A 71,157-nucleotide genomic window follows, 5' to 3' on the forward strand; every position below is an offset into this window, starting at 1 on the left:
TGTGGGCTGGATCAGAACCTCTGACCCGTTGTGACTCGTTGCTGTTGTGCCGTCAGTCCTCTGCCCCAGACGGCGGGTGAGTGGGCCCAGGTTCTGCACCTCCAGCGGCAGTCCACCAGGCGCAGCTCAGTAAGTGGCAGGAGATCCTGCAGTCCTCCGTCGCCTTGCTGGACCAGGTCAGAACCCGTCGGCTCCACACAGAACCAGAACCGCCCGCTTTCAGCCGCAGCAGCTGACCGGTTCTGTTTGCTCCCCAGATGAAGCATTCCCTGGAGAAACTCCACAGGAACATCGTGGTTCCGGACGGGGAGCCGGATCCGCCCGCTGACACAGAGTCCCTGTCTGAGACCTGACCTCTGACCTCTGACCTCCGACCCGCATCCCCCGCTCCGGTCTCAGGACTCCGACACTTCCAATCAGAACCCGGTCCTGGGTGGGACAGACAGATGAACTACACTACCCACAATACCCTTTCCTGCCTGACTTGAAGTCGCCTTTAGCTTCGACCAATGAGAAGCTTCCAGAACCACAGCAATAAGCCCCTCCCCCGCCGCTCCACACATGAGCAGAACCGGGCCGCAGGCGGGCGCCGGGTCCAGACTGGCTCCTGACCTGCTGCGTGGCGCCGGACCGGACCGGTTCCGGCCAGAAACGGACCTCCTCAGTATTATTGTTACCTCCCAAGTCTCGTCCTGCTTGAACAAGTCATGTGATGGCTGTTCTGCGCTCTGATTTGCTGATGTTTGGACCAATAGGAGAAGGAGGTTCAGCAATAATGAAAACCTTTGCTCCAAGAATGTGTCTCTGAAAACTAGTTTATAATTAAAATGATAATAATAGTGATGATGATGATGATGATGAAGAGCGAGGAGAGGGCGTCGTCATGGTTACGTTATCACATGCTACTTTTTCTCCATTGTTTCTTTGTTTTTCTTTGTTTTTGTTTGTTTTTCTTTGTGTCCAAATCTTCAGCGAGTCGGAATGAACCGGACCAAGCAGAACTTTTCAGGCCCGGAAGAACAAAAAGGGAAACAGTGTTTCGTTTTTGTTTTTTTTTTGTGAAATGAATCTGAATTATTTTTTACTTTTTCACTTCCTGTTCTGAGGTTCGGTTTTCATCTCTGCTTTTTGTCCGACTGCAGCGGCTGTGAAGCCGCTTGGCCCTGCTGTGCACGGTCGTCATGGAAACGAGAGGCTGGTGTATTTATTATGGGATGGTGAGGAGAGAATGTACTGTAAAATTGTGATTGTTCAAAACAAGATGGAGAAAAATGAAAATCCTAAAACATGCAACATTTCGCGCCTGCCTGAGTCTGACGTTTTTCTGTTTTCTTGAAAAATATCAATAAAATGTTTAGAAATTATACATTTTCTTAATAATAAATGTTGATTTTTATTTGGCTGTGCAATACTAAAAAAGCTAATTTAATTTTCCAGTGAGATATTTTAAGATTGTTTCCTTCATGAATATGAAGCTGAGAAAATTAATCCCTTAATACATTTATATCCTTAAAGTATTTAAGAATGTTTGTCAATTAAATATGAAACGCGTTAAAAACAGATTTAGTTTAGATATTTTTCTGAATTTGCACAAATTGAATGTTTAAATAGTCAAATTAATTCTCTCATTCTTAAATATTTCACATTAGTTTAAAACATTTGAATTTGTCGTTTATAAAAAATACATTGTTTTATTTTGTATCCTAAAAATTAACCAAACTTTTCATGACGTCACTAAAACCTTTAATTTTCTCTCCGTTGAAATATAAACGTCTCCAAAGTAAAAATTTATTTTTTTAGATTTTCTGTCTAATTTTCAGCAGATCCATCAATATTTTCCATTTCTGCTGGTCCTGTTCGGTTCCCGGATGCTTTCAGAACCGAACCGGCAGATGGTTCGGTTCTGACCCAAAGAACGACTCGGAACCAATGAGAAACTTTTATTTACGTTTTTATTGTTGGGACTGACGTTTCCAGGGCAACACATGCAGCCAGTCTGCGGTTTTCTTGTTTCCAGAACCGGAAGCGGAACCGGTTCTGTCCAGCCCGGTTCTGTTCACTGGAGCTCAGAGAGCCTGCAGGTTCTGTCGCTTTGAGCTGCAGCTTCCTTCTCGGCTCAGCGCCGAAACTTCCTGCTTTCTGCGTTTCTGGGTCCGATTGTCGCTCTGCAAAAGATCTGCAGGGTTTTGGTTCTTTCAGACAGTGCGAGGCTTCAGCTGGAGCTTTGAGTTATTTTACTGGAACGGATTATAATCGCTGGAAGGCAGAAATCGGTTCACTTCTTAAAGCACTTCTGGAGTCATGCAACCGAAAAAGGACTAAAAACTGTCCAAATATGTCGACTTTTTACTGGGCAAAGCACCTTTTAAAGAGACCATTTTAAGCCTAATTTGAAGGAAGACCTGATTCTGCTGGCCGTTAAACTCTTCCTGGCTTCTTCTCCTCGGTGCCGGAGCAGCAGATCCCACATCGGCCCGTTTTCCTCCAGGTTAGGAAACATGCATAGTTAAAATGTTTCAGCTGTAATGATGCAGGTCACTGGCAGACTGTCCAGAGTTTGGTACTCCAGAATATTCAGACCAGGATGTCAAACTCCAGTCCTCCAGCTGTCCTGCAGCTTTTAGATGAGCCACAGATCCAAACAGGAATGAAACGGCTTCATTCCCTCCTCCTGGTTCTCCAGAGCCTTAATGACCTCATTATTCTATTCAGGTGCAGCAGAGACTCATCTAAAGGTTGCAGGACTGGATGTTGTCTCCCTGCTCTAGATCTTCATTCATTGATTTATGTGATAAATAAACCATCTGAACGCGTCGTTTCTCTTTGGGTCCACTGGGTGGCGCTGCAGTCCGATTAAACAACATGCAGAGGGTGAAACACGACTCCAGTTTTGTTTTGATAACTGATGAAATTTTGTTTTGTTTCTCTGCAGGTTTTGGAAGAAAAAATCCAAACGGGGAAAAACTTCAGCTGCTTTAACAGTTGGCAGTGAGCAGCTGCGGTTCGTAAAGGACTTTTAAAAAAAACTAATTTGATTCCGTTTTTAAAATGTCACCTTTAAAAGCAAACAGTGAGACCTGAGGAGGGACTGGCTGTCGGTCTGCATGCAGAGGGAGGCGGTCTGGAGGTGAAGCGTATTTACAGACGCCGCTTCCATCATCCCATCACCAGAGAGACGAGAGGGAGGCGGAGTTCCTCAGGGACGTCGCCTTGTTCTCTCCATCAACCTGGAGAAGAGTTGCAGCTCAGAGATGTTTCACTGCATTTGTTTTGGCTGCAGAAAAGTTCAGTAAAACTTTAACTTTGAAGCTCATTTTTGGTCCCTCAAACTGGAAAATAAGCCCTTCTTTATATAAAAAAAAATAAGTTAAACACAATTTAAAACTTCTAAATCCATGGCCGTAGAAACCAGTATGGAACTACATTGGTGGAAAAACCTGGAAGAAACGCTGGACCTGCAGCCTGTTGGACGTACCGCGTCACCTGCCTCCTGGACGGCGCCGCAGTTTTCTTTACTCTCTGAAGCCACGGCTAAATACTCGGCCCTGCAGGACAAAGACGCACTGAAACACATCTGGATCTGGATCTGGATCCTGGATCTGGATCTGGATCTTGGATCTGGATCTGGATCCTGGATCTGGATCTGGATCCTGGTTCTGGTTCTGGTCCGGGTCACTCACTCGGTCTCCCTCAGCGCCTCCTCTCCAGCCGCTGAGATCTTCCTGTAGCAGTAGATCATCTCCACCAGCAGCCACAGCTGCAGCCCGACGATGGAGACGTACATCATGACCTCGGACAAGATGGACGCCAGGCCTCTGGTCACTGTGGCGACACACAGCCAGAGGGTGCTATGGAAACCCACTGACACTTCTCCCGTTTGTGACCAAAATTCTCAATAAATTCGACTAAAAGCTTCTTTTCATGAACGGCTGCAGCTTCATGACGCATGAATGGATGTTTTTAGGCTCATTAGTCACAAATATTTAATAACAGCAGAAATACAGACGAGACTGAAAGCAAACAGGAGAAACAGCTGCAGCAGGTGCTGCAGCTGAACTGCTGCTGCTGCTGCAGCAGCTGAAGAACTGCTGCTACAGCTGAAGAAACTGCTGCTGCAGCTGAAGAACTGCTGCTGCAGCTGGAGAACTGCTGCTGCAGCTGGAGAAACTGCTGCTGCAGCTTTCAGCTGGATCAGATTACAGCAACCATCAGACATGAAACCCGAGAGGCAGGTTTCATGTTTCCATCTCTGCTGATGAAATAGAAAAACTTTCAAAAAGAAAATAATCTTGAGTCAGTTTTTCTTTTATTTTTTCTTGAATGTCGTCAGGAAGTGAGAAAATGATCAGGCTGCAGTTTTTCTGTGATGTTTGTGAAGCAACAGTCAAAACTAACATAAAAACCCGAGTTGCTCCTCCAGTCACAGGAGAGAAAACTGGAATACATTCATTATTTATTCATTTTCATAAATATTAAGTTTTCAGTTCAAATATGTAGCTCCAAACTATCATCTTTAATATTTGCCTAACAAACTTAATATTTATCTCAAAACTAAAATATTGAGCTAAATATTTACATAATATTCAAATTTGTTTGTTGATAAGCAGAAGTAGACTTTCAAAATAAAAGCTGGGTGTCACAAACATTGATATAAATATAAAAACATATTGATCTGTAAACTGAACTGAAGTTTACAGATCTGAAGCTGAATAATTAGCTTCAGACTAAATATTTAGTTTGCTAACTAACCTGTGATATGAATGAATGAATGAATGAATGAATGAATGAATGAATGGATGAATGAATGAATGAATGAACAGATGTTTGTCCCGGTTCTTACGGTTTGGAACCACGTGCAGGTGGATCATCTTGGTGGTGCTGTTCTCGTGCTGATAGTTGGTGTACATCAGGGTTCTCCTGAAGGTGCAGTTGTAGGTTCCCGTGTCGTTGAAAGTCACGTTCAGGATGTAGATGGAGCCGTCCTGCAGGTCTCTGTGCTTTTGCTGCCGTTCCAGTCCAGACGCTCCTCGAAACGCGGGTCCAAAATCTCCCCTCTTGTCTTCATACTCATACAGCTGAAACAGGAAGCAGAGGAGAGACAGCAGGCTGAGGGGAGCCGGACCCGACCCTGAGGAACACTGAGCCGCTGCAGGACCTCAGGCTTCCAGTCTGGACGGCCGGGAGGAGAAGCCGTCAACTCAGCTCTCTGCTGATGCAGGCGTCTGTCTCCCACCTGCAGACCTTGTTGTCCTGGACCCGAGGGAACCAGTGATGCTGCTTCCAGCTTTAGCTGAAACCCAGCTGCAGGATTTCAGCTGCAGGATTTCAGCCTGACTGACTGCAGCAGCAGTTGGGATTCGTTCCCCTGAACAAACGTCATTTCTGACTGACATGACAACAACGCCGACCCGCCGGCGAGCGCCGCGCTGATCGACGTTCGGCCCTTACCAGAGAGAAGCTGTCGTCGTCGGAGCCCTTGAAGTACCAGGTGACGACGGCTTTGGCCCGAACCTCGGCTCTCATCTTGCAGGAGATGCAGCCCAGTTTGAAGCCATTGTTGGCCACGGCCTCCGTGTCCGAGTCCACCTCCACGCAGGCGCCGCGGCTCAGGCCGGCTGCAGAGGGAGGAGGAGTTCCTGTCAGTTCCTGCTGGGTCGCAGGTCAGAGGTCAGAGCCGTGGGCGGCCATGTTTTCTCTCAGTACTCGCAGGCAAACTCTCAGTACTTCAGAAAACAGCAGGAGCTTCTGCAGCTTCAGTTTTACATGCTGCTGAATGCTCAACACATGCGTGACTTTTGACCTTTTAGGTTCTTTTTTCTTGCATTGTTTTTATTTCCGCTCATCGCTTCACTTTGGTATTCCAGAAATTTGGATTTCAGTTTTGCTGAAATTTTGTCTTCAAGATGTGAAAGTGAGAGGAAATAAAGAGGCAACAGTGAGTCGGTGGTTCTGCTTCCTGTCAGCTCCAACCGGATCTCACGTCAGATATAGACGCCAGAGTCTATATATGACCGACATCATCACCATCATCATGACACAAACTCGTCATCGGCCAAAGCAACACACCTGGAGCTCCAAACGTTTCAAACTGCATCAGTTTCCACTGAGGCCTCAAAGAGGTGCTGCCCTGAACTTTCACCTCAGGGGCGGGTCACGGGGGCGCGGGGGGGTCCATGTTAAATAATGAGATGGAGGGGGGGAGGATGTGAGGGAGACTCTGGAGACCCAGGTAGAAACAATAATGAGGCATTTAATGATGATAAAGTCCAATATTCCAAAAACACAGGCAGCGACTGGTCAGACCAGGGAACAGACGACAAGGACCTGACAGGGAACAAAGGAGACAGGAGGGAACGAGACACACATGGAGAAATCAGGACAACATGAAGACTCAGAGGACAGAAACTCAAATAAACACAGAGAAAAACACAGAAAATGACGACATCAGATCAGCGCTGAGGAAACCTTTAAATTTGGTTTAAACTGAAGAGCACAGGAGCATGAAGGTGAGGAACGATGGAGGACAGAGAGGAAAACGTTCCCAAGATGGAAATGAGGGGAGAGAGTGAGAAGAGGTCAAAGGTTAGCTGCAGAGGAAAAGGAGGAAAAGAGAATATTAGGAGCAAAATTATATAGAAAACTGTTTATTCATCATGGCTTCATATCGACCATCATTTCACTCATTGACTGACGTCACACGTCCAATGTGACCTTTATTGACCTGTGAGGAGAGGAAACAAGGATCCATTTAGCTGAAACTCAGCAGAGAAGCTTCTGACTCTGAGGGATTTCTGTTTGGTGGTCATCAGCCTGAGGACTGAGAAACGCCTCAGTCCTCTGGAAAACACAAGACTTAAAAATCACAAGACCTGAAATCACAAAACCCGAAATCACCAAAACCTTAAATCACAAGACTTAAATCACAAGACCCGAAATCACAAGACTTAAATCACAAGACTTAAATCACAAGACCCGAAATCACAAGACTTAAATCACAAGACCCGAAATCACAAGACTTAAATCACAAGACTTAAATCACAAGACTTAAATCACAAGACCCGAAATCACAAGACTTAAATCACAAGACCCGAAATCACAGCACCCGAAATCACAAGACTTAAAAATCACAAGACTTAAATCACAAGACCCGAAATCACAAGACTTAAAAATCACAAGACCCGAAATCACAAGACCCGAAATCACAGAACCCAAATCACAAAACCTGAAATCACAAGACCCGAAATCACAAGACTTAAATCACAAGACCCGAAATCACAAGACTTAAAAATCACAAGACCTGAAATCACAAGACCCGAAATCACAGAACCCGAAATCACAAGACTTAAATCACAAGACCCGAAATCACAAGACCTGAAATCACAAGACCTGAAATTACAAGACCTGAAATCACAAGACTTAAAATCACAAGACCTGAAATCACAAGACCCGAAATCACAAGACCCGAAATCACAAGACTTAAATCACAAGACCCGAAATCACCAACCTGAAATCACAAGACTTAAATCACAAGACCGAAATCACAGAACCCGAAATCACAAGACTTAAATCACAAGACCCGAAATCACAAGACCCAAATCACAAGACTTAAATCACAAGACCTGAAATCACAAGACCTGAAATCACAAGACCTGAAATTACCAAGACCTGAAATCACAAGACTTAAAATCACAAGACTTAAATCACAAGACCCGAAATCACAAGACCCGAAATCACAAGACTTAAATCACAAGACCCGAAATCACCAAAACCTGAAATCACAAGACTTAAATCACAAGACCCGAAATCACAGAACCCGAAATCACAAGACTTAAATCACAAGACCCGAAATCACAAGACTTAAATCACAAGACCCGAAATCACAAGACCCGAAATCACAAGACTTAAATCACAAGACCTGAAATCACAAGACTTAAATCACAAGACCCGAAATCACAGACCCGAAATCACAAGACTTAAAAATCACAAGACCTGAAATCACAAGACCCGAAATCACAGAACCCGAAATCACAAGACTTAAATCACAAGACCCGAAATCACAAGACCCAAAATCACAAGACTTAAATCACAAGACCTGAAATCACAAGACCTGAAATCACAAGACCTGAAATTACCAAACCTGAAATCACAAGACTTAAAAATCACAAGACCTGAAATCACAAGACCCGAAATCACCAAACCTGAAATCACAAGACTTAAATCACAAGACCCGAAATCACAAGACTTAAATCACAAGACCCGAAATCACCAAAACCTGAAATCACAAGACTTAAATCACAAGACCCGAAATCACAGAACCCGAAATCACAAGACTTAAATCACAAGACCCGAAATCACCAAAACCTGAAATCACAACACTTAAATCACAAGACCCGAAATCACAGAACCCGAAATCACAACACTTAAATCACAAGACCCGAAATCACAAGACTTAAATCACAAGACCCGAAATCACAGAACCCGAAATCACAAGACTTAAATCACAAGACCCGAAATCACAAGACCCAAATCACAAGACTTAAATCACAAGACCTGAAATCACAAGACCCGAAATCACCAAGACCTGAAATCACAAGACTTAAATCACAAGACCTGAAATCACAAGACCCGAAATCACAAGACTTAAAAATCACAAGACCTGAAATCACAAGACTTAAAAATCACAAGACCCGAAATCACAAGACTTAAATCACAAGACCTGAAATCACAAGACCCGAAATCACAAGACTTAAATCACAAGACTTAAATCACAAGACCCGAAATCACAAGACTTAAAATCACAAGACCTGAAATCACAAACCCGAAATCACAGAACCCGAAATCACAAGACTTAAATCACAAGACTTAAATCACAAGACCCGAAATCACAAGACCCGAAATCACAAGACTTAAAAATCACAAGACCCGAAAACAAACCTGAAATCACAAGACCTGAAATCACAAGACCCAAATCACAAGACTTAAATCACAAGACCCGAAATCACAAGACTGAAATCACAAGACCGAAATCACCAAGACCTGAAAATCACAAGACTTAAAAATCACAAGACCTGAAATCACAAGACCAAATCACAGAACCCGAAATCACAAGACTTAAATCACAAGACCCGAAATCACCAAACCTGAAATCACAAGACTTAAATCACAAGACCCGAAATCACAGAACCCGAAATCACAAGACTTAAATCACAAGACCCGAAATCACAAGACTTAAAAATCACAAGACCCGAAATCACCAAAACCCGAAATCACAAGACTTAAATCACAAGACCCGAAATCACAAGACCCGAAATCACAAGACTTAAATCACAAGACTTAAATCACAAGACTTAAATCACAAGACTTAAAAATCACAAGACCTGAATCACAAGACCCGAAATCACAGAACCCGAAATCACAAGACTTAAATCACAAGACCCGAAATCACAAGACCCGAAATCACAAGACTTAAAAATCACAAGACCCGAAATCACAAGACCCGAAATCACAGAACCCGAAATCACCAAAACCTGAAATCACAAGACTTAAATCACAAGACCCGAAATCACAAGACCCAAAATCACAAGACTTAAATCACAAGACTTAAATCACAAGACCCGAAATCACAAGACCCGAAATCACAGAACCCGAAATCACAAAACCTGAAATCACAAGACTTAAATCACAAGACCCGAAATCACAAGACTTAAAATCACAAGACCTGAAATCACAAGACTTAAATCACAAGACTTAAAAATCACAAGACCCGAAATCACAAGACTTAAATCACAAGACCCGAAATCACAAGACTTAAAAATCACAAGATCCGAAATCACCAAACCCGAAATCACAAGACTTAAATCACAAGACTTAAATCACAAGACCCGAAATCACAAGACAAATCACAAGACTTAAATCACAAGACTTAAATCACAAGACTTAAATCACAAGACTTAAAAATCACAAGACCTGAAATCACAAGACCCGAAATCACAGAACCCGAAATCACAAGACTTAATCACAAGACCCGAAATCACAAGACCCGAAATCACAAGACTTAAAAATCACAAGACCCGAAATCACAAGACCCGAAATCACAGAACCCGAAATCACCAAAACCTGAAATCACAAGACTTAAATCACAAGACCCGAAATCACAAGACCCAAAATCACAAGACTTAAATCACAAGACTTAAATCACAAGACCCGAAATCACAAGACCCGAAATCACAGAACCCGAAATCACCAAACCTGAAATCACAAGACTTAAATCACAAGACCCGAAATCACAAGACTTATAAATCACAAGACCTGAAATTACCAAGACCTGAAATCACAAGACCCAAAATCACAGAACCCGAAATCACCAAACCTGAAATCACAAGACTTAAATCACAAGACTTAAAAATCACAAGACCCGAAATCACAAGACTTAAAAATCACAAGACCCGAAATCACAAGACTTAAAAATCACAAGACCCGAAATCACAAGACTTAAAATCACAAGATCCGAAATCACCAAAACCCGAAATCACAAGACTTAAATCACAAGACTTAAAAATCACAAGACCCGAAATCACAAGACTTAAATCACAAGACCTGAAATCACCAAAACCTGAAATCACGCCGCAGCATGATTTCATGATCATCGACCCTTTGGCTCTTGTTCTGGAGTTGTTCCGTTCGGACCAGAACCCTTCTCCTTCCTCAACAACTGGACTTTCCCATCCTGAAGTTGTTTGACCAGATGGACGCGGCGCCATCCGGCTCATCGTCTCAGGATGAGATGCTTTGCTGCAGGAGGAACTTCGTAGCATCTACAGCCAGAAGGTTAAAGCTCCAGATGAACGACGTCGTCACAAAGTTTTAAAGACAGTTGTGTTGATCCTGAGGAAACGTATGAAAACTTTTGACCTTAAACACTTTAATCAGTCAATAACAGATTATTTCTATCTGTTTTTCTAGAAATAACCCTGCTGATTCCTGCTGGCCTGGAACAAGACAAGTTTGCTCTGATTTAACGTCAGACGGCGACTCAACAAGCGGGTGTATGTAAACTTTTGGTCTCCACTGCAGTAAAATACGTTCAAACACATTTTTAAATGGGAGTTCAGAGATGCTTCTAGTCGCTGCGTTGGGAGTTCGCTTCGGATTCTGCGACTCAATCCAAGATGGCCGCCGCTGTGGCCGAAGAACTTGAACTGGTTCTGTTGTTTTTTGTTCTGTTGGTTCCGTCCGTAACGCTGAGTGAGTCAAACCGACCAGAGCAGCAGGAGGCGCAGAAAAGACGGAGCGGAGAGAACGAAGATGCAGAGCGACAGCAAGGAGAGCGGAGTCATCACATGCAGGAAGGACGATGATCCGACGCAGCAGCAGCAAATCCAGCCTGCAAGCTGAACACTGAGGTCTGGGATTACGCTGCAGCAGATTAGGATTTTGTTGCTGCTTTTTAATCCATCATCAGCAGCTGTTTGTCTCTGAGGACTGAATCGTCCTCCAGCTGCAGAAAAGGAAAAGTTCTGCAGCTGCAGGGGACACAGAAGACCCGGTTCTGGTTCTGGTTCAGTGTGTGTGTCCACACTGGACCCAAAAGAGCAAAAGCAGTTTGTCCTCTGTCCTCCCATGTCCCATTCCTCAGATGGAGACAGTCCATCCATCATTTCTCACGAATGAGGACACACACACACACACACACACACACACACACACACACACACACACACACACACACACACACACACACACACACACACACACACCAACTGTTCGCTGCAGGAATTTTTATTTCCATTTTTCTTCATTTCATTGAAAACAAAAATTTGCCACAAATCTCAATTTTCTCACCAAAACAAAAATAATTGTTGGAACAAAAACAAAGTCAACATATTTATATTTATAAAATTAAATCCAGTTTTAGAGGAAGCAGCAAAGGAAGATGACGTCCTGCAGACAGATGGACTGAGGACATGAAGAGCTGCAGCTGCGTCAGCGATGGTGATGCATGGCTGCACAGTGTGTGTGTGTGTGTGTGTGTGTGTGTGTGTGTGTGTGTGTGTGTGTGTGTGTGTGTGTGTGTGTGTGTGTGTGTAATCAGATCAGAGACAATTATCTCGCTCTGTCTGGGTCAGAGCCGTGGAGGAAACCCGGAGCTGCAAACAGAATCAGGACTGAACTCCATCCTGTCTCCATCCGTTCGGCTGAGCGATGAAGATCGTCAGTCAGCAGCTTCCTGTTTGAGATGAACCGTAACCAAGACCAAATGCAGACCTGCAGCGATTCATTCTGAGGGAGGAACCGGTTCATTGTGAGGGAGGAACCGGTTCATTCTGAGGGAGAAACCGGTTCATTCTGAGGGAGAAACCGGTTCATTCTGAGAGGGGAACCGGTTCATTGCGAGGGACGAACCGGTTCATTGCGAGGGAGGAACCGGTTCATTCTGAGGGAGGAACCGGTTCATTCTGATAGAGGAACCGGTTCATTGTGAGAGGGAACCGGTTCATTCTGAGAGAGGAACCGGTTCATTCTGATGGAGGAACCGGTTCATTCTGAGAGAGGAACCGGTTCATTCTGATGGAGGAACCGGTTCATTCTGAGGGAGGAACCGGTTCATTCTGATAGAGGAACCGGTTCATTCTGAGAGAGGAACCGGTTCATTCTGAGGGAGGAACCGGTTCATTCTGATAGAGGAACCGGTTCATTGTGAGGGAGGAACCGGTTCATTCTGAGAGAGGAACCGGTTCATTGTGAGGGAGGAACCGGTTCATTCTGAGGGAGGAACCGGTTCATTCTGAGAGAGGAACCGGTTCATTCTGAGGGAGGAACCGGTTCCGACCAGCTTTTGGGTCTGTTTGTGCGGGTCAGAACAGGAGGTGGTATCATGGTTTGGATCCTCTTCTGGGACGGATTGATGCTCGAGCCTTAAAGACATCCTGGAAGAGTTAGCTGTGCTAACCCAAGAGCGCTAACCACACCGCTAATGCTAACATGCTAACCAAGCTAGGGCTAAAATGCTACATCACCACAGTAAACAGTGGAAGGTAATCTGAGAATTAGCTGAGCTTCCCGCCCTGACAGGAAATGGACCAAAGGCCCGATGAGCAAAAGGAGCAAACAGCTGCTGGACTGAGCAGAACTTCGGGTCGTTCAGAACCCTGGAGACCCAGAACCGGTTCTGTTGGAGAACAGAAGCTCTTCAAAGCAGCTGGATCTGCTGTGAGCCTGATTTCTGTTCCTGGTTTTGTTCTTTTCGTTGCATCCAGTCTCAGGTTGTTGGGCTCTTTGATCTGCTCTGACCAGAACTTTCCTCCAGATCCATTTGCAGACTAATGGTTCTGTAATGCGGCGGGCGCCTGCATTAGCCTCTGCAGCTGCCAGCTGGATTCTGCCTCTATCTAAATTAATCACAACATTAAAGCCGGTGGATAATTCATGAATCTGGTCATAAATCTGCAGCATTTCCTGCTTTGCGTCCAGCTGAACTTTATTTACTGCAGGTTTCATGAAGTCTGAGTTGCCAACACCGTTGAAGACGCATTTTAACGCTTTAGGAGATGAATGAACTGCAAGTGAACGTCTGGCGGAGAACGTTCTGCGTTTTCAGAGGATTTATCAGCTTCAGACCAGCACATGTAAAAAACACATAAAAAAACCCATCTCACACTAAATCACTAAATATTAAAGAAATATTTTGGTTGTTGGTTGAATTTCACAAAAAACAAAACAAGTCCTCAATATAAACTGTTTGATTTATTTAAGCCAAACTATCATATGGAATCTTTTTCATCCTGTTTCTGCTTCACTGCATGTTTTTCTCAGCTGTCCCTCTTCATGCTTTTCATCCCTCATTATTTTAATGAACCTTCACATTCATCCTTCCAGCTAGTCAATAAAAATAAACATATTATGATGTTTCACGGCATTTTAATGGAAATAATGCTTTTAGAGGAGGAAGTTTTAACTCCTCGTTAAGCAGCATCACTTAACCAGTTGCAACTTTTTGCATCTTTTCTGCATTTTCAGCCTTTTGCTCAAATTTTCAGGAATAAAAACGGCTGTAAATAAAGGAAAAGTTCAGGAAAATAAGTAAAATAATAATATTTTACAGCGGTTTGTTGTAGACTCCCAAACTGTTCACTGTTTAATAAAAGAAGAATTGTTCCCTCTTTGGCGACATGTTCAGCCTCGTTTGGTTCTTGTCTGGTTCTCAACCTTTAATCGCTGCTCATCGTTTCCTTCCTGTCCAGCTTCTATCTGCTGCCTGATCTGAATATTTTATGACTGATGGAGGCGTCCAGAAGTTCACAGCTCGTCTTTAAGCTTCTTTTCTGGCTCTTATTTGTTTGGCGTTTTCATACTTTGGTTTCCAAGCTGGGAGTTTTTAGAATCCGTGACGGTGATATTTCTGCAGCATGAAGGTCGAGTGTGAGGAAAAGTCCCAGAACGCCTGAGGAAGTGTTGGTTAAAAGATGAAAGTTCATGCTGACCTTGTTCCTGCGGCTCAGTCCAGTAAAACAAACAGGAATCCTGGTGAAGCCAGAGATCAGCAGACAGCCACTCACCTTGAAGAGCCAGCAGGGTCAGAGGCAGCAGCAGCAGCATCCCGGATCCGTTCAGGCACCAAACACACGCAGCCGCCAGCGCCGACACGTCCGGACCTTCTGCAGCCAGAAAGAGCAGGACGGAGCTGCTGGGACTCTGGGTGTGGTCTGCCCTCCTCTTCCTCTCCTCCTGATGAAGAGGGGAGTGTCCACTGCCACCGAGGGGGAGGGGCCGAGGACCTGATGGAGGACGGCCGGTCCAAATGAATAAATGGAAGCAGAGTCGGTTTCTGGTTTCACCTGCTTTCACTTTCACATTTCTCTGCTTCCTCCACAGAAAAATCTGATATTCTCTCCAAAACCCCTGATGGGTCAAAGGTGAGCGGCTTGCATCCCACCATCCAGCAGGCGGATGTGCTGCAGACGGGCTGCAGTGGTGCTGCAGTTGTGCTGCAGTCGTGCTGCAGACGGAGCGTTTATTCCCTCACAGCGACGCGCGGAGACTGACGGACTGATGCTGCGTCCGGGACGGGGGAGGGAGCCGTAGAGGTGTTGCTATGATATCAGATTTTCCTATGTGACGTGTCCATGTCCTCTGAAAGTCCCACATGATGCAGAGATGCAAAAACACAAACAGGACGAAAAGGCAAAGCGTCACAATAAACGGCTCCATGTTCAACAGTTATGACACGATTTTAAGAAACAAACATAAAAGCAGCAGATTCATTTCTGCAGGCAAGTTTTAAATCCTCCTGACTGGGCAGAGAGTCAGCAGCACAAACCCCTCACCATCAAATGACAACACCACAGCTAAAAGGCTAACCCTACATTAGCAGGAGCTAATGCTAACGTGAAATAACATGGTGATGAAAGCTAATGCTAAACTGCTATACCAACATGGTATTTAGCAGAAAGAATAAACGCTATAAAAACACGACATTTAGCCAGCGCTAACGCTGCAGAGCTACAGTAACACGTTATTCACTACTGATACGCTCCACTCAGGCTAAAGCTAAAATACTTTGTCAGCGCAACATTTAGCTTTAGCAACTGCTAAAATGCTAACTGATATGGAATCTAGCTGAAGCTAATGGTGAGTTTCACCAGCACTCTGATAATCCTTCTGGACTGAACTGTTTTATAAAACAATAAATGAAACACAAAGTGAGCAAAAATAAAACAATAAGCAGAAATAATAGGAACAGAGTTTCAACTGGACCAATCAGAACCAACTGGATGAAAACCAGGCTGATCATCAGGAGATCAACTCATCAAACAGAGACAGAAAATCAACCTACAGGATGCATCTTCATGTTTCCGTTTCAGCCCATCGAGCTGCAGGACGGTGCTGCCACCTACAGGCCAAAAGGCAGGACAGCAGCTGCTTTTGGTCATTCTGCTTCATTGGTTCATCAGAGAACAAACAGCATCACGGAGGACACAGCAGAGAAATCTCAGATTTGAACTTGTGAGAGAATAAAGTTCATGTTTTCTCAGTTTTTAGATTTTAAAACATCTAAAAAAGTGAGAAACTATTGGCTTTCAGAGGAACAGCAACATCCTGTCTGCTGGTGCTGATCGATTCTCAGGACATTAAAAAGTAAGACACCAACATGCATGACACCAACGTTATGTTGAGCTACGGAAACAGCAGCGTTTCCCCCAGTGAAGAGTCATTTTGCTGGCGGGGATGAATTATTCCAGGAAAACGATGGGTTTTTGATTTTTATGGTTTTGACAGTTGATGCATTGAACAGGAAGCACCAATCACACCACTGAAGTTCCCCTGACCCACATGGACCCCGGTGGGTGAGGATCCATGCAGGAGTCAAGTTTACATTTGCTCTGCTTGTGCAGCTCAATGAAGCACAGAGGTTCAGACTGAGCTGCTCTCAGAGTTCACAGCTTTTCACAAGTGCATTTACGTCTCAACATGCTGACTGTCTGCTTCCAGTTCCTGCTGGTTTGTTTTATTTTATTTACATACGGCCACACAGTGCAGGTCAAAGGCTTTGTCTTCTTCAAGTCAGATCAGAACAACTCAATCAACCAAAACAGTTCCTGTGGCGCTAAAAAACTCAATAGACACGAAACGAAACGGCTACTAAAGCTCCAAAAATGAAATGTCCCGTTTGTTTTCTGCACCAAGAACCACTGAAGGAAACGACACAGAAACCTCTGCAGACACTGAGAGACACTGATTCATTTTAAAATCCCCGAGAACAAAATGTGTTTGTCTCGTTGTTTCACATTTCATCTGCAGAAGCTGCAAACATTTATGGTAAAAAACATGCAGATGGTATTTAAGATGAACTATGACATTTCTGCAGCCTGGAGCCAGTTTAAACAATCCTGTATTCATTTTTGACTAAATAATAGTTTTATGTCTATTATCATTTTATAATGGTTTTATTATAAAATGATAATAAAACCGTTTTATTATCATTTATAATAAGAAAATGATAAATAATAATAATAATAGGCTATAAGACTATTGTTTAAATAATACATTTCCCTCCAAGAAGCCAGATTTTCATCATCCAGACTCTTTTTGGACGTTGATCTCAGTTTTGGTTCCATCCTTGACTAATTTAAATCCTCCAAACTCCAGGAAGATCCGGCGTTTCGGAGCGCAGCAGGAACGGAGCAACGCGCAGCAGCTGCAAGACGCCACTGGAAACCCAGCAGGAGACCCAGACCAGCTGCTTCATGAAAACCATCTAAACTCATAAAGTTACACATTTCACCTTCATTTATCATCAAAACCAGACATTTATAAAAAACACTGCCCGGTTTTCTCGCCATCTGACATCAAATCAGGTTTTTCTGTTTCTGTCAGGATTGTAAAAAGATTTTTATTTCTGTCAAAACCAAGAATCACCTCTAAACCGGAGCTTCAGCGTTCAGTTGCTTCCAAACCCTTTCAATCAAAATCTGCCTGTTTGCAGCCACTGATGGTTCATTTTGCCTCCTGTTTGCACACAGGTCACATGACAGGTGTGAGCGCGTGCGAGAGGGGTCAGGGGTCAGGCAGTTCGGAGAGCGTCTGGCCGCCATGAACCGCAGCAGAGTCTCAGGTTTACTAATCTGTTGTTTCATTTCCAGGAAAGCAGGAAGTTTCCGAGTTTCTGCAGAATTTTAGCAGCAGAAAAAAAAACATGAAATGTTTTGACAGGAAAGAGATTGGGATCAAAGGTCAAACTCAGCTTAAAACATTAACAGCAGTCATTTGGTTATTGAAGAAAATAATGTGTTCATTTGTCAAAGTCATATTTATAGCTGTCTACATTTTGAAGAAAATGTTTAATTCACAAACTAAAAAGTTAGTTTGAAAACTAAATTTTGTCTTTATGACATAAACCAAAACTATCGCAGTTCATATTTTACAGTGTAACTTCACAAACAATTTCAGGGAACATTTCTCCAGATGAAATGAAAATGGCCAGATTTCTAGATGCTTCAATCAAACAGGAAGTTTTATTCTATTAGGGAAAAAAAAACAGGCATCTCTTCACCAATAACAACAAGGAAAAAACAGTCAAAATAAAATCTATTGGTTTTTTTATGGCCTTTTCTGGAGTTCAAAGGTCAGACGAGACAGAAATGGAGCCGTTTCACCACAATAACACAATAAAGTTCATGCAATGCAACAGGCAGACACCGACTGGAGCTCCAGTATCTAAAACTTTGACTGTGCTGCACATTTCAAGAAAAAAATAACAAAAATAACAAATACACAAAAATACAAATTTAGCCATGTTTTTGGTCAAAACAAATGAATTCAATAAAAAAATGATCAAAAACCATAAAACCAACCAGAATGTTTGAAATGAAGCCAGAAAAGTTTCAATTTTTAAAGTTTTTAATGACAAATTTAATCTAATAGTTTCATAGAAACTAGAACTGGAGTTCAGAGGAAGAGGAACCGAGACGAGTGGGCCGGGATTCAAACCGGTTCTGGTCCTCTGGTTGTCATGGACACGAGGGGGGCGAATCCCAGCTGAAGAGCTGCGTGTGGCCCAGTAGAACCGGGCCACCTGGAGGACCGGAGAGCTCATCTGCACATCAGCACGGCCGCCGCCAAGACCAGCAGGACCAGGGCCGGAACCAGCAGGAGGCCCGCGTAGAGGAGCCACGGCTCCGGGTACCGGCGCCGCTCACCTGCCCACAGAAACTCACAGCTGGAACTGCAGCATCCTGGGAATTTAACTACAGAAACTCACAGCTGGAACTGAAGCATCCTGGGAATTTAACTACAGAAACTCACAGCTGGAACTGAAGCATCCTGGGAATTTAACTACAGAAACTCACAGCTGGAACTGCAGCATCCTGGGAATTAACTACAGAAACTCACAGCTGGAACTGAAGCATCCTGGGAATTTAACTACAGAAACTCACAGCTGGAACTGCAGCATCCTGGGAATTTAACTACAGCTCCCAGAAATTCTAAAAACAACGGTTTCATCAGGAAGAAAAGTGAAAGTTGCTAAGAATTCCATGTTGTTGTTGCATCTTTTCCAGCTTCTCCTGCTGCTGAAATGAAAATAATAATGATCCTAATTCCTGTGGTGGGATTGTTTTTATTTCAAACCGTTTTTGCATTAGACAGAAAAATCTGACAGTAAATTTATTCTTCGTCATCTTGAAGCTGATATCTACCCGCCTGCTGGCTGTGGAAGTTGCTGCTGGTTATCAGGACGTCGTGCAGCTTCAGTTGACAGACGTACTGCCCGCTGCCCGTCACAGGGACGGCGGCCGCCAGAGTGGCGGGGTTCTTGGCGGGGTTCTTGGCGGGGTCGTTGGCGGGGTCATTGGCGGGGTCATTGGCGGGGTCGTTGGCGGGGTCGTTGGCGGGGTCGTTGGCGGGGTCGTTGGTGGCGCTGTGCTCTGAGGGGGCGGAGCTCTGCACCACGCAGCCGTTTCTGGTCAGAGTCAGAGTCAAACCCGGATCCTGCGACACGTTGACCTCGCAGCGCAGCAGGGAATCATTATGGCTGCAGAGGTCAAAGGTCATGGTATCTGAAATGAAACACAGTTGCTTTTAAGATGAACTTTAGTTGATTTCCTCTGTTTTCTCTGTGATTAGGTAAAAATAGAAAACAGTTTTCTTCATTCTCATATTTCTGTCTGTAATTCGTCCAGCTGCTCAGTCAGCTTCGTTAAAACTCATCATTTCTATGAAATCCTGCTGAAAACGAACAAACTTCCTTCTCAGGCAGCAGAGGTTTGGACTCTACCGTGGACGATGAGCCTGGTTCTGTTTCCCTTCAGTCTGAAGCTTCCCCTCTTGTCGGTTCTCATGGACAGTTTGCACTCGTACGTCCCGCCGTCGGACCATCGCACCTCCTTCAGCTCAATAGATTTGTTGGAACTGGAGGAGGTTTTGTTCTCGTTAAACTGGAGCTGTTTCCCATCGACCTCCCAGTACAGGACGGGCCGGTTGAGGAGCTTCTCCTGCTGGGAGTCCTGCAGCTGGCAGGGCAGCAGGACGCTGTGGCCCAGCGGGCCGGCGACCACCGCAGGCTGCAGCAGGGAGAACTCGGCCTCGGCGGCTGGAAAACCACCGCAGCAAACTGAGAAACAAGGACGCAAACAGAAAACCTTTAGAAGCAGCAACTTTACTCAACTCAAGTCATCAAATCAGCCAGGAGGGTTAGAGCTCTGGAAATTGTCTGAAAAAATTAATTTAGGGAAAGATAGGACTGCTATTGCAAAGTTAGCTAAAATGGTGAGCTAAATATCAGCTGTGTTATTAGCACTGACCACAGCTGAAGCTGAAGAGCTTCTGACATGGTGAGAAATAAACCAGCAGTGGAAACAGACAGGTTCCATCTATTTCTGGGTCGGTTTGGTTTAACTGATGTGGAACCAGCATCCTGTGGTGAGCAACACTCATTCTGGGAGCCAGTTTCTAAAGGTCAGAGTTCAGCAGAATCTGACTTTCCCCCAGCTGCTGGAGAAAACAGAAAACCAAGAAATGGAATAAATCCCTAAATTCAGCCAGTTAAATGTTTAAATGTGCAGATTTTACATGTTTAGTTTTGAAATGTTTGGGAATGAAACATTTTTTCAAAGAAAATCAGGAGTGAAAAAGTCTAGAGATTAAATCTTCAGCACGATTTCTGATATTAATGCAGATTACAGTGAATAATCCGAAAGGCAAGAGAAATAAAACATTTTCTACTTCTGACCTGTTATTTATAAGTGATACTGTTGGGGTTCTCTATATGCCTAAATCCTAATTTTCATCTTTTAGGACCTGCATTGATAAAATGATTCATCATATCCATCAGATCTGACTCCTGGTGTCCCTCAGGGATCTGTCCCGCGCCCACTTCTTTACTCCTTTATGCTGTTTCAGTCGTGTTTCTTATCAATTCTGTGTTGATGACTTACAGTTATCCTGTTCTTTAAATCCTCTGAGGTTTTTTCAAATGGTCAGGATTAAGATTATGGCTCATTTTAATCTGTTTACAGGTGAAAATATTCCTGAAATCAGACAGATTTCAGTTATATGATCTTAGTTTCATTCTAATCTCAGGAAGTTTCATGTCTCTTGATCTTTATTCCAGGTAATTCACTCAAAACTGTTTAATCTCTACAAAGCTGAAGCTGAACTGTGGTATCTGTGTGAACTGGAAACCATTTTGCATGTTTTCCTCTTAAGTGGATTATTTTAATGATCTTTTTCACTGTTTTTTTGATAAATCTGCAATGCATCGCATTCAAACTGCGGAAAGCTGCAGCTCCACTCTTACCAAGCTGCAGAGTTCGCATTAAAGAGTTGCAATAAATTTTGACCAATTGGAGGGAACATATGAAGAAACGACGTCTGCATCAAACTATTATAGAGTCAAAAATGAATCCAGGAACAAAAACTGAAAAACAGGAAAGGAAACATGAAGTGGGACAGAGATTGTTCTGTGGCATTTTAAATGAATCTCAGCTGCGATGTTGTTGTTGTTTCATCTTCTCTCTGTAAAAGCTTAATAATCTCCGGCCTCAACTGAAACCCTGAATCTGTCGGATTAAAAGATTTAAAAAGCAGCAATTATATGTTTTATCTGCTATATTTATGGCATACTTAGGCAAAAAATCTACAGAGAGGCATTTTTATTATTATTTTCATAGTTTTTTTAAATTCAAACCGTTAAAGGTACAATTATTTTCTATGGGAAGACATAACAGTCATAAATAGCTGAAGATGAGCAGAGAATCCCACTGCATCATGATCCATACATTATAACTTTAATAAGTTTGCTGCTGATGGAGTTGAGCTGCAGACAGAGCGGCTGGCGGTCGGGGTACCGGGGACTTCCTGGCGGGCCGGTGCGTTCGGGGCCCGGTGGTTAACGAGCTTTCGCGTTCATGCAGCACCTTCTTCATTTTGTGGTGCCACTAAAGCCTCAAAATATTCAAAACGTTTTCTCTCCCATAAAACCTTTAAACACATAAACGAGCGCTACAACAGCCAGAGCAGAAATGAGAGAAAACCGTCTCATAAAGCCTGTGATCAATTATGCTGTCGTTGTTTTGAGGCCATTTTCAGTGATATGGTATTCTCAAGGATCTAAAACCTTTACATGATGAAGAAGACTTTTTAAATGTTCAAAATAAAAAAACAAAACAACAGAAACTACAAATAAAATGAATTATAACGTATCTGAATGAAACTCCTGCTTCGTTTTCCTTCTGAAACTCGACAGCTAAAAAAGAAACAACCTATTTTTGGCTGACAAATATTTTAAGTTGCAAAAACTTAATGAATCCAGAAAACTGAGGTAGTTTTTAACATTATTTATTGAGTTCTCAGTACTTCAATATCTAAGGGTTTTTTCTTTATTTGTTGAGAAAAATAGGAAAACTAAATTTTGGAGTTGGTTTCTGATTTTGTTTGTAAAGTTTTACATTTATTTAATGAGAGTAAAAGGATTTTGGAATCTCTTGTCAGAATAACCTGTTGGTTAAATGAAAACCAAACACTGGAATAATTTCAGGAATTTTTCCTCAAATGGGTTTTACATTATCATCGTCTCCAAAGATGAAATTGTTGAGTTAAAGTCTAAAACTTGAAAATTTCCTTTAGTTTTCTGTTACTTTCTCTTTTTACGGTGCATCAGCCAAACATGACCCAAATGACATTAATCTGCTGGCTGACAAATAAGAATGCTTCTTTATTTAAATTTATTGGAGATAGATTGAAATATCTGAGGAGCGAAACATATTTTCTGATTTCCTTTAATTAACGCTGAGCTGAGGTTTGTTTTTACCTGAAAGCATGAAGCAGCCGTGCAACATCTTCCGACTGCGGCTGAAAGCCTGCATGTTTCCTGCTGCAGAAAGAGGACGCTCCGTGTTCCTGACAGGACTCTCACTCAGCCGGCTTTTACTTCCACACGGATGCAGAGACACGGAGGATTCAGGCAGAGTTCATCACGCAAATGAAACTGAAAATACCAGAAAAACCCTAACAGGATGTGGTAAACTTTGCATTCAGCAAACCCCCTTCCCCTGTCCAAATGAAGCATTGTTGGCTCACAGTGGCTTCTTTTCTCTGATTTGCACCAAAAGTCTTTTGAAGAAGAAAAATAAAGGAAACTTTCTGCTCCCTGTTTTCTAAATGAAATCTGAACTTTTAAAAAACGAGGCTGTGATTCTTCACCTGCTGAGCTCTGATGTCAGCGGCGGTCTGCTGAAGTTCGTTCTGGTGAAACCATTTCGTCACACCTTTACTCTCCCTCCTTTTCTGTCACTCTGCCGAAAGGTGACATGTTTCCATGACAACTGGCTTAATGCTGATATTCTGGATTAGGGGAAACCACCAGCGCAAGTTGCAGAGGTGGAGACCACCGCTCGCTCTTCAACAGGATGTTGTTCAACACGTTACGCCCACCCTTAAAAAATAACATCTAACTGCTAAAAACTGGAAAAATCCACCAGCCTCTCACATCAGCTGTCATTAGTCACACAGAAAACTTGTTCTAACTGAACAGGTTCAGTCATGAAGAGCAACTGTTGTGTTAAATTATGTTTCGTCAAAAATTATTCAAAGTATAATATTCAGGTTTCGTTCTGTGCAATAAAACAACCGCTGCATAACTTATACAACGGTTGTTTTATGTGTTTACATGCAGCTACATGTGCTGCAGCCCACATCATAATACAACCGCCATCATTTTTGGATTTATTAGCTTCATTTTTCTGTGTGATCTCCATCTGTTCCTGCATTTTAGGCAAACTGAAATATTATCAGTGTCTCACTTCGTATTGTGTCGTAGCTTTCATAACACCAACAGTTTCAGTAGTTTTTGGGTTTTTTTGTCCCTTATTTCTCCAATTACATTTTTCCATTAGTGTTGTTTTTATTAATCTAAAATGGCTTCAAAATTTGTAAATGCCTCAAGCAGAATTCCAACCATCTTTAGTTGTTTTGACAGAACAAATCCTTAATATTTAGGGCACCAACTCGCTTTTGCCTTGGAGCGGCTCTTCTTCTGGACATATTTTTTATGTGAAAATAATGATAACAGAAGACAAGTGAATCATATTCAATGTTTATAATAAAATTTTATTGATATTTAATAAATCCAGCCTAGTTTTACATGCTCCTCAAATGTTCAGGTGCTTTCCCACCATTAGTTATGCAAGTTGCCCGGAAACACTAAGAACTGAAGGAAAGAATACATTACCCATAAACCCTGACGCTGACGCATTGCGTCAACACGTCAAGCTAGAGAATTTTAACATGGAGGACTGCGTGTTGTAGAAAAGAGCCGGTAAGATCCGTTTTTAACCGTTGTTATGCTGTTTACTTTAATAAAATACTTTAGTGAAGTAATGTGTTTGGAGTTTCTTCTTCAAACTTAGTTTAAGGTCGATTCTTTTTGTTTTTTTCAGCTGTTTAAAGCAGTTTACTCGGAAAACCTGCCAATTCATTCTCCGCCCGGTGCGGCTGCTGTTAGCGTTAGCATCCCGTCTAGAGAGAGATAAAAATAATTTTTTACGGTTGTGACCAATTTATATCTTAAACTAGATTACGCATTTGTGTTAAAATTTTACGGATGTTGTTGCATTTCTGCTTGACGGCCTGCTGTCTGGGTGCTACGGTTCATCATGTTGCGATGCTAAAGTTAGCTGACTGCTAACCACCTAAATAGGTGTCTCTGTGAAATCCTGATGAAAATCTGTCTGAAAATTAGATGTAAGCTGTAAAAATTGTCTTGGTTATGTGTAATTGTGCAGCCTTTTTGTATTGACTAACTGCAGCATCATAAATAAATTAAAAACAATGTTATTCAGAAGTAAACAAAAATGAAACAGCATTTTGATAATCACTACATCAAGTTAATCTGAAAATGTCCTATTTCTGTCATCCCATCATTTAATAGTTTTACCAAAGGATGGTTACTGCAGTCTCTTCTGTACATAAATTAGATCCTTTTTTACTAACCGTTTTATGATGACTGTTGATCTGTCTTTAGACTAAAGTGAATATTAAAAACGTTTTGCTACTTTTTCTTTAACAAAAAAAATATTTCCATAAAATGCTGACAGGCATCAGCTTTTCATTATGTAACTCTGCATTTCCTGATACTTCTGGGTTCTTATTAAACTACTAAATGTTTTTAGATCAATTCTGGTCCGTTTGTAGAACATGTTCATTATTAAAATACTTTGAGTTAATTATAGATTAACGAAAACTTCAGCCTGACTCATTGTTTTGAGTTTCTTATACACTTGAATAAAGCTGAAGCAACATTGAGGAGCCAGATTAAACTTCCAGATGATGATATGATAAATTTGCAGATTATATAAGTGACGTTTGGTGAGATTCTGACTCTACAGACATATAAAACCCAAACAGGAAGTGTTAGTTGTTTATAATTAATTATACTTTAATCAATTCCTCAGTCTTGAACAAAATGACAGCAATAAAACTAAAAGAATATTTTACATAAGGAAAATTAGACAAATGTATATTTTAAATCATTTAAATTGAACTTTTCCTTATTGGTGTGTGTTGTTGTGACTCTGTGTGTTATGGTGTGTGTTGTTGTGACTCTGGTGTGTGTTGTTGTGACTCTGTGTGTGTGTTGTTGTGACTCTGTGTGTGTGTTGTGACTGTGTGTGTTGTTGTGACTGTGTGTGTTGTGACTCTGTGTGTGTGTGTTGTGACTCTGTGTGTGTTGTTGTGACTCTGTGTGTGTGTTGTGTGACTCTGTGTGTGTTGTTGTGATCTGTGTGTGTGTGTTGTGACTGTGTGTGTTGTGTGACTCTGTGTGTGTGTTGTTGTGACTCTGTGTGTGTTGTTGTGACTCTGTGTGTTGTTGTGACTCTGTGTGTTGTTGTGACTCTGGGTGTGTGTTGTTGTGACTCTGTGTGTGTTGTTGTGACTGTGTGTGTTGTTGTGACTCTGTGTGTGTTGTTGTGACTCTGGCTGTGTGTGTTGTGACTCTGTGTGTGTGTTGTTGTGACTCTGTGTGTTGTTTGACTCTGTGTGTGTTGTTGTGACTGTGTGTGTGTTGTTGTGACTGGGTGTGTTGTTGTGACTGTGTGTGTGTTGTTGTGACTCTGTGTGTGTTGTGACTCTGTGTGTGTGTGTTGTGACTGTGTGTGTGTTGTTGTGACTCTGTGTGTGTGTTGTTGTGACTGTGTGTGTTGTTGTGACTCTGTGTGTGTATTGTTGTGACTCTGGGTGTGTTGTGACTCTGTGTGTGTGTTGTTGTGACTCTGTGTGTGTGTTGTTGTGACTCTGTGTGTGTGTTGTTGTGACTCTGGGTGTGTTGTGACTCTGTGTGTGTGTGTTGTGACTCTGTGTGTGTTGTGACTCTGTGTGTGTTGTGACTCTGTGTGTGTGTTGTTGTGACTCTGTGTGTGTGTGTGTGTTGTTGTGACTCTGTGTGTGTTGTTGTGACTCTGTGTGTGTGTGTGTTGTTGTGACTCTGGGTGTGTTGTTGTGACTCTGTGTGTGTGTGTTGTGACTCTGTGTGTGTGTTGTTGTGACTCTGTGTGTGTTGTTGTGACTCTGTGTGTGTGTGTGTGTGTGTTGTTGTGACTCTGTGTGTGTGTGTGTGTGTTGTTGTGACTCTGTGTGTGTTGTTGTGACTGTGTGTGTTGTTGTGACTCTGTGTGTGTGTTGTTGTCACTCTGTGTGTGTGTTGTTGTTACTCTGTGTGTGTTGTTGTGACTCTGTGTGTGTGTTGTTGTGACTCTGTGTGTGTTGTTGTGACTCTGTGTGTGTGTGTGTGTTTGTGTGTGTGTGTGTTGTTGTGACTCTGTGTGTGTTGTTGTGACTCTGTGTGTGTTGTTGTCACTTTGTGTGTGTGTTGTTGTGACTCTGTGTGTGTTGTTGTGACTCTGTGTGTGTTGTTGTGACTCTGTGTGTGTTGTTGTGACTCTGTGTGTGTGTGTGTGTGTGTGTGTGTGTGTGTTTGTGTGTGTGTGTGTTGTTGTGACTCTGTGTGTGTGTGTGTGTGTGTGTGTGTGTGTGTGTGTTGTGACTCTGTGTGTGTTGTTGTGACTCTGTGTGTGTTGTTGTGACTCTGTGTGTGTTGTTGTGACTCTGTGTGTGTGTGTTTGTGTGTGTGTGTGTTGTTGTGACTCTGTGTGTGTTGTTGTGACTCTGTGTGTGTTGTTGTGACTCTGTGTGTGTGTGTTGTTGTGACTCTGTGTGTGTTGTTGTGACTCTGTGTGTGTGTGTGTGTGTGTGTGTGTGTGTGTGTTGTTGTGACTCTGTGTGTGTTGTTGTGACTCTGTGTGTGTGTGTGTGTGTGTGTGTTGTGACTCTGTGTGTGTGTGTGTGTGTGTGTGTGTGTGTTGTTGTGACTCTGTGTGTGTTGTTGTGACTCTGTGTGTGTGTGTGTGTGTGTGTGTTGTTGTGACTCTGTGTGTGTTGTTGTGACTCTGTGTGTGTGTGTGTGTGTGTGTGTTGTTGTGACTCTGTGTGTGTTGTTGTGACTCTGTGTGTGTTGTTGTGACTCTGTGTGTGTGTTGTTGTGACTCTGTGTGTGTGTGTGTGTGTGTGTGTGTTGTTGTGACTCTGTGTGTGTTGTTGTGACTCTGTGTGTGTTATTGTGACTCTGTGTGTGTTGTTGTGACTCTGGGTGTGTTGTTGTGACTCTGGGTGTGTTGTTGTGACTCTGGGTGTGTTGTTGTGACTCTGGGTGTGTGTTGTTGTGACTCTGGGTGTGTTGTTGTGACTCTGGGTGTGTTGTTGTGACTCTGGGTGTGTTGTTGTGACTCTGGGTGTGTTGTTGTGACTCTGGGTGTGTTGTTGTGACTCTGGGTGTGTTGTTGTGACTCTGGGTGTGTTGTTGTGACTCTGTGTGTGTTGTTGTGACTCTGGGTGTGTTGTTGTGACTCTGGGTGTGTTGTTGTGACTCTGGGTGTGTGTTTGGACCCCTGACAGGAGGAGCTTCCCTCCATCCTGAGCTCCAGGCCCCAGACCGGTCTGTCCTTCCTGGCTCCAGAACCAGAGGACCTGGAGGATCTCTACACCAGATATAAGGTCTCCTGCTTCTGTCTGTCCACTCACATCTGCTGAGCTACAGGAAAGGCGATGATTAAATCATCTCTGAGACAAATATTAGTTTGAAAACGATGTTTACATTTTACCTTACAGTTTGTCCCTTAAATCAGTACCACGTCTGTCTTGTGCCACTTGCAGTGTGGCCTCATGTTGTGGCCCATTGCTACTATTAGTCCAACATGGGGCAACTCATGTTGGACCGACTTGTTCCAAACATACAATTATTTCCAGTTTGCACAAAGCAGTAGTGTGGTAAGAAATGTTGAATCTTTGGTGATCGATGATGAAGCTGATCTGATCTTCCTCATCAAAGCTTTAAAACTCCTCTGCTGTCGTCTTCTGCTCTGCAGGGAGAGATTTGCCAGACAGTTAACAATAGTCACTCCACTGTTGCCAACTCAGCCGCTGTCTTGCTTTATTTGGTGGCAAAACTAGAAAACTCGAAGATCGATGATTAGCGTTTTGTGCGCCGCTCTTTTGACCTGGACCCCAGGAAGAATGGCCAAAGAAACAAATGGTGTGTGTGTGTGTGTGTGTGTGTGTGTGTGTGTGTGTGTGTGTGTGTGTGTGTGTGTGTGTGTGTGTGTGTGTGTGTGTGTGTGTGTGTGTGTGTGTGTGTGTGTGCAGAAGCTGCAGCAGGAGCTGGAGTTCCTGGAGGTGCAGGAGGAGTACATTAAGGACGAGCAGAAGAACCTGAAGAAGGAGTTCCTGCACGCCCAGGAGGAGGTGAAGAGGATCCAGAGCATCCCTCTGGTCATCGGCCAGTTCCTGGAGGCCGTGGACCAGAACACGGCCATCGTTGGCTCCACCACAGGTATCCGGGTCCGGACCACATCGCTGTGATGTTCCTCCAGCCCAGCATGAGATCAGTCAGCTGCAGACGGCGGAGTGACCGCGGCTCTGCGGCTCTTCTTTTAATTCAGTGAAGCGTTTATTAGGGTGTTTAGTGTTTGGCTCCACTTCGCTGTTCAACAGTAACTTTTCTGCTTCTCAGTGATTTATTGCTAAATCTAGCAGTTGTTTTCAAAAACTTAAATCCTGAGAAAAAACAAAATCTATTTTTTTAATCAAACCCAAAAGAATCTGGCTGTGAAAATAGTTCAAAACCCTTGAAAGTTTTCACTATATTGTGACATACATTTCCCTGTTTCTGCAAGAAACATTTTATTAGTGTAACTAAAAATATTTAAGTTTTTAGTTCTGGTTTTAAAATGTATAAACTGCTTTAGGATTTTAGCAAAGAAAAAAAGTTGTTTTCTATGGACCAATGATTTTAAGAGAGTTTGGAAAATTCTGTTTCAAAGTAAACACTGCTTATTTATTTTTATTTACTTTTCTTTAAACTTTTCTGTTTATATTTTAAATTTTTCTTGGAAAATTCTTATTTAAATCAGACATGTTTTTATTATTTTATTTTAATATTTATCAAAATAATTCTTTATTTTTGTATTAGTTTATTGAAAATTTTTCTTTCTTTAAAAAAGTTATTTTTAACTAAAAAAACATTAACAAACAAGAATAGTTTATATATAAAACTCAAACTGCTGTGCAGTTCCGTCGTGGCCTGTGGGGGGCGCCAAAGTCGTCTTGTTTACATAACTGTATTTACATTCAGCCTGAAACCATCAGTCAGAACATTGTTAGTATTCAGTTTATGTTTCTAGACATGTTGAATCTGGTGAAGGAGAAACTTCAAACTCTTTAGGGATTAAATGACTTGATATCAAAACAACATTTTATCTGATCTGGAATCAGCTGCTTTTAATTTTTCTGAAATAAAACTGAGTTGCTGAGTATTTAGTGTAAACTGTGAGTGGTTTTTAAGTGTTGAATTTGTGTTATAAAGGTTTTTTGTAAGTTTATATTTTAATTATTAAGCGTTGGGCTCTGTGCTGCCTTCAGGGTCCAACTATTATGTCCGCATCCTGAGCACCATCGACCGAGAGCTGCTGAAGCCCAACGCCTCAGTGGCTCTGCACAAGCACAGCAATGCGCTGGTGGACGTTCTTCCTCCGGAGGCCGACAGCAGCATCATGATGCTGACCTCAGGTACACTGCAGCCCGGACTGGACCGGATCGGCCCGGACCGGATCGGCCCGGACCGGACCGGACCTCAGACCGTGTGCTTTGCCCCCACAGACCAGAAGCCGGACGTGATGTACGCAGACATCGGGGGCATGGACATCCAGAAGCAGGAGGTCCGGGAGGCCGTGGAGCTGCCGCTGACTCACTTTGAGCTCTACAAGCAGGTCAGCATGCGGGTTCTGCCCACACAAAGCCTTCAAATCAGCTTCACCAACGTCTTTAGAGAGCTGCTGTTTATTTCTACTGGTTGGTCGTGAATCTGTTGTTCTTGTCAGTTCGTTTCTTTATTATTTATTTCTGTTAACTGAACAGATTGAAGACATTTTTCCCTGTTTGACCAGCTTGTGAAGCTGCTGCTGTTTTTAATTGAGCTGAGTTGCTGCAGCACACTTACAGTCATTTATGTCTGTGTTTAAGAAAAGAAATGTTTTGAATCAGTTCAGCTGTTTTTCTGACGGATCGGTCCATTTTACTGGAGGTGAAAACAGTGGATCGGGGCTTTCACAGGGTGATGATTGTCAGTTTTATAGTTCTTCATCTTCTCTCTGATAATCTGTGGAGTGGAAATGCTTCAGATTGTGTGACAGATTCGATGTTCCTGCTGCTGGTCGGCACATTTTGCAACACGCTGAAGTTTATCAGATTTAGATTCTCGAACCACTTCTTTCCTCTCATCAGCGCCTGTTTTCTCTTTGCTTGTGGAAGTTTGTTCAGTAATCATCATGAGCGCTCACTTTGTTGTTCAACCTGACAGTTCTGGCACCTAGCTTAGCTTAGCCTAGCCAGCTTCCAGTGTTAAAATGTTCATTAGAGTTTGAAGTTCATTGATCTTTGAGATCAATAAACTTTTACAGTAAAATTTGTCACAATAACCCATTTTACTGGACTAAATTGTTCCAGAATTAATGCGATAAACAATAATGTTGTTCTGAGAACATTTTCAGCTAATGGTAGAATATAATAATGATGCAAGAACAGTTTTATATTTAAATAAATTGGCCTTATGCTACTGCAATGATGTTCAGATTAATTATCTTCATTTTGGGCTTTTAAATACCAACATTTCCACTTAACTTTTTTTTTTTCATCTGATGATGTAATTTTTAATTATTAATTATTAATCATTTGATTAGTTACTCAGCACTTGAGTCGACTTTTTACCAAATACTTACTTTTCCTTGAGTAAATATAAAATTTTGGATACTCTGCCCAGGACTCCCCCACTCTGCTCCTTCAGACTAGCCAGCAGCAATTAGCCAACATCTACTGAGCTCATTGTAGGAGCTACTTCTCAACGCAGTGCTGGTGAAAATATTAAAGGGCTATTAGAGGAGCCATGTTGGATGACTTTCTGGAGGCGGAGCTTCAGAAAGAGCAGGAGCTTCTTAAAGAGACAGGCCAAATTTCAAGGGGTCAAATAAGGAAGTCATATTTATTTTAAGTCATATTTTTACACCAAATGAAGGCAACATAGTTTAACTTTACTATAAAATGACACTATGTGTCTGAAAAATAAAGTACTGGCCCTTTAAATTCTCATAAACACATAAAGCAGCGGTTTGGATTTTTACTTTATGAGGAACGAAACGACGACGATTCAACAGGAAACTAGAGATCAAAGTTTGTGCGTCCGGGTCTGTCTGCTCAGATCGGCATCGACCCCCCCAGAGGCGTCCTGATGTACGGCCCCCCCGGCTGCGGGAAGACCATGCTGGCCAAGGCCGTGGCCCACCACACCACAGGTCAGGCCGCCGCCGCCGCGCTTCCACCGGAGGCCGGCTGGCTGCATGTCTGACGCCACTTCCTGTTCTCCTGCAGCGGCGTTCATCCGCGTGGTGGGGTCGGAGTTCGTCCAGAAGTACCTGGGTGAGGGGCCGCGGATGGTGCGGGACGTCTTCCGGCTGGCCAAGGAGAACGCTCCGGCCATCATCTTCATCGACGAGATCGACGCCATCGCCACGAAGCGCTTCGACGCTCAGACCGGAGGTGAGGCTGCGTTTGGTCCGGGTGCCCGAAAGCGGCCGGCCGCGGCTGACGCTCTGTCTCCCTGCAGCTGACAGGGAGGTGCAGCGGATCCTGCTGGAGCTGCTCAATCAGATGGACGGCTTCGACCAGAACGTCAACGTCAAGGTGAGTCCGGTCCGGTGAGTCCGGTCCGGTCAGTCCGGTCCGGTCAGTCCGGTCCGGTCAGTCCGGTTCGGTCAGTCCACAGACTTAGATCTCTAAACTAGGACCTAAATCTCAAAATTATCTCTGAAAAATTCAAAATCTGATTTAAAACTCAAAATTGTGACATTTACATGTGAACTTCAAAAGCATAATAATGATCTAAAACTTTCAAACTTGGAGTAGTAATGTAAGATTATAACTTTAAAATGTTAAATTTTGACTAAAATGTGAAATTCACTTTTAAAACTCATGTTTATGACTTACAAATCTAAACTGACTTTAAATTTAAAAATATTATAAAATTTGTTATTGGCTTTACTCAAAATTTTGACCTTTTTAAAATGTGAAATTGTGACTGAAAGTCTTTGAAACGAGGAATTATGACTTCCTGTTGGACCTTGTGGGCTTCCATAGAAACCAGAGAACATGGTGGATCTGGTGAAGCCAGCTGAAGTTCAGTTCCAGCTGCAGCAAAGCGGCAGATCCAGCTGTTAATTTTATAAAGAAAAAAGATTCAAAGCTTCCAAGAACCTGCAAACTCTCAGCATTAAAGCTGGAATCAGAATCAGCCACTAAATTTCCGTCTTCTGATTTAGTTATAAAACATTAAATGCATCGAACAGAAGCTTTCAGAGAGTGAAAGGCTTCATGTTTTATGGCACATTTATCTGTTTGGAGCGCTGCTCGTGTTGCTGCTCCACCTCAACCTTTCATCTTAATGAATGAACTCTGACGTCATCACAGCTTATCTCCTCTGAAAAGACCTGCAGCTTCTTTTTAGGCAGATTCTCTGAGGTTGGAGTGAAAAGATCAGGAAATGATCGTCATTAAGCTGCAGAAACGCCTGAAGTTAAAAACAAGACGCTGCTGGTTGAGTTGAAGCCGATTCTTTAAAGGTGAGGCATTTAAAATCCAGCTGCTGCCTGTTTCTTAAAAGTTCACACGAAATGAGGGAGCTGAGTTCTGAGCAACAGTAGAAGAAGAAAATCCTGCGTTCTTAAAGGGGCAGTGTCACGTAAAATCAACGTTTCTGAGATCCATCATGTTCCATCAGTTCTTAAAGAGACAGAGGCCCAATTTACTCTTACTCATTTACAGTTACTTTATTGTGCTATAAAATCCCCTTTAGAGAGCAACTCACTTCACATTTTAAAATAGAAAATTAGTTTTCTTTCTAACAAAATTTGTTAGAAGCCTTTTCACCGTCGGTGCGTCCGCCCCGCCCTCAGGTCATCATGGCCACCAACAGAGCTGACACCCTGGACCCAGCGCTGCTCCGACCGGGCCGCCTGGACCGGAAGATCGAGTTCCCTCTTCCTGACCGCCGGCAGAAACGCCTCATCTTCTCCACCATCACCAGCAAGATGAACCTGTCAGAGGAGGTCGACCTGGAGGACTGTATCCTTCTGAATCGCCTCGGCTCACATTCCACCCTTTTTAGCACTTGGGCAGGAAAAACTGTGACATAATGGATCAAAAATCTTAATGTGAAAAGAGAAAACTGAACAGATTGAAACTTAAAACCCAAGCAGAATATAAAGAAATACACACTGCAGCAGGAGAGACTCGGTTCACATTTTCTTCTCTCCGAGACTCAAACAATAAAATAATTTTAGGGCTGAAAAAGTGGATTTTGCATCACGTGTTTCTGTTAATGCAGATTTACTGAATAAATCAATTGTCACAGAAACTCGCTGATGTCAGACTTTTAAGCAGAAAAACAGACCTGGGGAAGCTTTGGTTTCCGGCTCCGGAGGGTCAGTGAACGCAGCACCATGTGAAGCAGGTTCAGGTTAGAAAGGAAACAAACGGCTGTGAATGTTTGAAGGTTAAATGAATGAAACGCTCCACGGTTCATTCTGCTTCCTGTGCGGAAAGCCGCGCCTGACGACCCGAGTCTTCCTCAGGTGTGTGGAGGCCAGGTGGTTTGTTTACGTCCTGCAGACGCTCGCATCACTTCCTGCTGCCGGCAGGCTGCGCCGCGTTCCCTCCGTCCGTTTCATCTTTAACTGCTGCTCAGATGTGGCTCGACCCGACAAGATCTCTGGAGCGGACATCAACTCCATCTGCCAAGAGGTGAGCTGACCCTTCACCTTTCCATCTGCAGGTCAAAGGTCGGCCCGTGGCTCATTGTCCTCCTCCTCCTCAGGCCGGCATGCTGGCCGTGCGGGAGAACAGGTACATCGTCCTCGCCAAAGACTTCGAAAAAGCTTACAAGACGGTGATCAAGAAGGACGAGCAGGAGCACGAGTTCTACAAGTAGAGAGGCGGCGGGTCCAGATATCGAGTTCTGTCTGCGTAGATCCATCACTGTTCTGTCTTTCTGGACTTCATTTAGTCGTTGTGGCGGCGGGCCGACCTCGGATCGGTCTGAGCCAACCGTCGGGGAGAAGCGCCTGAGCTTCCTATAAATAGGATGTGCTCCCTCAACACGGTGTTACTTTAAAGAAATACAATAAACACGTTTTCCATGACGGGACAGGATCTGTGTTTTATTCAAAAAATAAAGCTGACACTGATGAAGCGAGTTCAGTTACAGAGGAGATTAACATCAGAGTCTCACAGGATTCACAGACTCAAACCTGCATCTTCAAACCACCGACACTAAAGTGGCAGCGACCCTGATAGACAACAGCAAAGTGGGCGGAGCCAAGAGAAATCAGGCCAACTCAGTGATTTAAAGTGTTTACCAACGTTTTACAATCTTGCTAATTTTTCTTTTTTTTTTCAAAAGGACTACTTGCGACAAATCCAGTGACTTCAAGGTCAGTAGATTTGTCGCATGTTGCAACTTTTTGAAAAAAAAAAAAACGCCTTAGAGATAAATGTGGCAATTAACAATAAATCTTGTTAAAAGTCACACAAATCTGTTCAGCAAAGCAACAGCAACAAATCTAGTGATTTTAAAAAGCTGCTCGTCTGGAGTTCCACCTCCGGACTCGCCACCAGGGGGCGCGTCAGTGAAATGGATTTCTATTGGTGGGCCTGAATGACATCAACCAAGCTGGAACCAATAGAAAATTTCAGCTGCAGTACCACCGTTCAACCCAGAGAGGGCAGCACCGACGCGGTTTTAATCTAAAATGCTGCAGATTTTCACTGAAACATGCAGGTCAAATCCAACATAAGCTATTTGTCCAGTTGATCTGAAAATAAAAGTTAATTTTGGTGTTAGTGTCTTAGTGCATTACGGCATCGTTCAAATGTCTTGTCCTTCAGGAGCCTAAACCCTTCAGCCATCTTGTTTTGAGAAACAAACTTTCTGCTTCAACAAGCCAAACTCCTTTTCAAATTCTCCTTCTATGACCTTTAACCCTGTAAAACCCAGAGTTGTAATATTACAACTTTCCTTCCAACAAAAGAAATGTTTGACTTCTGTGTTTTTTTACTCTGAACCTTGTATGCTACAGGATTCACCAAATTAATTAAAAAGAAATAAATGACATTATTTCCCCTGCCAAAATTGTGTGGAAAAGGTGAAAGAGCTCATCGATGCGCTCATTTGGCCGAACAGCAGGCAGCCGTCAGCATTCCTGAGCTCAACATGCCGACCAGGCAGATGTAACTTCACCCCTAACAATGTCCTCAATTTGTTTTTGCAACCTCAAAGTGTTAACACAGTGTTAGCACAAAGCATTAGCACAAAGCGTTAGCACAAAGCGTTAGCACAAAGTGTTAGCACAAAGCGTTAGCACAAAGCGTTAGCACAAAGCGTTAGCACAAAGTGTTAGCACAAAGTGTTAACACAAAGCATTAGCACAAAGTGTTAATACAAAGCGTTAACACAAAGTGTTAGCACAAAGCGTTAGCACAAAGTGTTAGCACAAAGCGTTAGCACAAAGCTTTACAGTGTGGCTGGGAGCTGGAATATCTTTTTCATGAATGTTATTCATAATTTATGAGTAAATTAAATATTAATTGTTTTTACTGAGGTACAAACTTCGTTCCATGTTATTATCAATACTTTATAAGAAATTCTGCCATTTTCATTAAAGCTTAAAAAATAATCAGGACTTTCATTAAAAAAAGAAGTTTTTATAAAAACTGGAGTTTAGTTTTTTATTTCTCTGAGCGTGACGCTTGGAATGGAGTTAAATATTTCGTTAGACTAAATCCTCGTCTTTATCCCAGATGAACATTTAGCCGTGCAGTAAAATATTTATCTTGAAGGATTTTGTCTAAAAAATATTAGTTTTAAATTAAATAAGCAGCTTCAGGCTAAATAGTTAGCATGCTAGCTAAACTAGAATCTCAACAAAAATTAATTATTGAAATCATCAACTCTAGGAATGATGACAGAATATCATTAGGTGGAATTTTATTGACTAATGGGATCATCTTCCCATATTTATCAATTATGAAAATTAATCTATGAAACAAGGTCTGATAAATAGATCAATAATGAATAGATCAGCTGACATCAGCAAGCAGATGGGATGAAGTTCATAAAGATTACATGGAAACATGATAAAACAGATTTACTGACGTTTCATAAGAACTGAAATCTGACCAAACCTGAAGGTAAAAAAATATTAAACTCTGGATGACAAACAGGATAAAGAAATTTCTGTTCAGAATGTTTTTAAAACATTTTGCAATAATTTGACTGGATAATAAGAAGACCAAAAAAATATTATAGCAAATTGTTGGGCAAAATAAAGCAAGTACAAAAAATATATATAATTAACCAAATTGTAAAAAAGGTCAAAGCATTTAATTCAGTTGTTACATAAACAATTTATATTTATTAATGAGTTAAATAATATGAAAATAAATATTTAGCCTATTACCTACTTTGAAGCTAAATATGGAGTTTAAGTAAATATCTAGTTAGCAACCTTAGCATTAGCTTGCTAACTAAAAATTCAGTTTGAATTTAGATGCTTAGCTTTTAAATTCAAACTCTGTTTGGTTTGGAGTGAAATATTTAAAGTTTGCTAACTAAAATTTAGTTTGCAGCTAAATATTCAGTTTGAAGTTAAATATTTAGCTTTTTAACTCAATATTTAGTTTTGCTCACTCATTAGTTTGAAGTTAAATGTTTCATTTGTTAATTAAAGTTTGGAGTGAAATATTTTTGCTTTAAGTTAGATTTCTAGCTTGCTCGCTAAACAATTAGCTTGTTAACTAAATATTTATTTTGGTAAAATATGTCAGGCTGAGTAACTCAAATTATTGCTGTTCATTTTTGACAGTTCTCCATATTTCTGCTGTGACCTTGTGCTGACCCTGAAGGTCATCCTCTGCAGCTCTTCTCCTCCTGGCTGCGTAAACTTAATCATGTTTTCACACCTCCAACGTTCACGTTTTTAAAAATAAGGCGTGTTTTAATGAGGCGTCAGTCGCTGTAGTCGTACATCAGGTGGATGAACATCTGCGTGGTCATGCTGCCTCCGGTCTGCAGGTCCTGCAGCTGGCAGAGCCGGCTCAGGTAGACCCCGGCGTCGGGCCGGCTCCCCGGCTGGCTGCCTCCGCCCTGCTGCTGCTCCGCGCTCCGCTGCTTCTCCTTCTGCACGTCGCCCCAGGAGTCGAAGCAGTGCAGCTCCAGGTTGTTCTGCCTTAAAGCCAGGAGGGAAGTTTGATCACACAGAGACAAACCGGCGGCAGACGTGACGTCGGTGTGAGCGGACCACCAACCAGGGAGACGCGGCTGGGAGCCTCCAGGTCACCTGGTCGAAATAGTAGGGGCAGATCTGCATGGCGGAGCGCTCCGGGTGGTGCAGCATGCCACCAAAGATTCGCTCCAACTTGTGGTTGGGCCCAAAAAGCAGCCTGGGGAACATCCGGTCCCACAGAACCGGCACCAGGCTGTCCATCCTGGTCTGGGCGGCCGAGACCCGGCGAGGAAGCAACCGGTACAAACGAGTTTGGGCCATTTCTCCAACAACCCTAAAAGCAAAACGATCACTGCACCAAAACCTCTGATTCAGGAGTCCAAGGTTCTCCTGGGTTCTGAGGCCTTTTTCACATCTGATGACCCGGTAGGCCCGGTTCAATTGGGACCAAAGTTTCAACTCTTGTGTGAAATGATCCTAGTTAATTGGAAAAACTGTTCTCTTTCACATTTAATAAATTAAACCGTTTGAAAAACTTGTTCCCTGCCTCACCTCTGGGGGCGCTGCACAAAACCAGAGGAAATGACACAAAATCCTCTGAGGAAGACACTGAATGCAACTTCCCTCTTCACCAAAGGGAAACAAAAATGGAGCAGCATCAGATTTTAGCGGATTTCTCTTTTGTCTCTGGATCCGTTTCCCGCTAGCACTAGCCTAGCGTGTTTTTTTGGTTGTATTTACCCAGAATGCTCTGTGCTATAGTTCGCTTCCTGCTTTGGAGCGGTCTCCAGTCCGCTTGGCGTTCACATCGAACCACCAGAGGCGACTCCAGAACCCAGACCCGAGGTTTGGAGTTGGACTAAAGCGGGTTAAACAGCGCTGGGGTGAATCCAACCTGAAGTCTCAGTTTGGGCCTGTTGCTGCTTTTTTTCTCATTTCCAATCTGGTACCAGAACATTTCCAGGTGACTTGCTATTTAAGACTTTGACCTTTGACCCGAGACTCATTCAGGAGCTAAAAGTCTCCCCCCGGGCCGTGCCTGGTATCGGATGAAGAAATGAGGTTTGTTCAAGGCTTTCATAAAGGTAAAGGTCACTTACAGGTAGTTGTGGTTTTCAAAGCTGATCTTCTGGGTGAAATGTTGACTTTTAACTGGGATTTTGTTCTAGAACTGATCAGTTTTTAAATCATAACTCCATGTAAGCAACAATGACCTCATTCTTCCTCATTTCTGACCTCTGACATCATGACCTCTGAGGAGCCTCACCTGTTACTCAGGTTCTGGTTCACAGCTGGTTTCCACAGTGACTCACTGACTGGTTTTACATTTTTACATACTTGCTTGTTTCTTTAAAGGTTGGAGTGAAGAAACGTCTCAGTCAGATTTATTGAAGTTGTCTCATTATTTTTATTGCTGTACAGTGGATGTCGGCCTTTTGGCACCTCAGCAGTTCCTCAAAGGAACTCTTTCCTCGTTGGTCTGGTTGTGAAGCTCATGTGGCAAAGCATCAGGACCGTCACAGGCTCCTCTGTCCTGCGACGACGCCACACATTTCTGGACGCACTGAGCTTCTGCTTCAGCCGTTTTAAAGCCCTGTGAGAAAATCCTCTCTTCCTCTGGAGGAACAGATAATCTGACAGCTGATGTTCAGAGGACCGTGAGGAGACTCAACATGCATAGAGCAGCAGGACCTGATACCGGGTCAGGTTCTGAAGCCGGCTCTCATCCTCAGCGATTTATTTAACTCCTCACTGAGCTGAGCTGCCGTCCATCCTGCTTTGAGACGGCCATCATTATTCCAGGCCCAAAAAACACTGTTTCATCACTGAGCGACGTCGCCCTGCAGCCATGTCGCCCTCACTGCCACCATGTCGCCCTCACTGCCACCGCCCTCACCCGCCCCTGCCACCATGTCGCCCTCACTGCCGCCCTCACTGCCACCATGTCGCCCTCACTGCCGCCCTCACTGCCGCCCTCACTGCCACCCTCACTGCCACCCTCACTGCCACCATGTCGCCCTCACTGCCACCATGTCGCCCTCACTGCCGCCCTCACTGCCACCATGTCGCCCTCACTGCCACCCTCACTGCCACCATGTCGCCCTCACTGCCGCCCTCACTGCCACCATGTCGCCCTCACTGCCACCATGTCGCCCTCACTGCCGCCCTCACTGCCACCCTCACTGCCACCATGTCGCCCTCACTGCCACCATGTCGCCCTCACTGCCGCCCTCACTGCCACCATGTCGCCCTCACTGCCGCCCTCACTGCCACCATGTCGCCCTCACTGCCACCATGTCGCCCTCACTGCCACCCTCACTGCCGCCATGTCGCCCTCACTGCCACCCTCACTGCCACCCTCACTGCCACCCTCACTGCCACCCTCACTGCCACCATGTCGCCCTCACTGCCACCATGTCGCCCTCACTGCCACCCTCACTGCCACCCTCACTGCCACCCTCACTGCCACCCTCACTGCCACCATGTCGCCCTCACTGCCACCATGTCGCCCTCACTGCCACCCTCACTGCCACCCTCACTGCCACCCTCACTGCCACCCTCACTGCCACCCTCACTGCCACCATGTCGCCCTCACTGTCGCCCTCACTGCCGCCATGTCGCCCTCACTGTCGCCCTCACTGCCGCCATGTCGCCCTCACTGCCACCCTCACTGCCACCCTCACTGCCACCATGTCGCCCTCACTGTCGCCCTCACTGCCGCCATGTCGCCCTCACTGTCGCCCTCACTGCCACCCACTGCCACCATGTCGCCCTCACTGTCGCCTCACTGCCACCATGTCGCCCTCACTGCCGCCCTCACTGCCACCATGTCGCCCTCACTGCCACCATGTCGCCCTCACTGCCGCCCTCACTGCCACCATGTCGCCCTCACTGCCACCATGTCGCCCTCACTGCCACCCTCACTGCCACCATGTCGCCCTCACTGCCACCATGTCGCCCTCACTGTCGCCCTCACTGCCACCATGTCGCCCTCACTGCCACCATGTCGCCCTCACTGCCGCCATGTCGCCCTCACTGCCACCATGTCGCCCTCACTGCCGCCCTCACTGCCGCCATGTCGCCCTCACTGCCACCCTCACTGCCACCATGTCGCCCTCACTGTCGCCCTCACTGCCACCATGTCGCCCTCACTGCCGAGTTTGGAGAGGCTGGTGAAGCATCACAACATCAAACCTGTTTTGATGCGCTGCAGCTTGCCTGCCGCTCCAAGTCACACGGCTCCTCAGCAGCGGAGGGAATATTTATTCAGCACATTTTCAGCAACAAGCAGTGCAGGAATGAAAAGGAAATACAAACAAAATAAACCAGAGGAAAGAGCAAAAGAAGGAAAATAATCTAATCTAAAGTATGCAAACTAGGAGCTCCTGTTCAGGGTTGCTGCAGTAAATAAGTAAATGTCCTCTGAACTTTATAACTATGCTCTAAATTTGTGTCCACAGTTTTTTATTAATAATAAAACTAAGTGTTTCTGTCCTGGAAGGTTATTTTTCTGGATTCTAAATTCGTTCTAAATTTGGAGGATGTGCAAAGAAAGGCTCCAAAAAAAGCAACACATGAACAGAGCAAGCGGGTCGGGAGCATTAAATCCCTGGGGATCACTGACCCTTTGACCCTCCAGACCTCTGGCCTGGTGAAGAAAAGCTTGTTGGATGAGAAGATCAAACCTCCGATCCTCATCGCTTTCTACAGAGAGACGACAAAGAGCAAAGTGACAGCAACTCCGTCTGTTCAGAGCATCGAACACTCTGACTGGAGAGGATCATCAGGACTGGGCTTCCTTCCATCCATGGCGCCGCTCCAGTAGCTCCACTGGCTCCCAGTAGCTCCAGTAGCTCCCAGTAGCTCCACTGGCTCCCAGTAGCTCCAGTAGCTCCCAGTAGCTCCCAGTTGCTCCCAGTAGCTCCCAGTTGCTCCCAGTAGCTCCCAGTTGCTCCCAGTTGCTCCCAGTAGCTCCCAGTCGCTCCCAGTAGCTCCCAGTAGCTCCACTGGCTCACAGTTGCTCCAGTAGCTCCCAGTAGCTCCCAGTCGCTCCCAGTAGCTCCCAGTAGCTCCACTGGCTCCCAGTTGCTCCAGTAGCTCCCAGTGGCTCCAGTCGCTCCCAGTCGCTCCAGTAGCTCCCAGTAGCTCCCAGTTGCTCCCAGTAGCTCCCAGTAGCTCCCAGTTGCTCCCAGTTGCTCCCAGTAGCTCCCAGTCGCTCCCAGTCGCTCCCAGTAGCTCCCAGTAGCTCCCAGTAGCTCCAGTCGCTCCCAGTAGCTCCCAGTTGCTCCCAGTAGCTCCCAGTTGCTCCCAGTAGCTCCCAGTTGCTCCCAGTAGCTCCCAGTTGCTCCCAGTTGCTCCCAGTTGCTCCCAGTAGCTCCCAGTCGCTCCCAGTAGCTCCCAGTAGCTCCACTGGCTCCCAGTTGCTCCAGTAGCTCCCAGTCGCTCCCAGTAGCTCCCAGTTGCTCCCAGTCGCTCCCAGTAGCTCCCAGTTGCTCCCAGTAGCTCCCAGTTGCTCCCAGTTGCTCCCAGTAGCTCCCAGTCGCTCCCAGTCGCTCCCAGTCGCTCCCAGTCGCTCCCAGTAGCTCCCAGTAGCTCCACTGGCTCCCAGTTGCTCCAGTAGCTCCCAGTAGCTCCCAGTCGCTCCCAGTAGCTCCCAGTAGCTCCACTGGCTCCCAGTTGCTCCAGTAGCTCCCAGTGGCTCCAGTCGCTCCCAGTCGCTCCCAGTCGCTCCCAGTCGCTCCAGTAGCTCCCAGTAGCTCCCAGTTGCTCCCAGTAGCTCCCAGTTGCTCCCAGTAGCTCCCAGTTGCTCCCAGTTGCTCCCAGTTGCTCCCAGTAGCTCCCAGTGGCTCCAGTCGCTCCCAGTAGCTCCCAGTCGCTCCAGTAGCTCCCAGTCGCTCCAGTAGCTCCCAGTCGCTCCAGTAGCTGCCTGGGACTGGGAGCGACTCGGCGATTATGCAAAGACACTTCCACCCTCTGCAGGGTCGTTTCTTCCTGCTGCCCTCTGGAAAAAGATTCATCAGCTTCAAATGCAGAACTTTATCCCTGAGGCCATAAGGATGATAAACTCCCATTAGTTTAATCTTTTATTGTATGTTTTCACATTGACACTTTTATTATTATTTATTTATTATTAGAGCCTTGCAACGAAATTTATTTCAGTTTGTAAATGTTTAAATGTGGAATTAAATAAACTAAGTATATGTATTAAATACTTCTGTATTTTTATTGCAGCAGAGAGAATCTTTACTACTTTTGGCACCTCAGTAATTTTAACTATTTAGACTAAATATTTTCTTTCTTTGACTCTTATAGTGAAAATCTGAGTGTATTTTGTCGCGGTGGAGTGAATCTTCCCCCGCGTGGTTTTGGCACCTCGGTCGTCCCGTACTTTGCGGGGCAGCTGAACCGTCGCCCCTCCGCCGGCTGTTGTGGGCGGTGGACTGTGGTGGAGGGGAGGGAACCTCCTCAGACCGCCTCGGCTCCACAAACACGTCAGAAACGCGGCGGAGCGACTGCGGGACGCGTCGTCCGGTACCCAGGCCTCATCTCGGTGAGTTTCATTGTTATCACAAAGGAAGGAAGTTAAATAATGAAGTTTTTTACTGTTGTTATGGTCGCGCTCGCCAGTGAGCTAGTGAGGAGCTAACGGTTGTTAGCTCGCTTCGTCTCGGTTTCCCCACATCTGGCGACCCGAGCCGGGGCTAAAGAGTTGGTTCCGCTGCCGGAACCGGGCCACGGCTGCCATGGGGTGGACCTGGTTCTGCTAGTGTTTGCTGGGAGATGTTTGGACTTGTTAGCTGCTGTCCGAACCGGGAGCAGAACCGCTGCTGTTGTAACGCGGGTTCTGGAGTTGGGTGATCCGAGGGCACCTGAACGCCTCAGCGGGTTTCAGCTTCACCTTTGAGCCAGCGGACATTTCACCGCGTCAGTTTTGTTCCTCCCATCCACTTAAACTCAAAGAGGAACACAGAAAAGTTTCGCTGCGACTTTAATCATCACCGGAAACTCTTTGTTTCACCAGCAGCTGAGTTGGGTCCACTGAGACGCTTTCAGGGCCCGTTGGTTCCGACTGGAAGAGCCGATTTACGGCTGGAACGGGATTCATCGAATCGGAGGCATTTCACTGTTCTGGTCCAGACAAAGGGCCCCGGGGGCCTCCTGCTGCTGCTGCTCCTTCTGTTCCTCCTCCTGCTGCTCCTATTAACTAAAATTAATATCTTGACTGACAAGTTAGGAAACTGCAACTTTGAGACCCTTTTTCTACCTTTTATTTAGAATAAAAGGTAGTTAAAATGTATTTTTATTTATTTTTTAAATCAAAATACATTTGGATTTTTTTGCTCAGTGAGTTAAAACAAAACAACAAACAATAAAATGATTTAGCATTTTTTGCTGAAAAAAGTCTTCTTTCATCTTGGTGGCTTTTATGCCATGGTGCAAAAACAGAGGAAACTAAAAACGGGTCACAACCACGGATAAGAAGTTCAGAATTTAGAAAAATGTACTTTAGTTGACCTTTTGTCAAAATACAAAAAACATGTAAGATTTAAGAGGTTGCAGCAGTTTACAAAACGATCGTCCCAGTTTCTACATGCAGCTTGTAGAGCAGCAGCTTCACCACAGTTTTAACCCGATGGGATGTTTCACCGTAAACTTTCTGACATCTGGAACAAGATGTCTGTCTCTTCCTGGTCCTTTTTCTGCAGTGGATGCCAGAATCCCACACGCTTTTAGATGTTTTTTATCCCGGAAAAGGCTGATTAAGATGTTTAATAGAGGTAATAGTATTATAATCAATATATATTCACAAATTGAGAACAATTTTAACTTAAAAATTATTGTATAATTTTGCTAAATTGTAGAATAGACATGAGCTGAAGAACAAATATGTATTGTTTTTAATCAGTTATTCAGTCATCAGATTGGAGGAAAGTGCAGCTGTATTTTCCAGTCAGATGCTTTTTGCAGCTCTAGTGGGTCAAGAGGAGTCGCTTTGTTTGTGCAACAGAGAAATGGGTGTACCAGAAACACTCAAATAAAAGGTTCCTCTCAGAATGGTTTTATTTAACAAAGAAAGACAAAAAGATTTACTAAAATTTTAAACTTTGGATGAACTAGTTTATTTTATTAACCTGTCTGATATCAGACAACAAAGATTTATTTTATAATTTCTGCTCCAGGCGTTTAATGTTTGCTTTTGGGACTAAATGTGTTTTATTTTTTAAAAACAACGAGTCGTCGATCTGCTGGGCCCAAATCTGTGTTTGGAGTTTAAAACGATAATGAATCCATATTAATCTGTCGCATCTCCTCGTTTGCATCTCAAACAGAACCGCTGGGTTCTGCCTGTTGCTCTGGTTTTGTTGTGGATCGTTTGCTCCCTTCAGGCTTCCCCGTTGCCGTGGAAGCCTTGGTACCTGGTGGGGGCGGGACCTCACCTGCTGGGTGGAAAAGTCATCAGAGCGACCGGCTGGAGGTGGAGGCAGACCTGGTGTTTCCGTGACGAGGCAGGCGTCGCCATGCCGCCGCGTTGTTCCTGGCTGATTGTTGGACTGAGAACGACGTTCAGCGTCTGTTCAGCTTTCCCAGAAAAAGCTGGTGATGCCTGCTGACCCCACGGCTGGCTCTACGGAGCTACATCAGGGAATTATTTTGATTTAATTTTGATTTTTTAAATATTTGAAACACAACATCTTGAAGAGAAGTCATATGAAATAGAAAAACTGAATTGAAACAATGACCGGAAAAAAATCAAATAAATAATCCTAAAGCAGAAAAAATAGAATCTGAATAATCTTAACAGACAAAAATAACATATTTAGAAACTAAAAAGTTAATTTAAGACATAAAAAAGTATTTAAAACTTAAAAAATAAGTTATGGAAAAAAAATTTGAAAGAAAAATCAAACATTTTAAATTGTAACGATAATTTGCATTTGAATGATTTCAATGCATGAATGAATTTTGAATCAGAAAAACATAACTTTGCTTTCATCCTGGCTCCATCACATCATCTGAAGGACGAGGATGCCTGGATTATTATTTCATGATGAACTGTAGATTAAATCAAAGCAATCAGACAATAACATGGAACACCTGACCTTGGATTTCCCATTTGTTATTGAACGCACCGTCGCGTAGAGCAGCAGATGTCATGTATGGTGGAGCTGCAGCCTAAAATGTGAGTCATAAAGATGCTTGGAAAGGTGGAGGAAATATTCACACCTCCAGCAGGAAGTTGGTTTTGTTTTCAAAAATCTTTCCAGTCCAACTGCATCGTTTAATGACTCTCTGTGCTCGTGCACTAACGCGTTAAAGATTTCACACCCTGCAACCCCCAAACCTCTCCGGGCTCCCTATGGGTCAGAGGTCAGAGATGACTGGAGGGGACCTGATGTATGGAATCACTTTCAACACAAAATTATCAACATGTTGGGATAAGAAATAAAAAGTTAGCTGCGTTGTGTTCATCAGCCCTGATCAGGTTTCATTTTAGAAACTGATTAAAAACACAATCAACTGATGAATCAATATATGGATCAATGTTGTTATCATTAACTAAAAAGAACAAAATAAAAACTGAAACTTAGAAAACATTTTTGTTAATTGAAATACATACAAATTTTAATGGGGAAAAACTAAATAACTGGAACTATAATATAATATGCTGAAATTATAGAAATATCTGTTTATTGGCCTTTTGAATTAATGTGACATTTATTTTTCCCCATACAAACAGTTTACGTCCGCTGTTGGTAAATTTCGGCGGCACTTTCTCCTCCTGGACACAAAATGGTGAAAGTTGGGATAAAACTCCAGTCAGTTTATGTTAAAAATTGAGTCCATCTTCAGAAGACGTTATCTTCTGTTAGTATTCATCATCCAAACGATGTAAACGTAACAACTTTTACCGTTTTTTTAAATTCTGCGCCTAAAACTAAAACTATGACTATGACTAATAAAACTAGTAATTAGTCTATTACTAATTGCTAGTAATTAGAATAAAATAAAACTAAACTTTTGGTCGATGAATGGATGAATATTTCGGCTTTGATGCATTCGAGCAAATGAACCCTTAGTGAAGTCATGAACTAATATTTCAATCCGTCGTGTTTTGATCAGTTTCTTAAACGATTCCAGATATCAAGATTGATCTGGACTTCACAGGATTGATCTGATCCTGAATGCCTCTGTTTCCATGGAAACCACTTCCTGCCATTTAGGAGGCGTTCCCAGCAGCAGACTTCCTGCTGACGGTTTCCCTGAAAACCTGGCCCGGATTCCTGGCTCAGATTCTGGACTGCCTTCAGCAGATCCTCAGGGGTCAGAGGGTGAAGGTCATTGGTGGTTGAAGCTTTTTTCTCCATGTAGACATTTCAGAAATGAGGTTCTTCCAGCTTCTGGTGGGACATTTTGTTTGCTGCCTCACTGGTTCTGATCCGAACCAGCTGTGTGTGGAACATCTGGCTCGGGTCAACCCGCATACAATCAGAACCAGCTTTGTTGACTTGGACTGAGGCTCAACAAGGAATTTCACTGAAGTTTTTAGGAACTTGGGCTTTAAACACAGCCGAAAGCTGAATGTTTGTGCTGTAAATTACAGGAATGTCATAAATTATGAGAAGGCGACAAGTATTAGAAACCAGAGCAGAACTCTGCGTACAAAGCTAAACCATCTGCTGAGGAGCGTAATGAGCAAAACATCAATAAGAACGGTCTGTTTTGATGAGCTAAAATGTTTAGCTACGATGCTAAAGGTTGCTAACGCCCATGTTCATAAGTGTGAAAACAGCACTTATAAGGTAAAATGAGCTGAAAAGTTAAAGCTAGCTAAAATACTTCCTATAGCATGTTGGCTAACATGAGCATGTTTGAGCATGCATTAAATTACTCTAGTCAGGATGTAAGTTTAAGCTTTTAATTTAAAATTGGACAACATGCTAACTGTGTCACATTGACTCATGCTAGCGTGTTGGATAACATTAGCTTAATTCAATTTGTTAATGTTAGAATTAGCTCAAGTGTAGCTGATGAATACAAAGCTAGAATTAGCATGTGGACTATCAGTAGGATAATATCTGATGTTGGAAACAACAGTTTCTTAAGCAAAATGAGCTAAAATGCTAATGTGAGATAATGAGCTAATTGTAGCATGTTGGCTAACAGCTAAAATGCTTTTTTAGATAATATGCTCACTGTAGAATGTAGTATGTTATCTTAAACATTGCTAAAATTAGATTAAATGCTCATGTTAGCTAAAGTGCTAACATGAATGCCATCAGTAGTATGTAGACTGACATTAAGTTACTCCATTCAGTGAGCAAACGTCAGTTTAAGAGCTAAAATTAGCCACAAAGTCAGAAACCTGGTGGAGTTTCTGCTGATCTCTTCGAGTCTGAGGAGTCGGCTTCATGATGCATCAGGAGGAAATGCAGCTCGGCTCATAATGACTCATAATGTTCAATCAGTCATCATTACAGATGCTTCCAGCATGTCATGGGTTAACGCATTCAGACTAATGAGTTTACCTCCTGTTGATGACCGCCAGCTTCCTCTCAACCTCACGCTAACTTCATGGCGGTCTTTCTCTCTTATGTCTGCAGCAGATGCAATATTGATGCCCTGCACACTGAAAGCATTCGCTGCGGCGGCGACAAACAGATTACAGGGACAGAAAAACAATCCACGTCAGTTTATTTCCATCTGGAAAAATCAGTCACTATTTAACATCCGGCCAATTTTAAAATAATTTATACTCATACTGTCTTCTTGTTGTCAATAGTCCATTGATTCTCTGGGATTTGGTGGAAAAACTCCAAAGTGGGCGGAGCCAGGAGGCATTGAGGGGCGTGGCCAGGTGGAGCTCACAGACCTCTTGTACTTTGAAAAGTCACTGAATTTGTTCATAGTCGTTTAAGAATAAAAAGAATAAAAGTTGCTAAATGTGGCAACAGACTATTTTTTCTTTTGATACAGAAAAACGACTATTGACAAATTTTGTTTCTTTTTGTTTTTGTTTTTTTTTTCAGTAAAGTGATTAGCAACAAATGTGGGAACTTGTGTTGTTGGAACAAACTGCCATCTTCTTTTGTCGAATCAAATCGTTTGTCAAAAATCAAATCCGATTGAACTGCTGAACGTTTTCCAACAGTGGGTAGCAATTCTGTCTGAATAAATTTTGTCCTGAATTTAAAGCGGATCATCTGCTGCTGCTGTGCCGTGAACCCGTCCTGATGTTCTGCTTTGCGAAGCATTTCCTCACCGATCTGACAGCCACCGGGGGCGCTGCTGAGCAGGCCCGTGGTTCAGGTTGTCCTGATAAACAGGATAAATATTCGCCGCTGATGCTCTGAGCTTCTGCAGCTCTGCCTGGGTCTCCTGGGCCGACCGCCGGTTCTGATGGATCATCTGCAGCGGGAACTTCCTGTTTGACCCAAACATCTCCTCCTGGGAGAACCGGATGATCTGCAGATCGTCAAGGAGCGCCGATCAGCTGTTTCGTATTCCACTTATTGACATGAAGGGAAGTGATGCAGACGAGCCGCTAATGCAGATTCCCCTGAGACTTCCCTAAGAGCCGATGATGAAGGTTCATTTGAGCCCAAACAAACCGACTCCAGATCCGTTCCCTGGGCTTTATGTTCGTTCCCTCAGAATTTAAAACATACATCTGACTTGGAGCAACAAATCATCTTTGCTCATAAATGACAAAATAATTTTAAAGTCAGAGAAAAATGTGTTTTTTTTCTTTTGAGTGGAAATGATCTGTGATCAACGTTTCCTTCAGTTTTTCCCTCAGATTTTGTTTTGATGTCGTTCCTCCTCTGCCAGATCAGGTGCAGCCTGATCCCACTGCTCGCCTTCAGTGGGATTAGGATTAGGATTACCGCGCCTGGCCGGCTGCTTTAACCGACTAATTAATGGGTTTGTTTCTGACGCTGCAGCAGAGGTCAGAGGTCGTTCTCGCTCGGTCTGTTGACGCCTTTTCTTCCTCTGTTGTTTTCCAGAACCCGGTTGCGACGGGGCAGCATCGCTGTTCCAGAACAGGCCGTAATCCTCGCTCCCTTTGTTCCGGCGGCGGCCCGCGGGGGCCATGACAGGGGGGCGGCAGCAGAATCAGCCGACGGCAGCAGAATGAGCGGGCCGGGCCGCCCGCGGGCCAGGCCTTCACCCCACGGCGAGCCGGACCCCCACAGGTCGCAGAGGTCGGCCCGCTGCTGACCTGCAGCGGCGATGAGCTGAAGGATCGCCAGGCGCTCGTTTCCTGTCCCGCCGATTGATACTTCCTGTTTCCTGTCTGGGGGGGACGCTTCCCCCCCCAAACCCTGCCAGAAGTGCCTTCGGTCCGTGAACCGATCCGTTTCTCCTCACGTCCTCATTTGGACCCTTCAGAACCGCGTCGTTGGTCCAGCTGTCGCCATGGTTACCCTGCAGTCCAAGTGGCGCTTCCTGTTCATGTTCCTGGGCATCCAGCTGGTCGTCATGGCGCTGCTGTCCCGGGAAGGCTACCACAAACGGGTCAGCTACTTCATCCGGATCTTCCGTAAAGGCGAGGCGGCCGGCCCGGTCCGGAACCGCACCGGCGCCGCGCTGGGCGACGTCTACGCCAACCTGTCCAACCTGTCCCGGGGACACGGCCACGCCGACGACATGCCGTACTGCCCCAAGGTGTCCCCGCTCATCGGTGAGTCCAGAACCCAGCAGAACCCAGCAGAACCCAGCAGAACCAGCAGAACCCACCAGAACCCAGCAGAAACCCACCAGAACCCAGCAGAACCCAGCAGAACCTGCCAGAACCCAGCAGAACCCAGCAGAACCTGCCAGAACCCGGCAGAACCCAGCAGAACCCACCAGAACCCAGCAGAACCCGCCAGAACCCAGCAGAACCCAGCAGAACCCACCAGAACCCAGCAGAACCCAGCAGAACCCACCAGAACCCAGCAGAACCCAGCAGAACCCGGCAGAACCCAGCAGAACCCGCCAGAACCCCGCAGAACCCAGCAGAACCCGCCAGAACCCAGCAGAACCCACCAGAACCCACCAGAACCCGCCAGAACCCGCCAGAACCCAGCAGAACCCAGCAGAACCCGGCAGAACCCGCCAGAAACCCAGCAGAACCCACCAGAACCCAACAGAACCCACCAGAACCAGCAGAACCCAGCAGAACCCAGCAGAAACCCGCCAGAACCCGGCAAATCATCGCTGCCGTTCTGGAGAAGAACACAAAGTGATTCGGATCAGAACATTTTCTGCCTTCGTCTCACCAAGTTCCACCTAATATTATTATTATTATTATTATTATTATTATTATTATTGTGATATTTCCCGTCCAGCAGCCATGTTGTAATGTTGATCCTGCAGGCCTGAAGGTTCTGTTGGGTCAGAACCTCTGTGTTCTGGCCCAACAGAACACAGAGGAGCGGCGGCGCCCGCGGGGCTCTTCATCTCTCTCTCTTCATCCCTCTCTCTCTCTCTCTCTCATCTCTCTCTCATCCTCTCTTCATCTCTCTCTCTCATCCCTCTCTCTTCACCCTCTCTCTTCTCTCATCCCCTCTCTCTTCATCCCTCTCTTCATCTCTCTCTCATCCCTCTCTCTCATCCCTCTCTCTTCATCCCCTCTCTCTTCATCTCTCTCTTCATCCCTCTCTTCATCCCTCTCTTCATCTCTCTCTTCATCCCTCTCTCTTCATCCCTCTCTCTTCATCCCTCTCTTCATCTCTCTCTTCATCCCTCTCTTCATCCCTCTCTCTTCATCCCTCTCTCTTCATCCCTCTCTCTTCATCCCCTCTCTCTTCATCCCTCTCTCTTCATCTCTCTCTTCATCCCTCTCTCTTCATCCCTCTCTTCATCTCTCTCATCCCTCTCTTCATCTCTCTCTCTTCATCCCTCTCTCTTCATCCCTCTCTCTTCATCCCTCTCTCTTCATCCCTCTCTCTTCATCTCTCTCTTCATCTCTCTCTTCATCCCTCTCTCTTCATCCCTCTCTCTTCATCCCTCTCTCTTCATCCCTCTCTCTTCATCCCTCTCTTCATCCCTCTCTCTTCATCTCTCTCTTCATCCCTCTCTCTTCATCCCTCTCTCTTCATCCCTCTCTTCATCCCTCTCTCTTCATCCCTCTCTTCATCCCTCTCTCTTCATCCCTCTCTCTTCATCCCTCTCTCTTCATCCCTCTCTCTTCATCCCTCTCTTCATCCCTCTCTCTTCATCCCTCTCTTCATCCCTCTCTCTTCATCCCTCTCTCTTCATCCCTCTCTTCATCCCTCTCTTCATCCCTCTCTCTTCATCCCTCTCTCTTCATCCCTCTCTCTTCATCCCTCTCTCTTCATCCCTCTCTCTTCATCCCTCTCTTCATCCCTCTCTCTTCATCCCTCTCTCTTCATCCCTCTCTCTTCATCCCTCTCTCTTCATCCCTCTCTTCATCCCTCTCTTCATCCCTCTCTCTTCATCCCTCTCTTCATCCCTCTCTCTTCATCCCTCTCTCTTCATCCCTCTCTTCATCCCTCTCTCTTCATCCCTCTCTCTTCATCCCTCTCTTCATCCCTCTCTCTTCATCCCTCTCTTCATCCCTCTCTCTTCATCCCTCTCTCTTCATCCCTCTCTTCATCCCTCTCTTCATCCCTCTCTCTTCATCCCTCTCTCTTCATCTCTCTCTTCATCCCTCTCTCTTCATCCCTCTCTTCATCCCTCTCTCTTCATCCCTCTCTTCATCCCTCTCTTCATCCCTCTCTCTTCATCCCTCTCTCTTCATCCCTCTCTTCATCCCTCTCTCTTCATCCCTCTCTTCATCCCTCTCTCTTCATCCCTCTCTCTTCATCCCTCTCTTCATCCCTCTCTTCATCCCTCTCTCTTCATCCCTCTCTCTTCATCTCTCTCTTCATCCCTCTCTCTTCATCCCTCTCTTCATCCCTCTCTCTTCATCCCTCTCTCTTCATCCCTCTCTCTTCATCTCTCTCTTCATCCCTCTCTCTTCATCCCTCTCTTCATCCCTCTCTCTTCATCCCTCTCTCTTCATCCCTCTCTTCATCCCTCTCTCTTCATCCCTCTCTTCATCCCTCTCTCTTCATCCCTCTCTTCATCCCTCTCTTCATCCCTCTCTCTTCATCCCTCTCTCTTCATCCCTCTCTCTTCATCCCTCTCTCTTCATCCCTCTCTCTTCATCCCTCTCTCTTCATCTCTCTCTTCATCCCTCTCTCTTCATCCCTCTCTTCATCCCTCTCTCTTCATCTCTCTTCATCCCTCTCTCTTCATCCCTCTCTCTTCATCCCTCTCTTCATCCCTCTCTTCATCCCTCTCTCTTCATCCCTCTCTCTTCATCCCTCTCTCTTCATCCCTCTCTCTTCATCCCTCTCTCTTCATCCCTCTCTCTTCATCCCTCTCTCTTCATCCCTCTCTTCATCCCTCTCTCTTCATCCCTCTCTTCATCCCTCTCTCTTCATCCCTCTCTCTTCATCCCTCTCTCTTCATCCCTCTCTTCATCCCTCTCTCTTCATCCCTCTCTCTTCATCCCTCTCTCTTCATCCCTCTCTCTTCATCCCTCTCTCTTCATCCCTCTCTTCATCCCTCTCTTCATCCCTCTCTCTTCATCCCTCTCTTCATCCCTCTCTCTTCATCCCTCTCTCTTCATCCCTCTCTCTTCATCCCTCTCTCTTCATCCCTCTCTCTTCATCCCTCTCTCTTCATCCCTCTCCTTCTCCTGTTTCCTGTTTTGCATCTTCATGCTATCATGAGATCAGGGCTTATGTAAGCCCGTCGCCGTGCCGACGCTTAAAGGCACAGCGCCGCTAATTTAGCGGGTCCAGCTTGATGAGCGCGGCGCTGCCGGGCCGCTTGAGGATTTGGGATTAATTATCTCGGTGAAAGTCGGAGGATGAATCTGTCGCCTGAGTTCACCGCCGCAGCAGCTGCTGGTTCCACCGCAGAGACGGAACCAGAACCAGAAATGATGGTTCTGTTCGGTTCTGGTGTTTAATTGTTGCCTTTTCGACACTAAAACATAAAATATGAAGGTTATGCTGCTGAACCCATCAATCACAGAATTAGACGACTCCAGTTTCATCGTGGTTCAGGTAGAAAACAGTGGCTGTTTCTCCATTCTTTAAGTTATCAAACCTGCGACCGCTGATGCGCCGCCCGCCTCCATGCTGCTCTGTGGTTCTGCCTACGGTCCAGTAAACCAGAACCTGTTTTGTGTCCGCAGGCGGACCGATCCACGTCAGCTTCCCGTCCGGCCTGACCCTGGCCCAGGTCCAGAGGAAGAACCCTTTGGTGGTGAGTGGGGGGCGGTACCGGCCGCCAGACTGCGAGGCCCGCCACCGGACCGCCATCATCATCCCGCACCGCCACCGCGAGCATCACCTCAAGTTCCTGCTCTACTACCTGCACCCGTTCCTGCAGCGGCAGCAGCTCAGCTACGGCATCTACGTCATCCACCAGGTGAGACCCGCAGAACCCGGCAGAACCCGGCAAAACCTGGCAGAACCCGGCAGAACCTGCCAGAACCAGAGCCATCGGCTCTGCTGCTCCCTCTGCTGGCTGCTCTGCATGACTGCCAGATTATTCTCTTTTAATAAGAAAAAATAATAATTTAAATTTTTTTCTGTAATTGGACATGGAAGAGCGGTACTGACTCGGTACCGACCCATACCGAATGTCTCCAGTCTGGTTCTGAAAGCATCAGACTGGAAACCAGTTCAGTCTACTGGTGAAAACAGGATCACAAAATCAACCGTAAACAGGAAAATATGAATTATTATGAAAATCGTTTCTCTTTATTAAATCTAATCGTTTTTAATTCTTTCCTGGATTCATCCTGGAAATAAATAAACATTATACAAATATTACAAATAAACACTTTAAAAATTTATGTATAAATAAATAAATTACCATTAGAGTTTTTTGGATTGATCTTAATTTCGGGTTAAATGCAACTACAAATATTGACCTACTTTTTCTCAAAAGCAAGTTTTACTTCTCTTAAAAAACCCAAAACATGAGAAACTGGTCATTCATTTTCTGTTTAATTAATTTATATGCGTTTTCTACAAAAATGTGTTTTATTTATGTTGGTAGAAGTGGTTTAGTTCATTATTTAGCAGCGCATCTCGTAATGTTTTCTCTTCAAAGTTCTGGGTTTTCTGGGTGTTTTTGCGCCGCAGGCGGAGAATTACACCTTCAACCGGGCCAAGCTGATGAACGTCGGCTTCCGGGAGGCGATGAGGGAGGAAGACTGGGACTGCCTCTTCTTCCACGACGTCGACCTCATCCCCGAGGACGACCGCAACCTCTACGTCTGCGACGCCAACCCCAAGCACGCCGCCGTCGCCATGGACAAGTTCGGCTACAAGTGCGCCGCTGCAGCGTCGGTTAGAGTTCGCGGCGCCCCCTGCTGGTAGACTCACACTGTCTCTGCTGCTTGTCCCCTCCAGGCTTCCGTACAAAATGTACTTTGGAGGCGTGTCGGCGCTGTCACCGCTGCACTACCTGAAGATGAACGGCTTCCCCAACAACTACTGGGGCTGGGGCGGCGAGGACGACGACATCGGCATCAGGTCAGCCCCTTTCCGATGCTTTACGACCGACCTTTGACCTTCTTCCGTTGACTTTCTGCTCTCCCTCCTCAGGGTGTCTCTGGCAGGGATGTTCATCAGCCGTCCGTCTCTGAAAGTCGGCCGCTATAAAATGATCAAACACAAGCTGGACAAGGGCAACGACGTGAACCCCAAGAGGTAGAGACCAACCGCACCACAGCCTGGAGTCCATGGTCTAGTCAAAGCAACCAGCCTTTACATGCACATTAACATAAATCCTGCATTTGGCATATTAGTTAATATTTGGCTTTACTGGTAATTTAACAGAACTAACAGGAGGTAAAGGGGAATTAAATTAGGGTGTAATACTGAGTTACACCAGAGGGTGGCGGTGCATCTTTTTCCCGTCATCACAGACACATGAAGAAGTGGACAAGCAGGAAAGAGTTTTATTTCCAGGTTGATCATTTTCACCAAATTATGATTCTTTTAAGATTTTATATTTTTATGTAGACAATGTTTTAAGATAAAAACAAAAGTTCTGTTAGCATTTAGCATGCCAGTTGCAGAGCTAGCTTAGCTGCTAACTGCTAGTGCAGGGGTGCCCAAAGTGGGTCCTGGAGGACCGGCATCCTGCATGTTTTACTTCTCTCTGGTTTAACGCACCTGATCCAATGAGGCTCATTAGAGGCCTAAGAAGAACATTTACCTGCTGAAAAGGTTATTGGTACCTGAGAGAAAACTAAAACCTGCAGGGTGACGCCGGGCCTGCGGGGTGACGCCGGGCCTACGGGGTGACGCCAGGCCTGCGGGGTGACGCCGGGCCTGCGGGGTGACGCCGGGCCTGCGGGGTGACGCCGGGCCTGCGGGGTGACGTTGGGCCTGCAGGTTGACGTTGGGCCTGCGGGGTGACGTTGGGCCTGCGGGGTGACGTTGGGCCTGCAGGTTGACGTTGGGCCTGCGGGGTGACGTTGGGCCTGCAGGTTGACGTTGGGCCTGCGGGGTGACGTTGGGCCTGCAGGGTGACGTTGGGCCTGCGGGGTGACGTTGGGCCTGCGGGGTGACGTTGGGCCTGCAGGGTGACGTTGGGCCTGCGGGGTGACGTTGGGCCTGCGGGGTGACGTTGGGCCTGCGGGGTGACGTTGGGCCTGCGGGGTGACGTTGGGCCTGCGGGGTGACGTTGGGCCTGCGGGGTGACGCCGGGCCTGCAGGACCCACTTTGGGCTCCCCTCTGCTAGTGTATTTTGGAGTTGGTTCTGTCATATTTTATGTTAATACTTATTATCCACACAAAGTCAAATTAGTCAAACAAAATTTAGTTAGAAATAGACAAAATATATGTTAAAGTTAATTTTGAATAATCAATTACATAGATTTTGGCATATTAAAAAATATATTTTTAGCACACTTGCATTTCTAAGTTTTAATACATGCAAGTGCCAGAACTTTTGTGTTTTGTTTCTGGTACAACCATAAATCTGACGGACAAGCTAACTGAGGACAGAGCTGCTGCTCTCGGCTTCTGGGCTTAATTTCTGCTTCATCAATGACCCGGAAAAAATATTGTTGTTCAAGTTGTGCTAGAAGGAGTTAGCCTATTCAAGCTATGTTAGCTCCAGAAGCTAACATAACATCTCAGTGCTAAACATATTGCTAATGCTAATATTAGCATCCACAATCCATATTTCTAAAGAAGTTCAATGAATGATCACAGATTCTTGAAACGGAAGAAACTGAAGGATATGTTTGTTTATTACATCATTTTAATTGAAAATGTTTTGCATTTTGCGTCTCTAACTTTGCGTCTGTTCAGGTTCAACATGTTGGCGAAGACGCGTCAGACCTGGAAGATGGACGGCATGAACACGGTGGAGTACGAGGTCATCTCCAGGGACTACCTGCCTCTCTACACCAACATCACCGTCAACATCGGGACGGAGTCCGGCCTGCACCCGCCTGCGCCGAAACCCGCTGCAGCACAGAGATCCGCTGCAGCACAGAAAGCTGCTGCAGCACAGAGACCCACTGCAGCACAGAAAGCTGCTGCAGCACAGAATCCTGCAGCAGAAAAAGCTGCAGCACAGATATTTGCAGCTAAACTCCGGGAGAAACTTGCTGTGAAATAATCTTGTTGGTGTGATTTCTAGTAGAATGAAGCGATAGCTCCCCCTTGTGGCTCCTGCGGTCGTCTGGAGCTGCAGAGAGGAGGAACCCGGTTGGACTCTGTGAGTTTGTGTGTCAGGCGCTGTCGCCGCTGTATAAACCGAGAGGCCTTAGAATCACGTCTTTTCTCTTCACGTAGAGCTTAGAGCATAGAGCGTTTAGAGGAGGAAGCTGCTGGAGCGTTTTCTGATCAGCTGATTCACTGACCGGGCCTGTTTCAGATTCACTGCTTCAGTTTCTGTTCTTCCCCGTTTCCTGTGGATGATCAATGAATTCCCGCTTTTTCTTCACTCCGACGGCTGATTGTGTGAAAACATTTCTTATCCTCTGAGTTTGGCAGAAGAAACCAAAGAAGAAGTTTTTATTCTTCATATCATTTGATGTTAGTTTGCTTGAAGCTCCAGGTTGCGTCAGACGCCTGAGTTATCACGTAGATGGGACGTGGCCTTCGACACTCCAGCCTGGTTCTGATCCATAAACGGCAGTTTGGGTCAGAAAGACTGAGACTTTTACTCCTGGAGGAGAGGATCTGAACGGGACGGGTATCACTGGGTTCTGGTGTCGGTTCATTTCTGTTCTCCTTTCCAACTTCTGCACAGTCCACAGTGGCCTTATAATCATAAACAAATTCAAAATAGAAATGTTCTGTTGGGTTTTTATTGCTCATATGAAACAGAAAATCAGTGAATGGATTCATCCAGCCACCGCCGACTAACCCAGAGCCATCACTTTAGTTCCTCTAACGCTAAGACGCTATGCTAACGCAATAGTTAGCAGACGCTAATGCTACAGCACAACACCAACAAGGTACTTAATGCACAGCATCACAGGTGGAGAAGATTTCAGGAACAAAAATGTATTTTGCAAATCAGGCTGTTTGATTTGGACTGGAAAATGTGACCTTAGTGATGCAGAACTAAACATTTTTATTACGGAAAATATTTACAATATCTGTCCTACAACCCTCCAGCTCCAGTTTAATTTTTACATTACATATTCTATCAAGCCCTTTGATACTGTATTTATGTTCATCACTCATTTTGTTCCTGAATGTTTCTCGTTTGAAATGGTTTTTGGGGAATGTGAAAACTTGATGACAGGAAATGGAAATGCTGCGTAAAAATCTTCACTCACTTCAAAATAATCAAAATAAATGTTTGACCAACAGACCTCAAACTTTATTCAACTGAAAGTTTACAAAACAGCCACATCAACTTCAAAATTTATCTGGAAGTATTGTAGGGGAAGCCAAGCGCATCAAAGTTTTAAAGTTAGCAATTAGTGCTAAGCTAAATGGTAGCTGTGCTGTTAGAAGATTAGCAGAAGTGAGCTCACCAAGATGGTTCGTGTAAGGTCATTTTATAGATAAAGCATATTCAGCAACAAGGCAATTCAAAATGCTTTACATGAATTAAAAGGAAATACAATAAAAGAAATGAAAGAGCAAAAGAAGAAACGATAATCCTGTAGTCTGATTTATAAAGTCAGTTTCTCTGGATTCTTGTTCTGACGATGTTAATCTAAACTAATTAGTTTCTCTGGGTTCTAATTAGTGAAATGTTCAGACATTTTATTCTACAATTCTGCAAAATCTAATTCACAACTACAAATTCTGATTTTCAAATACTTGTCTGGATTTAGTGTCCATAGCTGCTGACAGCCCAGAGAACAAGAAACAAGCCAGTGTTTATAATAAACTAAGACAGTTTTTTAAATGGTTCATTTCTTGGTATCAGTGTTGAGTTTGAAAGTTTCGTGACACTTCTCACGCGGTCACCATGGCAACTCCTGGGATGGATTTTTACGTGCTGCGATAACGTGTAGCTGTCTCTGAAAAGTTTTCCACACGTCTCACAGAAATACGGTTTCTCTCCGGTGTGGGTTCTCCTGTGTTTGTCCAATGTTCCCTTCCGTCCGAACCTTTTCCCACATTCTTCACACGCGTGTGTTCTCTCTGCCGTGTGGACGCTGCTGTGACTGCGCAAGGCAGAGTTGCTGCGGAAACTTTTCCCACATGCCTCACAGTCATACGGTTTCTCTCCGCTGTGGGTTCTGGTGTGAACTGATGAGTAGCAGCTCCGACTGAATCTTTTCCCACAGATGTCACAAATCCAAGGTTTCTCACCTGTGTGGATTTGCACGTCTCTTTAAGCAATCGTTGGTTCTGAATCTGTTCCCACACATTTTACAAACAAACGGTTTCTCTCTGGTGTGAACTCGTGTGTGAGCCGTCAGTTTGGCTCGACACACAAATGTTTTCCCACAGTGTGAACACTGCAAAGGTTTCCGATCTGATTCCGTGTCTCTCTGACCCTCCGAGACGAGTGAGGTGTCTGCTTCACTGCTGGTTCTTCTGAGCTGGTTCCGGTTTGGTTTGGACTCACTTTGGTCTTGTTTCTCGTTAGCAGAGGTCAAAATAGCGGCCTTGGTCTCCTGGTTCAGTTCAGTTTGCGGCCTGACTGTGGCGTGGACTCATCTCTTCCTCTTTGATCTGTGGAGGTTCTGGTTCCTCCTGGTCCGGTCTGGAAATATTCTCCTGTTTTATGAGCCGAGGATCCAAGATAACGCCCCGTTGGCCTGGAGACAAACCAAGAAAAGCGAGTTTAGTGAGAAGCTACTTCATTAGTTATTTGAGAAAAGCTGCCACCAACTGGTTCAATCAGGAACTACACATGTTTGACTTTGTTTTTATGGCATGGCATTAGGGCCAAAATTAAGACCAGCGCGCACCAAGCAGTGGCTTCTTTCTTGTAGCAGGAGGCCACACCCAATCTGAAGCTGTCTGAATAATGATAGGCCGACGTTGGCAAATGACAGGAATAGTCATCTATGCTGGCCTTGAGATAGCAAGTAGCATTTTATTTATTTTGAAGATGATAGAAGAATAAAATCATACGAGAAATCCTAAAAACCCATTTTTCTACTACAATAATCTTAACATGCTTGAAACGGAGTAGGAAGAAGTTAGAAACTTATGAACTCTGACCCCATAAACTCATCCTATGTATTTAAATGGACCCACATTATTAAATCAAACAGTTAAGAAAATGACATGTTAATTAATTTTCCATTTTATCTGGGTTTCCATGTCTAAGTATTTACCCACCCATTCATATGCATTAGCCTCAGTTTACAGAGACACATTAGTGCCAACTCTCACCCATATTTCTATAGCTTGTGAAAATGACTTCCTTATATTTCCTCTTAAATTGTATTAAATTTTCATGTTTTAGCTTCTCATTTAACTTGTTCCATAATTTTACCCCATGAATTGTAATTTAAAATCTCTTGTTGATAAACTGTCCTCCTCATCATCCTCCTCGTGATAAAACGTGCTCTCTGTGAGCTCAGCCAGCAGTTTATTAGATTCCTTAAACATTATTTCAGCCATTTTTAATCCCACCAGCTCTTCAAAATAAAGAATTCTAGATGTTCATACTAACAGGTTTGTGTGCTCGTAGTAAACATTATGGATGATTCTTACGGTTCGGTTCTGCAGGATACTGAATGGCTGTAAAGAGTTTTAGTAATGAATTCCTCACATCACTGAACGACATGTTAAATATGTCAAAATCAGAGAGTTATAAAGAATCTGAAGTGATTTGTTATTCAGAATATGTTTGATTTTACCCAGGTGTGAGGGACCAAACTCAAGAGGACAAAAAGGTGTTCAAAATAGAAAAATTAGTCTGTCCAGGGTGACCAGTCTGTCTAGGCTGACCAGTCTGTTCAGGCTGACCTCGCCTCCTGCCTTCTGACGGCTGGAGAGGCATCAGAACCTCCTGATCCCAATGGAATGAGGGTGTGGACGGATGGACCAATGGATGGATGGACGGATGGACCAATGGATGGATGGACGGATGGACCAATGGATGGATGGACGGATGGACCAATGGACGGATGGACCAATGGATGGATGGACGGATGGACCAATGGATGGATGGACGGATGGACCAATGAACGGATGGACGAATGGATGGATGGATGGATGGATGGACGGATGGACAAATGATGGATGGACGGATGGATGGATGGATGGACGGATGGACGAATGGATGGATGGACGAATGGATGGATGGACCAATGGATGGATGGACGGATGGACCAATGGATGGATGGACCAATGGACGGATGGACCAATGGACGGATGGACCAATGGATGGATGGACCATTGGACTGATGGACCAATGGATGGATGGACGGATGGACCAATGGATGGATGGACGGATGGACCAATGGATGGATGGACGGATGGACCAATGGATGGATGGACGGATGGACCAATGGATGGATGGACGGATGGACCAATGAACGGATGGACCAATGGACGGATGGACCATTGGACGGATGGACCAATGGATGGATGGACGGATGGACCAATGAACGGATGGACCAATGGACGGATGGACCATTGGACGGATGGACCAATGGATGGATGGACGGATAGACCATTGGACGGATGGACCAATGGATGGATGGACCAATGGACAGATGGACCAATGGACGGATGGACCAATGGACCATAACGGTGCATTCAAAAAATAAATCAAGCTTTTAGAAATGAGGTTTCAAAGATTCTGTTTGGTGTAAATTTGTTTGGATTTAAAGTTTTAACTTCTGGACCTGAAGTCCTACAGATTTCTGTTTCTGGATTTTCCCACAGAACTCACACTTGTCTGGTTTCCCCTGTCCGGTTCTGCTCGTCCTGCTCCTCTTTAACATCCAGAGGTTCTGGTTCCTCCTGTTTCAGAACCTTCTCCTGTCTGCAGACATGTTGCTGTTGGACGTCTGCAGAGAAAAAAAAATCTGATATTTTTCAGCAGTGGGTCTGAATATCATCTGCAGGTCAGGAATGTTCAGTTTCTGACATTTCTTTTCATTTTGCTTTCAGCAGACACAGTCCCCTGTTATCGATAATTCTCCTCCAGGATTCCTGGAAGTCTTCCAGAGTTTCTCTGGTTCAGTTTCTGTTTCCTCCTCCTTCTTGTCTTCGTCTCTTTTTTCAGTGCAGTTTGATACATTGAAGTGTTTTTGTTTGATGTAATTATACAAAGCATCATTTGAAATTTAAAGTACATTTTAATCCAAACTCCAGCTGAAATACAAGTGACTTTTTCCTTCCACTGAATTTTCTATGAGATCAGTCATTGTAACTAAAGTTGCTACTGTAGCAGCGTATCCTGATCACCCAGACAGATCTATATTCTATAGATATTTCTACAGCAGTCAGAAACATCTGAACCTGAAACCTGAAGGATGAAAACAGAACTCTGTGGTATTCTCGCGAGATCTCGCGAGGTGGTGTTTACATGAGTAAAAACATGGCTGACCTGACCTGGCAGAAAAACTGAGATGTTTCTGCTGGATGGGAGAAAAGCCGCCATGTTGTTTTGCGTGTTGGCGCTTCGTACCTGTTCTGTGGAGCAGAACCCGAACTTCCAGGTTCAGAACCGGATCCATCTCTGCGTCATGAACTGCGTGAACTTGGTGCTCCACAGCAGAGCGTCCTCCTCCCTGCGCGATGTTAGCTCCGCCCACACGCAGCGCCCGCGACTTGCGCCGCCATCTTGTGAGTGGCAAGCTCGCCTTGGCTAGCAAAACCAGTCTGGCTATAAACCGTGAAATTCACATTTCATATGAATTTCGTGTAACTACACATATAAAGAATTTGTTTAAAAATCTGATGACAAAAATGGAATTAGAAAAAATAGCAAACCGCATAACTGCACATTCCACTGCATTCACTTTTTAAATTACAAGAAAACTTTTATTTTTCTTCTCACTTTGACACAAACTGTAGATTTGTGTCTGGATCTAATAAATTTTGGCTGAATCATGTTTGTTCACCATTTACTGAAGTTACTCAAGTGAATATAAAAGTATTGTGCAGTGTAACTCCTCCTCAAGGTACATTTTCTTCTCCAAACTGTTTCTCAAGTAAAAGTAAAAATACTAATACGTTATTTCTAAGATACAGGTGCAATGCAGATGATGTGATGCTTTTCTTTAAAGTCTTAAAATTGAATAAATCAGACTGACTTATCGGGACAGTTCTTGGGTTTTAACATAAAACTTTAGACTTCAATACTCTTAAAACTTTGAATAGAAATAGTAAGTCCAGTTTATTTTTTAAACACCAGAACCTCAGAAGACATAAGAACAAACAAAACCCATTGATAAGAGAAGACAGATAGAATCAGATCAGTCCCACCACACACAAAGATTTCAATTCAAAAACAAACATTTCATTTGGGTCCAAGTTCCGATGATTTCCACTCGTCTTCACTTCATTATTAAAACGTTTCTATCTGCAGGTTTGACCCGTCCTGGTGTCACAATCACCCTGGATTCAAAACGGCTGAACATTGATCCCATATCAATAACCAAAACCATCAGATCCTAACTCTGGATGATCAGCACTGATCAGACTTTAGTTTGGTTTGGTTCCAGCTGTTTCCTGCTGCGTGTGAAAATCATGAATCATGCTGTCAGTGGAGAAGAGCCAGAGACAGCAGCAGGGAGCTGATCAGCAGCGATCGATCGGTTATTGATCTGCAGCTCTGTTGAAACACATGTGATATCATCATCATCATCATCGATGAAACAATGGGATCAGCAGCGCCTGCAATGTTAAACTGCAGCCAGCAGGTGTCGCCGTTGATCTCATTGTTTCACTTTGTGCATTTTTAAATCTAACAAACTTTATAGAAACATTCTGCGTCTAAATCTGAAATGTTTTCTATTTACTGAATCAAAATGAGAAAAAACGGAAGCAGAATAAGAGTCTATTTAACAAATAAATCAATCTTAAATATTTCAGATTCAGACTTTAAGTTTGACTATCAACTGCAGCTGAAACTGGAGGAAGTTACTGGATGATAATAAGTGATATAAAAACAAAAAATGAGAGCAGCAGAGCCGATCCTCACCGGGTTTGGGTCGATGCTGCTGCTGTTCACTGGAAGGACAGAAAACCCAGATTCATTTAAATGAAACGTGAATAAAGCTGAAGCTGCGTGTGGCGCGGCTGCTCTTACCATAGTAATACTCGAAGGTGGCGTTGTAGTCGTAGTCGTACAAAGACGTTGTTGATTCAGTGAGACTGGATTGCATCGTCTCGTTGTCATTGTCACTGCCGACATTTCCTGCCAGGAAACAGAATTCATTAGTTCAAAACGTTTTCTGTTATTGAGGTGCAACATTGTAATAAAACTAAGAGGAATTATTTTGTATTAATAAATGGAGAAACATTTCTTAAATATTTATGCAATTACTTAGCAAATATTTTTCCTAACAACTGAAATGAGAACTTTCATTTTAAAGAGATTTATTCTACCATCCAAGTTAAATAAGAAAATGTATTTGCTCAGTTTATTCCTGTACTTAATATAAAATTAAAATGTAAAGAAGTTATTAGAAGAAAAATAATTTCTATAAAACTTTTTGTTTAAGATTAAAGTTGCAGTTTAATTTTTCTTGCTAAAAACAACAAAATGCCAGCAGCAGGACCGAGTTGGTATGTTGTAGTCAGGGGCCACTAACATTGTCCCAACGGCCACAAATGGCCCCCGAGCCTCACTTTGAACACCCCAACCTGCTTTTTGTCTTTAAGCTCAGGAAAGCTCACGGATGAGCAGCAATAAAAGAAAATGAATGAATAACACGGTGAAAATATTCTGTTACACGAAACCCACAAACATCAGAGACACTGTGGCAGTAAACCCAGAAGGTTCTGCTGGTTCTGTGGGACGGGTTCTCTCTGTTTCATCTTGTTTCTGCTGAGCCAGAGCCAACAGCCATCTAGCAGAGCAGAACCGGGACAGAACCGAGCCACAGAACCGAGCCGCAGAACCGGGACAGAACCGAGCCGCTGACCCAAAGAATCGGGTGCTGAAACCAATAATTATCTTTACTTGTTCATCCAGGCTTGGATATTTTGTGTTAACTCAGGTTTACAGTTAGGGCCAGAAATATTTGGACAGTAACACAATATTTGTGAGTTGGGCTCTGCATGCCACCGCATTGGATTTGAAATGAAACCTCTACAACAGAATTCAAGTGCAGATTGTAACGTTTAATTTAAAGGGTTGAACAAAAATATCTGATAGAAAATGTAGGAATTGTACACATTGGTTTACAAACACTCCACATTTTAGGAGCTCAAAAGTAATTGGACATATAAACATAACCCAAACAAAAAAGTTTTTTCTCAATATTTTGTTGTGAATCCTTTGGAGGCAATCACTGCCTTAAGTCTGGAACCCATGGACATCACCAAACGCTGGGTTTCCTCCTTCTTAATGCTTTGCCAGGCCTTTACAGCCGCAGCCTTCAGGTCTTGCTTGTTAGTGGGTCTTTCCATCTGAAGTCTGGATTTGAGCAAGTGAAATGCATGCTCAATTGGGTTGAGATCTGGTGATTGACTTGGCCATTGCAGAATATTCCACCGTTTTGCTCTCATGAACTCCTGGGTAGCTTTGGCTGTATGCTTGGGGTCATTATCCATCTGTACTGTGAAGCGCCGTCCGATCAACTTTGCAGCATTTGGCTGAATCTGGGCTGACAGTATATCCCGGTACACTTCAGAATTCATCCAGCTACTCTTGTCTGCTGTTATGTCATCAGTAAACACAAGTGACCCAGTGCCATTGAAAGCCATGCATGCCCATGCCATCACGTTGCCTCCACCATGTTTTACAGAGGATGTGGTGTGCCTTGGATCATGTGCCGTTCCCTTTCTTCTCCAAACTTTTTTCTTCCCATCATTCTGGTACAGGTTGATCTTTGTCTCATCTGTCCATAGAATACTTTTCCAGAACTGGGCTGGCTTCTTGAGGTGTTTTTGGGCAAATTTAACTCTGGCCTGTCTATTTTTGGAATTGATGAATGGTTTGCATCTACATGTGAACCCTTTGTATTTGCTTTCATGGAGTCTTCTCTTTACTGTTGACTTAGAGACAGATACACCTACTTCCCTGAGAGTGTTCTGGACCTCAGTTGATGTTGTGAACTGGTTCTTCTTCACCAAAGAAAGTATGCGGCGATCATCCACCACCGTTGTCTTCCGTGGACGCCCAGGCCTTTTTGAGTTCCCAAGCTCACCAGTCAATTCCTTTTTCCTCAGAATGTACCCGACTGTTGATTTTGCTACTCCAAGCATGTCTGCTATCTCTCTGATGGATTTTTTCCTTTTTTCAGTCTCAGGATGTTCTTCACCTCAATTGAGAGCTCCTTTGACCGCATGTTGTCTGGTCACAGCAACAGCTTCCAAATGCAAAACCACACACCTGGAAACAACCCCAGACCTTTTAACTACTTACTTGATTACAGGTTAACGAGGGAAAGGCCTTTTGAGTTACTTGCAGCCTTTGGAGTCCATTGTCCAATTACTTTTGGTCCCTTGAAAAAGAGGAAGCTCTGCATTACAGAGCTATGATTCCTAAACCCTTTCTCCTATTTGGATGTGGAAACTCTCATATTGCAGCAGGGAGTGTGCACTTTCAGCCCATATTATATATAAATTGTATTTCTGAACATATTTTTGTCAACAGCTAAAATAACAAAACCTGTGTCACTGTCCAAATATTTCTGGCCCTAACTGTATATGAAATAAAATCATTACAGTGTGACAAAAAGTAAAATTCTCCTGTATTCATTAAATAAAGATTAATTTTATTTCTGTTTTGTAATTCAAGTCCAGGCGTTTTAAGCCCTGCAGTTGTTATCAGGTAGCCTGACCTCAGCAGAGCAGTCGGATCTGCAGCAACAGTTTATGAGCCGATTCAGCCGTTCAGACCCGGCGGGTCTGGTCCGGACCCGCCGGCCCGGGTCCGGACCCGGCGGGTCCGGTCCGGGGCCGGCCGCTACGCTAACAAAACAAGCTTTCCTTTAATATGCCACTGATTCAAACTCCTCTCTGGTCTGGACAATAATTTACAGGAAAGGAGAAGAAAAAACCAAAAGATCTGAACAAGTTAAGAGGAAAAACAAATAACTGGAGTCCAACGATCCAAACTGCAAATACCTGACGACAGACAAACAGTAACTGAAGCAAAACCAACAGGAGGGCGATCCTACTGGAAACCAGTTTAACCAGCAGATCATGCTGCAGCTGATGAGAAACAAATGATGAACAGACGTTATGATGGAGACATAAAATCTCATTTCAAGAACACACTGCAGGAATCTAAAGACTCAAAGTGAAAGCAACAGATTTTCTTCCTCAACACAAAACAGAAACAAACTGGAAGGGACTGAAATGTTTGTCCCTCTGCAGGTCAGAAAGCAGCTTCATCCAGAACCCGTTTGGGTCGGGTGTCCGGCCGGCGTCTGGACTCAGACCCAAACAGGTTCTGGGAAAAGCTCATTTTCCCAGCAGCTCCGTCTCTGAAGCTGCTTCTGACAGCAGGAACATGTTGGGGCTTGTCGGTCTGAGCCGCAGGCTGACTGATAAACGCCGGGTCAGCAGTTCATCTCCCTCTGGCTTACCGGACCAGACCGCTTCCTGGGCCTGACGTCATAGGAACCGGTCCAGAGCAGCAAAATGAGACATGAAGTCCAGGAAGGTAACCAGGGAAACCTGGATTTAAGGAGAATCCTGCAACGGTTCACACAAAGTCTCTGTCAGGACTCAGATCCAATCAGCAAATAGTTTCAATCGTTTCCGAGAAAAACATGGAAGCTGCACAACATTCTCTTTATTCTGTCTAGAGTTTTTCTATCTGTCCTGTCATGACCTTTGACCTTTAGCCTGCTAACTGTAGAGTCTGAGACGGAGGTTTTGGGTTTCTGGTCGGTTCTGACGCTGCGATCAGTGGGAACGTCAGATGGTTTCTGATGAGCAGAAATGGACACTGATCCGCTAGCGCTCAGGGCGGCGCTAACACGGCGTTCCCACAGAACCGGAAGTGACCCGCGCCATCTTGGTAGGCCAGAGCGGAGCGATGGCTGCCAGGCAAACAATCAAAACATGTATGAACCAATGTGCATTAGAACTGTACATGAGCAGAATGGCTGCGGTCGGGTTCGACCCGTTTGAGACGGAGAAGGAAAATGTGCCAGACAACGAGAACAAACTTCCTCTGACCTGAAGAATGAACGAGTCTTTGGTCGGATGCATTCAGCGTCTCAAAGGACAAACAAACTCTTTGTTGTCATAGCTACGCCATAGCTACTGCCAACCAAGATGGCTGTCAGTCAGTTACAAAGTTCCTGGAAGTGATGTCACATGAGAACTATGTTTGCATTGTTGTTGTTATTTATCGCTTTAGGAAACTTTGAAAACATTTAGAGCACTTTGCTTAAATTCACTTTGCTGTTTATAAAGTTTCAGTTTATATTTATGCTCTTATTTTGAAGTTGTTGATGAGTATCTATGCAGTGGTTTCATTTCCTGTCTGTACACCTGATGCTCATTCTTTACCCAGCATGCATCTCTGCAATCCCACAGTAACTCACCAGGCCAGGCTAAAACTGCAGCAGGTTAACAAAACTCAGCAACTACAAAACTGAAACAGTTTCCTGAAGCGCTGAGGTTCAGGAAGGTCTGCAATGACCAATCTGAGCCTGTAGAGGGCGATGGAGTCCGTAACATGCTGCTTTTCAACATCATTTAATTTGGCACTTTAGCTTCTGCTAATTACTGTTAGCGCAGCTAATGTTTGCTTGTTGTTTTAGGGTTAGCGCAGCTAATGTTTTAGCTAGCAGTCCTCACCACTGATGACCTTATGACCCTTCACTGCTTGAGCAAACTGACTAAACTCTTGTTCCCATACCAACATAGGAAACAGCAGCTGATCGGGTTTTTCACACAGCGGTTCGACATTTTAACTGATCCAATAGTTGTGGCTCAAACTGAGACAGAAACCAGTAGAACTCGACCACGGTCCGTTTGGACCAATGACCAGTTTAACCACTGGCCTCCAGTAAAGCAGTGGAAAAATTGTCTGACCCAGAGGACAAAGTGAAACATGGCGGCTGGTTGAAGACTTCTCGTCTGAGAAGTCTTTTGGTTTCTCATGGTCTGAAGCGGATGTGAGGTATTTGATTTTTGTGTCCAGCAGCCTGTGGTGAGTGAGTCATCTGCTGTTTGGTTTCAGTTATTTTAATGTTTCTCAGACAGATTCAAACATGAAAACAGAAACATGTCTGCTTCGCTCTGAATCAATGAACATGATCGCTCATGCTTCAGGGTTTCTCCTCCCGGTTTGTTGGCGGTTTGGAGAGAAACCAGTGAAAACAGAGCGGCGGAGATTTCACAACTAAACAAAGAAAGTCTGACTGAAGGCCACAGAAACAGAGATCTCATATTCCCTCCATTAATCACTTTATTATCTGCAAACACTAAATTACAAAAGACATCGAGATTAGAAATTTTATGCCTGGAGGGAAGATGGGCTAACAGCACAAAGCTAAGCATTGCTAAAGACATTTCACTTTTAAATACGCTTATCTTTCATGTTTAACATGGAAATATTTAAATCTGAACAGAATTTAAATCCATATGTGAGGATTAAAGGAAAGAAAGGTGAGAAAGTTGTTATTATCTATTTTTCATTGCAAGTTTTGGAAATATTTCTCTGCTTTAACGTGAAAAAATATTTAGCAGAAAAACATCATTTAAATCTGCAGATTATTTCTGCATTAATTTGCATTATGAGTTCACATTTTACATGTATTTTTATTTAATAACACCTTGAACTACATATTCACATATTTTAGCAATAAAACTGACATTTTTGTTTCCTCTGCTGTACAAAAATAATAAAATCTGGAATCAAATTCGTCCAGATACGTTTTTAAAGAAAAGGTATCGACGCCCGCTTTCAGCCCTTTGGCGTCACATAATACCAGTTAGTTAAAACATAGTTTGTAGAATAATTGTCATAATAAATAAAGAAAAAATATTTTAAATGGTTTGTGGTTTCATTTTATTTACGTCATAAATGAAATAACATGTTTTGTTTTGTGTGGACTTGAGGAGATGTGCTTCCTGTTGCACAACGTCTGATGAAGTCACAGATCAGCTGAAAACCCAGAAGTTTTTCTGTTAAAACAAAAACTGCAGCTTTCAGAATCATTTCCAAACTGAAGATTTGTTTTACAGAGACCCTTTAAAGCAGAAGAAGAAAGAAGAAAAATGTGTTGGTCAGAGGGGAAACTGAGGTCAGGGGTCGTTTTTCTGGCTGCATTTCGTCCTGATTTCTCGACAGAAAGATGTTTAAACCGGCAGCTCCTCTGTCGCAAACATCCTTTTTTGACTCATATGGAGAAAACTCCTCCACATCATGGCGACCTTCTCACAGTAAATCATCCTGGCATCCATTTCTTCTCTGCCGGTTTGTTTCTGGGTTCACTTGTTTGGTGGTTTCACACAGATTCCCACAATCAGTGACTCAGCCGCAGAGTGAGGCAAAACTCAAGGCTCTTCATGAAAAGCTGTTCTGCAAGTCGAAGCTTTTTAGCGCGTTAGGAATTAAACAGGCTAAAGAGACGCCTGCAGCGGCTCAGGAACACAAAATCACTTCAAGAAGTTCTTTTATTTCAGTTTTTTAATTCAAAACGTGAAACTAAAACAGAGATTTAATCAGAGGTGG

General features: G+C 44.2%; 4 protein-coding genes and 1 pseudogene across 4 annotated transcripts in view; 3 read left to right on the plus strand and 2 right to left on the minus strand.

Annotated features, from left to right (window-relative positions):
• LOC129353573 (protein Aster-A-like) overlaps positions 1-1,384 on the plus strand; it is a 25,770-nt gene extending 24,386 nt beyond the window's left edge. The window contains 3 exon segments of the mRNA XM_055022920.1: positions 57-109; positions 112-176; positions 258-1,384. Coding sequence (XP_054878895.1) covers positions 57-109; positions 112-176; positions 258-353 — 214 coding nt within the window. The 3' untranslated portion in view covers positions 354-1,384.
• Positions 1,385-3,367: 1,983 nt separating this feature from the next.
• LOC129353541 (sodium channel subunit beta-1-like) lies at positions 3,368-15,125 on the minus strand (annotated as a pseudogene).
• Positions 15,126-18,554: 3,429 nt separating this feature from the next.
• On the minus strand, positions 18,555-22,859 carry LOC129353542 (uncharacterized). Its single transcript, XM_055022896.1, has 4 exons — positions 22,805-22,859; positions 19,772-20,107; positions 19,194-19,553; positions 18,555-18,695 (listed from the first exon to the last, which is right to left on the minus strand). Exons 1-4 carry the CDS (start codon positions 22,857-22,859, stop codon positions 18,589-18,591), a joined length of 858 nt encoding a protein of 285 aa, XP_054878871.1. The 3' UTR covers positions 18,555-18,588.
• Positions 22,860-27,906: 5,047 nt separating this feature from the next.
• Positions 27,907-34,790, plus strand: LOC129353543 (26S proteasome regulatory subunit 6B-like; the record flags this gene model as incomplete). The annotated part of the gene is given in 10 exon segments (XM_055022897.1): positions 27,907-28,041; positions 28,690-28,876; positions 29,965-30,111; positions 30,202-30,311; positions 31,796-31,889; positions 31,966-32,133; positions 32,201-32,277; positions 33,546-33,714; positions 34,337-34,392; positions 34,466-34,790. Coding segments are annotated over 10 exon segments (1,257 nt in total), but the record flags the coding sequence as incomplete, so codon positions are not given.
• An 8,526-nt stretch (positions 34,791-43,316) lies between these two features.
• LOC129353575 (beta-1,4-galactosyltransferase 3-like) lies at positions 43,317-58,729 on the plus strand. The gene is made up of 7 exons (XM_055022922.1): positions 43,317-43,422; positions 49,880-50,556; positions 54,070-54,305; positions 55,028-55,215; positions 55,298-55,420; positions 55,493-55,597; positions 57,213-58,729. The coding sequence occupies exons 2-7, from the start codon at positions 50,292-50,294 to the stop codon at positions 57,523-57,525; spliced, it is 1,230 nt and encodes a 409-aa protein (XP_054878897.1). The 5' UTR covers positions 43,317-43,422; positions 49,880-50,291; the 3' UTR covers positions 57,526-58,729.
• The last annotated feature ends 12,428 nt before the right edge of the window (positions 58,730-71,157 follow it).

This window comes from Poeciliopsis prolifica, unplaced genomic scaffold, assembly GCF_027474105.1.
Source record: "Poeciliopsis prolifica strain line A6 unplaced genomic scaffold, Auburn_PproV2 SCAFFOLD092, whole genome shotgun sequence".
Taxonomy (NCBI): domain Eukaryota; kingdom Metazoa; phylum Chordata; class Actinopteri; order Cyprinodontiformes; family Poeciliidae; genus Poeciliopsis; species Poeciliopsis prolifica.

What these genes read in the sequence shown, in the direction of transcription:
- LOC129353542 (XM_055022896.1), bottom strand. Translation starts at nt 22,859, where the DNA reads ATGCAGGCTTTCAGCCGCAGTCGGAAGATGTTGCACGGCTGCTTCATG. An exon ending in CGGCTGCTTCATGCTTTCAG is followed by an intron (nt 20,108 to 22,804) that starts GTAAAAACAAAC and finishes CTTGTTTCTCAG; the next exon opens with TTTGCTGCGGTGGTTTTCCA. An exon ending in CTTCCACAGCCAGCAGGCGG is followed by an intron (nt 18,696 to 19,193) that starts GTAGATATCAGC and finishes TTCTGTGGGCAG; the next exon opens with GTGAGCGGCGCCGGTACCCG.
- LOC129353575 (XM_055022922.1), top strand. Translation starts at nt 50,292, where the DNA reads ATGGTTACCCTGCAGTCCAAGTGGCGCTTCCTGTTCATGTTCCTGGGC. An exon ending in ATGGACAAGTTCGGCTACAA is followed by an intron (nt 55,216 to 55,297) that starts GTGCGCCGCTGC and finishes TGTCCCCTCCAG; the next exon opens with GCTTCCGTACAAAATGTACT. An exon ending in GACGACGACATCGGCATCAG is followed by an intron (nt 55,421 to 55,492) that starts GTCAGCCCCTTT and finishes CTCCCTCCTCAG; the next exon opens with GGTGTCTCTGGCAGGGATGT.